This window comes from Podarcis vaucheri (assembly GCF_965113315.1).
Source record: "Podarcis vaucheri genome assembly, chromosome: 5".
Lineage (NCBI taxonomy): Eukaryota > Metazoa > Chordata > Lepidosauria > Squamata > Lacertidae > Podarcis > Podarcis vaucheri.
Window position 1 is genome coordinate 5,136,472 of NC_138763.1, and position 70,183 is coordinate 5,206,654.

Consider the following 70,183-nt stretch of genomic DNA (forward strand, 5'->3'; position numbering starts at 1 on the left):
GGACCCATGTACCTATGGGACCGCCTCTCCTGGTATGCCCTGCAGAGGACCTTAAGGTCCACAAATGACAACATTTTGGAGGTCCCAGGTCACAAGGTGGTTAGATTGGTCTCAACTAGGGCCAGGGCCTTTTCAGTACTGGCCCCAACTTGGTGGAACGCTCTGTCACAAGAGACTAGGGCCCTGCGGGACTTGACATCTTTCCGCAGGGCCTGCAAGACAGAGCTGTTCCGCCTGGCCTTTGGTTTGGACTCAGTCTGACTCTTATGTTGCCCTCCCCTTACGGTTTTGATTTATGGGCTACTTTTAAAATGAGGCTGCATTTTAAATTGCATTTTAACCTGTATTTTAAATTGGTTCCCCCCTCCCAATTATGTTTTTTACTGTGATTTTATCGGTGTTAGCCACCCTGAGCCCAGCTCTGGCCAGGGAGGGCAGGGTATAAATAAATAATTATTATTTATTATTATTATTAGATTAGCACGGAAAGGAAGTTTTCCTTCTGGGGCAATTTTGTATGTGCGCTGAGCAGGATTGGGGCTACAGTGCGTATAGGGTTAACTCCTGCACCCTGCCATGCTGCCAAATCGCCCCCACCCTGCAGCTAATTAGGAAACAAGCTAAGCACCAGACGAGTTTCCCTGCAACCCAAGCCATTAATGCTCCACCAGCTCATTACCTGCCTGGGCTTTTCACCTCACCCAGAGAGAACTGAATCATTAGGCTTCCAGTTATATAAAAGCAAAGCTGAGTGCTGGTTCTCTAGCCGCTTGTAATCCAGTCCCCTACGCATCCTATATGGCATGTTTGTAGGGTTTGCACGGGAGCGGATTTCTCACGATGGTTTTGTGACAGTTCCTGCCACAGCTACGCTTCTCATCCAGGATGTTTGCAGGCAAAAACTTTCTGCGGCCCTGGAGAGGCTTGCGTGCCTCCCTCTCGCAAATGATTTCGGAGGCAGCGACAACAGTTCCGGAGGCTTTTCTTTCGCCTTCCGAGTTCAGCAGGTGCCACCACAGTCGAGGCCGCGTTCACCCTCTGACCCATCAACAGAAAGCATCCTGTTTTATTCAAAAGGGCCTGTAGCAGAAATTGTAGTGCACGCATTGATGGATAGCCTACGTGGGGAGAGATGTAAAAACTGTCAAAGGAGTGTGAAAGGATATTAGTAGGAGAATCTGCTCACGCAGGCTGAGTCAATAATGTTTTTGCAGGTAAAACTCAGCCTTAGGCTAGCCAGAAATAATGGAGGGACCCTATTCTTCTCTGCAAATCAGGCATATGGCTCAGATAACGCAGGCATGCTTTTCCTGTGAGAACACGACAATTTCAATGCAGGTGTAAAAGCTAAGGTGAAGGGCTGCCTCTATTATCAGCCTGTGCAACTTTTAGTCCTGGAAACCCCACTTTTGTGAATTTCCCCACTGCTATAACCAAGTAAAGTTGCCTTAAACACCACAATAGTGTGGTTATTGAAGATACCCACTACAGCTCCAAACCCCACCACCACCACCACCACTTGATTGATCTGACCCAAAACATATGGTGCAACTTGTTGAGGCAACTTGGAATTCTGTCTCAAGTCCTCCTAAACTGCCTGACCCAAGGCAGAACAGCATTTCTGTGACATCACAGCAGCTAAGCCAATGGCAGCCAGCTGGGTTGGGAGAATTCTGCCAGCAGTGGCTTGAGCTGAGGGGGCAGCGAGAGGCAAGGATGTTCAGGAAGGCGAGTGCCGGACAGCCAGAGGCGGTTTAACAGCCTTCATGACTCTTGTGGGCTCTGCTCCTAGCAAGTCAAGATGCATGTGTGAATGGGCAGAAGTCATTCCAGATTAACTAAGATTGCTATAAAATTCTGAAGTTCGGAGCATAGACCATGTGGGGCTTGGTGTGGCAAGCTGGTGGGGTGCAAATTCCATTTCTCGATGGAAGAACGTAAAGTCGGTTGCAGATGTCCCGATCGCTTTTCTGTCCATCTTCCTTGCTTTTGCTGGATCAGACCACGTGGTCCAGCTCTGCCTTTCCAACGGTGGCCACTTAGATGCCCCAGGGAAGGTCACTCAGAGAGGGCTGAATGGAGGCAACTGCCCTATCTGCCCCCTCTGTACATGCACACGGATGTTATTTCTGGAACTCACCCAGTGACCCAGGCCCACGGAAAGCTGCTCCCCCCTGAATCTCCGACGGGACTGTTGCAAAGGCAGCACCATGGCAACAGCGTGGAACTAAGGCAGCCCTCTAAGGAGGCAAGTCGCCCGGGGGAAGCAGTTTCTATAGGAACCGACAAGAGCAGGGGAGAGTTACGTAGCCACTTCTAGAAAGCCACAGAGGAGCCCGCAGCCCGCCTCGCTGTGGCGGGATAATCGGGCTTCAGAAGGCTGAGGGCGCACAATGCACCACAGAGACACAACCGCTGCTATGCAAGACCCCCTGCCTTCATTTCTGCAACGGGGGCCCTTGGAGATACGCTCTGTGCAATGGGGGGGTATGGTCTCAGCGCTCTGCCCCAAGTGGCTCGATACTATCTGGGGACAGGGCTGTTGCACTTTTTGGGTTTCCCATTGGGGTACCCCTCTCGGCCACTGTGACAGGAGGCTATTCTGTTCTTGCAGGTCTCAAAAGAATAACCTTTTCCTGTATGTTTCCCCCTAGGCGCTCTGACCGCAGCTGCGCCTGCCCCCTTCTCCACCCACTTGAGCACTTAAGCTTTTTGGAGCACCTCTAGAGTAGGACGCCTTTCCCCAGCACAGCACAGCTGAGCCCGTTTTTTGTTCCACCACCTGAGATGTAGGGGGGAGAGAAAGAAAGCTGGAGGAGCTACGAGTTGGCAAGATGTTTGTCTTACTACTTCAATTCTATTGTTTCAACTGGGTGTGTTTTTTTTAAGTGTCTAATGCTAAAGGGTTTGACCAAACTGCGGGAGGCAGTGGAAGACAGGAGTGCCTGGCGGGCTCTGGTCCATGGGGTCACGAAGAGTCGGAAACGACTAAACGACTAAACGACAACAACGCTAAAGGGGGGGAGAAAAAAGCAGGGTAGCAACTGGTTAAAGCGTGTGCCAGTAGCTGAACTGCTGGGGTGCCACAAAAATCTTAATTAATGGCCCAAGGGAGTTTACATGCACACAACCAGCCCCTCGTTCCACAGCCTGTCCAAGTGTGTCTGCAAAAGGCAAAGCTCTGATCCGCCCCCTTTCTAGCCAGCCTTCCCCAGCGCCAAAGAATTCTACATTCTCTCTGCAGCAGGTGAGACCAGCTTGTTCAGATTCAGAGAAAGAGGACTGCTTGCCCTCACAGGAGGTGAGTCGGATATCCGCACAAGGCAATGTGCCAAGTTTACGTACAGAGATGCAAGAGACAAATGGCACTACCAATGGGTCGTTGAAAGTTTTCAGATAAAGAAATGTGCTTGTGCTTAGTTACCAGCGCAACTGATGCCAGCGCACCATCTTTCTCGCCCTTCTTAGAAAGCTGCCTGGGGCCTACAGAACATGGAGGGAGGTGAAGTCTGTGGGCAAGGCAGTGGCATTTCCCAAAGGAAAAGGAAGAACAAGCTGTGGCCATTAGGGCTCCCGACTTCCTGCCCTGAGCATGGCTTGTCCTTCAGAAAGGAGCAATGGTCCACCTTACATCTTACCTGGATGCCTTCCCGCTGGGACAGAAAAGCAGAAGCAGGTAACTTCAAGCTGAGAAGCCTGAGTTCCAGGGCTGGGCCAGATTGTCGCTCCACAGCACTCGGCAGGCCTCAGCTTTGCTGGGAGTTGTGGCCCATAAGTCTCTGGAAGGCCCAGGCTGCCCAAGACAGACCTAATATGTTTGCTATACCTGCCCTGTTTCTTTCTATGCTCTAGGCGACGTGTCCCAATATGCAGCCACCTTCGCAGGTGGAAAGTTCTCCAAGGCACAGAGGTCAAGCGATGTTCAGCCTTCCACGGACCCAGGAAGCTACCCTGGTCTATCTGGGGGAAAAGCAATGCTGCCCAGGGTTGTAAAGACTGCGGAGAGAATAATTGGGTGCACTCTTCCCACCTTGGATCAAATCTATGCTTCCAGGTGCAGAGATAGCGCAGGATAGTGCGCACCCCGGAAATGATCTCTTTCAGCTTCTACCTTCTGGAAGAAGGTACAGGGTTATAAAGACCAGGACTAGCCGCCAGAGAAACAGTTTCTATCCAAATGCGATTTGGGTTTTAAATGCAGCGTAAGGAAGTCTCTCTGGGAGTATATTGTATTCAATTATGGGGTATCAGAGTTATGGGGTAACCAGGCAGGGATAGCAGGCTTGTTGGTTTTTGAATGTCTGATGTAGATTTTTTCAGTTTTGTTGTTCTCTATGGGACAATGATAATAAAGATTATCGTATCGTACTAGTTCTATATCCTCTGCACTGACTAGGAACAGCAACCCAGGGAGTCTTTTCCCATCCTTACTTGGAGACGCAGCCAGGGATTGAGTCTGGGGGCTTCTGGATGCAAGGCATGTGCTCTGCCACCCATCTCCAACCTCTCTGGTATATGAAGGAGCAGTTAGCCTTCCTTCGCAAGCCTCCCCGCTCGTCTAAGCAGAGAAAACCCTCCCTCCATTCACACCCTGCACCATGCCAGGCTCCAGCCTGCAAATAGTTTTTTATGTCCTTGTGTGTGGACTCAGCTGGTCAAGGAGGGGATGAGCCAGAGAGGATTGAAATCTCGCCTGGACCTCCGAGTGGTAGGAATGTTTGCTTTTTAATTCAGAAATGTTTTATTTTAATTACATTATGTAATAATATCAGTCTATTTTACAAGTTCAAGGAGCGAAGGGGTGCGGGAGGGACGTGATGATATTTGGGCCCCCTATGTAGAAATAAAGAGATGGAATGAATTGAGAGAGAGCAAAAGACAAAGAGAGAGAGATAGGAAGGGAGAAGGAGCGAGAGAGTTAACTTAAAACCGAACTGACAAACAGAACAATGGAGAACTGAAGGGTTTTTCCAGCCTGCCATGGAGGGGAAGTTTGGGTACGAAGATACAGAGACATACAAAGGATTTTTAAAAAACCTAAACATAATTTACAGTCTTGATCCTTCATGCCCATTTGGGTCTCTAATAAAACAGAGTCCTCAATCCCTCTTCTACCCCCCACCCCATTCTGAGCAGATGGTGACACGCCGTGTTGCGCCTCGGCCTCATCCAGCCAGAAGAGCAGAGAGAATGGGCCAAGGCTGCAACTTGCGCCGAGCTGGTCCCCGGGCTCAGCGCCTACGGGAAGAGAGAGACAGAGAGAGAGAGATTCTTCCACGGGACACTTTTTTGGATGTGGGCTGGGGATTCGGCACCAGGAACCAGGTGAGGGGGGGAGAACTAAACCAGGCCTGTGCCCCGCCCTGCCGGGGCCTTCTTTCAAACGTAGAACAGTCTTACTCTTGACGTGCTGACGAGGAGGTCGTCGTCGTAAAACTTGGTTTCTATGATAACGTTCCCACTGCAGAGAGAGAAAGGGGGGGGGGGATCAGAGGAGAAGAAGATGCATAGAATCAAAGGGCCGCTCTTAAAACTGCAAGCTAGAGGAATGGCTTATGAAACTGATGGACTATGCTGAAATGGTGAAATGAACTGCCAAATTAAGAGGACACAAGGACAAAGTGTTTAAGGAAGAATGGAGACCACTGATGGATTACACTGGGCAACAATTTTTTACTTTTTGAATGTTGTCTAGATTTCTACAACTGATTTAGGGTATTTTTGCACTGCTGAATCAGGAAATGGCATCCGTTTCTCTCCATCGGGTCAGGTTTGCTGTAAACTGAATGGTGGGCACTGATAAAGGTAAGTACACGTAAATTGCATGTTGCTTCACCATTTTTCAAACACCAGGGCTTGAACTTCTGTTTCTTGAAACTCCTGGAATGCTCAGTGGCAGGGAGGTCTCTCTTCAGAGTCCAACGGTAGTCAGCCATCATGACTGCGTCCCAGCGACCCTGATACCTGGTCTCCATCTCTTTCATGTCCTGATGGAATCTCTCCCCCTGCTCGTCACTCATTGAACCCAGGTTCTCAGGAAACGGGTCCAGATGTGAAAATAGGTAGTGCATCTTGACGCTCATGTTGCAGCCCAGGTTTCTGAAAGCAGTCAGCATGTTGTTGACAAGTTCTGCGTAGTTTCTGGCCTTATTGTTGCCAAGAAAGTTCTTCACTACCAGAACAAATGCCTTCCACGCTTCCAGTTCCACTTCGTTCATTGAGTTTCTGAACTCTGGATCTCTGATGAGCTGACGGACCTGAGGACTGTCAAAGATATCAGCTTTCAACTTCTCCATGGTCAATCCTGGAAAAGCCTGGCACAAGTAAGTGAAGCAGTCACCATCCTTGTCCAGAGCCTTGGTGAACTGCTTGATTAAGCCGAGCTTGATGTGCAGCGGTGGGAAGAGTACTCTGTCTCTGTCCACCAGAGGGTCGTTGATGACGTTCCTTTCTTTGCAAGGCACCAATTCCTCCTGCACAGGCCAGTCCTTCTTCGTGTAATGCTGAGCACAGTCTCTACTATCCCACATGCACAGAAATCATGGGTACTTGGTGAAGCCAGACTGTTGTCCCAACAAAAAGTTCACCATCTTCAGGTCAATACAAATAAACCACTTATGCTGATCATAACCAATTTTCTCCAGCACATACTTCACCGCTTCATAGTTCTTCTTCAGTGTACTCGAGTGAGCCAGGGGTATAGAGGCAAACTGGTTGTCGTTGTGTAGCAGAACACATTTCAGTGATCACTTGCTGCTGTCAATGAACAGTCTCCAATCTTTGGGTTCGTACTGTGGCACTCCAAGCTTGAGCAGAAGCTGCGCAATATCTGCACAGTACACCAAGTCCTTCTCTTCCGAGAAAAAAACGGAGGTACTCTTGATGCCTGTTGCGGAAGAAGCTGATGCGAGCACTGTCAGAGAGGAGGTTTTTTTCCTTCAATTTGGATGCCAACAGTTCGGCAGAGTCCTTTGACAAGCTGAGGTCGCAAACTAGATCATTCAACTCCTTTGGGGAAAATGGATGTGGAGCATCATCTTCAAGAACCACTTCTTCTTCTTCATGTCCTTCAACACTGGAAGCATCTTCCTCACTAATGTCAGGAAGTTCTCCGAAGATAGGCACTGGAATTGCGTCACAATGAGCTACAGGACGACGTGCTGATTGAAGATCAGGATACTTCGTGGGGTGGCTGCCCCATTAACTTAGTTTTGATCCCCCAACTTTATGCTTTCCCTCACCAATTTATGGAAGATTTTGAGGTTTTATGACTTCAAACTGATCCCTTTTCAACATAATCACCCAGAACTATCGGACCTGAATACTTCTTGTCATTAAAATAATCATTTCCAATCAAAAAAATTATTCGACATGGCATTTTACCCCCACCAACTTCTTCTAAAATGCTCCACACAAGCGTACATGTGAACAAAAACGTAAAAAAACGACATGTGGCCATAGCTCAAAAACATGACCTGATTGAGCAAAACTAATGTGATTTTTGGATTCAGCGCATCAGATTCGTCCTAAATCAACTGAAAAAACGCAGACAACAAATTTGTTGTTGACCAGTGTTATCTATCAAATTGTCACCCCTATATGAAGTCGCAGGCAGGATTTGAAATATAAGCAGTGGATTATTGAAAGATCTAACGGTGGCGGGGTTTAGACAATAAAAATATACATGCTATAGGTAAAGGTAAAGGACCCCTGGATGGTTAAGTCCAGTCAAAGACGACGATGGGTTGCGGCGCTCATCTCACTTTTCCGGCTTTCCGGGTCATGTGGCCAGCAGGACTAAACCACTTCTGACACTGTGATGGAAGCCAGAGCGCACAGAAACGCCGTTTACCTTCCCATTGCAGCGGTACCTATTTATCTACTTTCACTAGCGTGCTTTCAAACTGCTAGGTTGGCAGAAGCTGGGCTAGAACCACAGGAGCTCACCCCACTGCGGGGATTTGAACCGCCAAACTCCTGATCAGCAAGCCCAAGAGGCTCAGTGGCTTAGACCACAGCGCCACCCGCATCCCATCTATGTGCTATAAAACAGCTAGGAGCAGAAAACAAACATCAGGAAAGGAGGGCTGGGAAGTCAAGAAGAGATTTTGTATGTTGAAAAGAAAAAAATGGTACGTGATGATAAATGCTTTGAAATATTTTTGGAGACTTGGTGTAAAAGAAACCTACATGCTGGGAGGCAGAGATGCACCGGGGCTAAGCAACGGCTGCTTCTGAAGTGCCTTCAGGTGAGGGAGCTCCCAGGAGAGCTAATGGGGGTAGGTGGAAGCTTTCTGAAGGCACATCCCACTGCAGAACATAGGAAGTGTCAAAGACATCTTAGACCAGGCCAGGCTCACTGGGTAAGAAGCAGGTTTGCAGGCCTCAAGGCTGGGGGAAACTCTATAATTGGAAGTGCGAGAGCAACGCCTGAACTCTCAGACGCTGCGTGAGTGAGATTTCTGTGTGGTACGCTGGTTTGACATCATCTGATAGGAAGTGCCTACAGAGGATGGTGAATACAGCACAAAATATTATGGGCTGTCCCGTGAATCCGCTGGATGAAATAGCGGAAGAACAGTGCCTCAGGAGAGTGAGGAAAATTCTCAGGGATGATTCACACCCTGGCCGGCACTTTCTTGATCTCCTGCCCTCAGGCAGAAGATATAGAAGCATGATTAGTTGCACCAACAGGGTAAAGAACAGCTTCTATCCGTGGGCTGTTAGGCTGCTGAATGAAAAGATAACAACAGGGCAACTGACTTTCGGGTTTGGTAGGTGTGCGTCAGTAAACGAGGGGAATTAAGACTAAGAGAGCTGAGTGGCGGGTGCTCGTGTAATCTCACTGTATACAAGTTGTACAAGGGACAATGAAGTATTTCAATTCAATTTCAATTTCTAGTGGGTGGCTCAGGGTGCACAGATCCCTCCCTAGGCTCTGCAGAAGCCAATTCTTCTGCTGCACAGGGCACTGAGCTCAATGGTCTGGAGCACAATTCTGACTCCTTCGGCCGCAGAATAGCTTTACACTGGCACCACTGAATTTGACATGCTTTGTCAGTCCAGCCCGCTCCACACTCCAGGCAGCCCTTGGATCTCTCCTTCTGCAGTGTGTGTTATATGCAAGGCTTTTTTCCAGCCAGAACTCAAGTCCGCACCTCTCAGGTGAGCACCACTGCCATTCTAAGAGAGGGAGGGAGGGAGGTGTTCACGCTGAGTTCCGGCACCTCTTTTTCAAGAAAAATGGCACTAGAGATATGTGACAACTCACGTTAGAACATTAGCAGTCATCATCTGTGACTCAGGAGCGGCCTCTATCAAGGACTGCCAAGTGTTTGTTGAGTTGGGAATCACAAAGCCAAACTCAAAGAACCATTCTGTAAAGGGAAGAAAGGGACAGTTATTGCAAATGCTCTAATTCCATCTCTCTCTCTCTCCCCCCCCCTCACCCTGATTATCACCCACCTAAGCAACAGACTGGGAAGCAAATCTGGACTTCTGCCCTACAGGTCATAAGCTTTATTTGTTGCAGAGAACCATTTCGCCCAATCTAAGATCTGCTTTTCCCTCCATATTGTTAGACATCACCTACAGCTACTCACAGAACAGAACATTACCTTCTAGACACTGTCCTTTGAAATACACTTTCTGTTCCAGTCGGAATTTCTCCATCTGCTCAGTCGAGGAAAAGTTTAGCTCCCGAGATACAGCCTTGCATTTCAGAATTTTCTTAGGAACTCGAGCTAGCAGAGAGAAAGGGGGAAATTAGATTAGCATTCTGAGTACCCTGCTGTTGCCAAAGGCACTGAGGTCCAAAAAGAGGAGAAAAAGACACGTCCGACTTTTGTGAAGCAAACATATGCAACAGGTTGTAACTAGGGTGGTCTGATGCAAAAAAGGGTCTGGGCTCTTACACCTTTAATAGTTGTGTAGGAAAGGAGAGTTTTGGGTGTGTGTTTTTTTAAAGCAATTAAAGGTACAGGAGCCCTGGGCCTCTTTCGCACCTACCCACCCCAGCCGTAACCTCAAGCACTTTCAGAAAGACCACTCATCTGATCTTCTGCATCAGGAAAGTGACCAAGAAAGGAACCATAAATGACTAAATGCCATAAATGACTGGCGTATCATAAATGACTAAATGCAGTATGTTGGTCAAGCAGGCTGGGCTTACACTACACACACGAGACAATCAGGGCTACGGCTGGGGGTTATCTGGTTTTCAAAAGTGTGATATATCAGCAGCTAAATACCACAATATGCTGATATGTTACAATGTCCGGAATGTACCTTGGCTGCTTAGGGAAGGAAGAAACAGCCAAGATACGTCCCCCAGCCCTACTGAGCAAGCCCCAATACCTCTCCAGCTTACACAAGGCTTCCTTAAACTGCTCAGCTGGGGGGGGGGGCCAGGAAGGGTCCCAGCCACCATGAAGGTATTGCCAGCTCAAAATGTCTGATACTGGTATTGCGATCTGAACTGGTTTAAGACAATTTGCCAACATACAGGCCAGCTCTAAACAGGGCAGGTGCTGCATCGCATAATTTCCTCCTAAGACCATGGTTTTCAAAGGGCGTTTGCTGCAACCTCAAGGCCCCTTGGAAACTTATGATTGAGATCAGCCACCGTTGACAGACTTCTCTGACCGGCAGCTGACCCGTCATGGCTCTCCCGAAGCATGCGGCCACAGGGGAGATACTGAGCGTGTTCCAGGAAAGGGAGAGGGCAGGAGGCAAATCGGACTTCTGAAATAGGTGCTGTTCATTTCTGACTTCTAGTTGCTTAAGGGGTACCATAGTTCCAGTCTTGTCTCTATCTGGTCCTTTTCCTTTCTCCACAGCTGATTTGCACATGGGCTCCAGTCAGTGGATTTCAGGGGTCTAAAGGGTAAAGGGACCCCTGACCATTAGGTCCAGTTGTGGCCGACTCTGGGGTTGCGGCGCTCATCTCGCTTTATTGGCCGAGGGAGCCAGCGTACAGCTTCTGGGTCATGTGGCCAGCATGACTAAGCCGCTTCTGGCGAACCAGAGCAGCGCACGGAAACGCCGTTTACCATTCCGCCGGAGCGGTACCTATTTATCTACTTGCACTTTGACGTGCTTTCGAACTGCTAGGTTGGCAGGAGCAGGGACAGAGCAACGAGAGCACACCCCATTGCGGGGATTCGAACCGCCGACCTTCGCCCTAGGCTCTGTGGATTAACCCACAGCGCCACCCGTATCTAGTAAAACCCAAATTGGACCCTGCAAGCCTGAAGGCTGCTCGTGCCTGTTCCAGGGGCCCTTTCTTGCTTCATGTGGGGAAACAGGAGCTCCCAAAGGTCGGCTCAGTGACCCTCTCGAAACTGCACAGTCTCTAGACCCCTCCTGCGAATGATCTGCAACGGCAGCAGCATCATATCAGAGAAATGGATGCAGAAGGCATTCCCTGAGGACGGAGATGATTGGAACCACTGTTCCAAGGGTCACTTCGGGGCACGAGGGCTTCCCTCCACAAAAAGCGCTTCCATGAAGTAAGCTGCTTATAGGTCTCTGTGTCTAACCACTGAACCTGCATCTTTTTCAGGGTCTGGGCTCCCAAACCAGGCATTCCACACTCAGCACATGCTGAAAGAACAGACCCAAGCCTTGCGAACCAGCACACAAAACGCTTAAAGCTCCGTGACTCTGAGACGCCACCAATCAGACTCAGGCCACTGAGGGTCAGGAGGGTTTCAATGATGTGTTCTTGATGAGCGCTGCATCAACTGGGATTTTGACAATGTAAAGAGGGAGAGGAATGTGACTACCAAGTTCCAAAAGGGAGAGCAGTCCCGTGGTTCCAAAGACAAGAAGCCAGCATGGGAAAAAGGTATTACAAAGAGTTATCTTTGTGGCTGAATCCATTCCCTGGGGCTGGGGGGGGGGAGGCATTAATGACTTCTTTTAGCCTTTCAACTGAGGCACGGTTCAGGAGGTATCAGATCCGCTTTTAAGTTATTAAGGTTAGGAGCAGTGATTTCCCGCAAAAAGCACTGCATAAAAAGGCCAAGGGATCTGCTAAAGTGGATCTTGGGGAGGGGGGGAAGCAAAGCAAAAAGCCAGATTAATGGCTTGCCAGGGCACTGCCCCCCCCAATCTGGCCTCACATTTCTAGACATGTCCACAAATATCCTTAGCAAAGCACAAAATGCTAGTGCAGTAGGAAGGGACAAAAAGGCCCCGGAGAACAGAGGGAGCCAAATTTTCCCCCTTCCGAAGTAGTGGCAGGGGAGGGCTTTCTCAAGCAGTGGAGGGTCTACCCTTTTCCTCCCTTTTTAACCGGCTAGAATTTCCTTAGCCAGCACTGGCTAAGCTCACAAAGCAAGAGTGAACACTTAGGACGGCTTCACACTTAAAGCCAAAGTTGGTGTGTGTGTTCCTGGATATACAGCCTTGCTCAAGAACTGCATCATCCTGGAAATATCTTACTGAATGACAGCGTCCCTCACCTTTTGGGAGTCAAAAATTTAGATGGCAGGCCAATCTAAATTGTATCCGTGTATAAGACGACCCACAATTTTGATCATAATTTTAAAATAAAAAACCCTAGCCTTATACACAGAAAAGAATGGTATATGGAAGTTTATTTAATATTTTTATTAAATCTACTACTTCCTTACATTTTAAGGCCCTCCGCTGCATATATATATATCATGATATATTGAGATTTTGTGATATTTAGCTGGTGATATATCGTTATATTGAAAACCAGGTATCGCCCAGTGCTAGACAGCACCCCATCAAACAGCGCTGAACCTGCTCAGTATTTCAGGATCCTTCACGCGCAAACCACCGGGAAGTCCAGTCACACACCAAGGCTCAACACTACCTTCGTGCTCTACTCCAGGGACGGAGAGGTCTTCTGTTCCTTGCCAGAGAATTTTCCCTGTTTCTGCATCACGGAGATTCATCCAATTTCTGTTTGCAAGGCAATTAAGGAAAAAAGCAGCAGCATTGCGGAACGATACCGAGCACGGCCTTATTCTAGAGACAAAGGCCTCCTGTGGCAGCAAGAATAAAATGGACCAAAACTGAAAATGAGCAGCAACATTCAGCTCCCATGAACAAAGGAAACTTCCTTATGTCAGGCTCCCATATCCATCTAATCCAGTATTTTCTTTTTTAGCATGGGGATCAGGGAAGAACACGGCCCCACGCTGGCTGCCCGGTCCTTATTTTCAAACTGGGGATGCCAGAAGTGAACATGGGACCTTCTGCATACAAACCATGTGCTCTAACTCTGAGAACAGTCCTTCTCCACACAAAAAATCACGGCTGCTTTGACTTTTGGAGAGTGCTCTCCCACAGCAGCTGAGGGAAACAGAGCAGCATTCCTGTTACTCCAATTACAAGCTGCTTTTTGAATTGTTAATTTTTAAAGTATTTCTATGAAGCAACCTTATACTAAGTTCATCTAGACCAGCGGTTCTCAACCTGCGGGTCCCCAGATGTTGTTGGACTACAACTCTCATCATGCCTAGCTAGCAAGGCCAGAGCTCAGGGATGATGGGAGTTGTAGTCCAACAACATCTGGGGCCCAGAGGTTGAGAACTGCTGATCTGGACCAATACAATTCAACTCTGACTGCAGCCACTCTCCAAAACCTGCAAACCTTTTAGCTGGAGATGTCAGGAGAGCGGACCTGGGATCTTCCGTGTACAAGGCACAGGCTCCAGCACTGAGCTTGCAACCTCCCAGTTCCTACTCCCAAAGGTTCAGCAGAAGGCTGCTGTTGAGGGAAGCACCAGTGTTTGGTGAAGAGGATTTACACCACAGAGCTTGTGATACAGGCTGCTCTGTCTTTGGCAGCAGAAACATCTTTCAATAGCTGCAATTCTTTTTTAGAAAAAGGAAGAAAAGAAAACCGCAGTCGAGAAGAGCATGAGCAAAATGGGCCTTGTGTACATACAACAGACCAGGAACAATACGCAGAGGGGGAAATCATTCAGAAGCAGGTGAGGAGGAATGACAAGCAGAGCAGGTGACGCCTAGCAGATCTAGTGAGCTGCCAAAGTAACAAGGAAGAAGGTCGGCAACTGAAACATGTCCTGCGGTGCAGAAATCAGACATCTTGAACCAGAGCCACATGTACGGTTATCTCCTAATGTGTTTAATTGGTTTAGCCAGTCTTCTACCTGAGCGAGAGAAAGGCTGTCTTTAAAAATAGATTCTTATCTCAAGAAGAGCAGCCGGGACCTGTAGGCAGAATCTGGAGAGCATTAAGTATCATTAAGTCACTGAGGCCACGTTAGTATGGATATTTGAAGGAAGACTGTCAGAGGAGTTTGGAGAAGGAGAAAATTTGCACCTGGGAGTGGAGAAAAAAGACAAACCTGGGAAGTGGAGCCACCAGGGGAGGAAGAAACCACAAAGCGAATGCAACATTCAACCCAGAAAAGGTGTCTGGCTACAGACAAGGGTCAAGTAACCTCCAATTCCTCAAGCACAGACTGCGATGAGCAGCATAAGGCAGGGGAATTCTCCTGCCTCCCAAATCAGCCATGTCTCACTGCAGTGCCCTTCCAGGGCTGACATTTAACTTGGTTTGTGCACACACTTATTATTGTAAAATCTCCCCCCACCTTTCAATCACAGGGACTCCCAAGGTAGCCAACAGCAGAAAGGCATAAAATCAATACGCAACACAGCTAAGTTCAAACAAAGAAAACAGTCAAAACCATTCTAAGTTCAAACAAAGAAAACAGTCAAAACCATTCGGCGGCAGCACTGGATTCCCATTGAAAGCTAAAGAAATAAACAGATTCTTTGATTGTTTCCTAAAAGTCACCAGGCAGGGGACCCAGTGAACTGGTCGTGGGAGAGGTCAGGTGCCAAGACCAATGTAAGTCTCACCCCTCAAGGATACTCATCGTGTTTCAGAAGATGGAAGAACTCTGACCAGGATGCGGAATGTATTAATAGGTGACCTGACCGGCTGAAACACAGAACTGGGCCTGTGAAATGCAATGAACGAGAATGGCAAGCGGAGAACACCAACGCAGCCACCACACAAGATCACTGATGGCCTAAGTTTTTCTCAACATCCTCACCATCAAAAAGAAAAGAAAATGCCCAAGGAACCATGGTGCAGTGGTTGAGGCTTACCAAGCTGGCGATGTTTGCAGCCATGGGTTCAAAGCCCATGTTCTCTCTGGTCGAAGGGGATATGGAAGCTACACCAGAAAACTTGCCAAGGGGGACACAGCATGTGACGTGGTCCCTGCAGGACGTCCCACATTCGATCCCAGGCATCTCTAGAGATCCCTGGAACCAGCAGCAGGAAACTCCCCTGCCTGAGTAGCTGGGAAGATGCTGCTAACCAGAAGCAGGCAGCAGGGAGGCTAGGGCAAGGTACCTTTCAAATGTTCAGCTATTTTATTCTGTACATGTAGTAAATTGACTCAGAAGTACAAACTTTCTCTTGCTTTGTGACACACTCAGTTTGAATTTCTCTAAAGAACCTTTTTTCCTCTGGGATACGAAGCCTCCGTTCCCACACCTCCATTTAATGCAGGACAGCTGAGGTTTTTTTGTTGCAACCCACATTCAGCTCTGAATCCAGACAGGCCAAATTCTGGGGTAAGAAGGGCTTAATTCTGCAATCCAAACCGAGCAGGTTTGCTTATTTATTTACTGCAATTGGGCACTGCTTTGCATAACGTATTCTGACTCCCCCCCCCCCCATGGCTAGGAACAAGGCGCTAAGCCAATCACTCAAAGCCCATCCCCAACAACTTGAAACTCCTCCTGCTCTTCTAGGACTCAAACTCACATTCTGCAGCACTCTGCAATTTTTTCCACTGTGTTAATTTAAGCCTGGAAGGAGCATGGACAGGCCTTGTCTGACCACAAGTATGGCAAGTGGGGATAGACTGCTTAACCCTTTCCCAGCTCCAAACCGTCCTCCCCAAGGTGCTTTTTCAGATCAAGGGCCCTCCATCTCTCCTCCCTGCCTGGGAAGTAAAAAACACAGGTCAGGGAGGAGGCATGGAGATGGAAAACCAAGTGGAGGAGGGGTTAAGTAGTCTCTCTTCACTCAGCCTTCTGCTATTTGGACATAGCTTACTTACGATGCTTTGGGTATAAAAAAATGCAGAGGAGAGAATTGAAGAATCCTACATAATCTGTTAATTTAAGATCAAGATTTCAGGAGGCATGGCCCCCAAACATTTAACAATGGGATCATCCATGTGTTTACTTCAGCGTTTACCAAACTTGGGGCTTCAGCTGTTTTCAGACTACAATTCCCATCATCCCTGACCACTGGTTCTGCCAGCTAGGGATGATGGGAGTTGTAGTACAAAAACAGCTGGAGTCCCAAGTTTGGGAAACACTGGTCTACTCAGGCTCTAGAGAACACAACTGTATCTCCAGTGTGCTGGCAGATGAACAGACTAGCTGGAAAAAGCAGAGATCACATGAGTCCTCAAAAGATGAACAGCCACTCCCTTTTTGCATTTAAGCCTGAAGTGCCACATATTCCCCCCCCCCCCAGACAGCCCAGGGAGTTGGATGGAAGAGGAGGGGAAAATATGGGCTTCCAGCCTGCAATACATTTGTACCAAGTCCCCTACCCGGCACAGCAATTTCTGCAGCCATCCCTATTAAACCACTAACATTATTAGACTGTAACGGGAGGCCAAGCAGAGAGCAACAGCGAATGCTGCAACAGATGGATTTCAGGAGGGAATTGGAACTGCTCCGGATGCAACCATTGTCCTTTAATTGCTTATTTTCTTCCATTTCCCACTCCAGGGCGAAAGGAGGGCTCAGCTGAGAGGGCAGCTCCCACCAGACACTTCAGCCTGAGATATCTGCCCATCACCAGCTCTGCATAAAGATATCCCTAGAGCTTGAGGGATAAACCCAAGACAAGGAAAGTATTATTGACAGAATGGTTCTCACAAAGGGGAAACATGCCCGGGCAGAATGAGGCCTTAGCACTCAGGATGTCTCCAGAGTCTATGGAAGCCCAAGAGTCCCAAAAAGGTTCCATCAAGCTGCTGTTGCTGAAGCTCATTTAAAGGGATGGAGCTGCAGAATGAATCCAGAATTGCACCCCCCCAACTGCATTCCTGCTCCTTCAGGGATAGTGCAACCCTGTCCACGGCAGATAACTGACCCGATTTCTCAGATCTGCTAATAACTCACACGCAGGGCCTCCGTCTTGCCAGGATTCAAGCTCAGCTTACTTTCCCTCATCCTGCCTGGCAAGGCATCTCCTGATGCAGATGTTATGGAGAAGCAGAGCTGTTGTGTCATCAGCAAACTGATGGCAGCATGTCCCAAAATTCCACTCCCAGCAGCTTCCTGTAGATATTAAATAGCATTGTAGATAGAGTAGTTTCTTGTAGACCCCACAGTGTAACAAACAGGGAGACATAAAGCATTCTCTCAGCACTACTCTTTGGACTTGGTCATGATCATGATTGGGGGACGAAAGGGATTCTAAGCACAAAATAGCTGCTGGTGTTCATACTCTTTATGACCGCCATGATTTCATTTCAGTAGAGAACTCACAGAGCCAAATCAGGTACACAACACAAGCAATGTACAGCCAACCGAGTCAACGATTTTTAGATCCATCATCGCCCGTCTTTTAAAGCAATTCCCCATTGCACTTCTTCACCAACACCTGCCCTTCTTCCTAGGAGCTCAAGAGAACGCTCCACGCTCAGTGATTGGCCCAAAGCCACTGGTCAAATTTCATGCCCTCTGGGGTCCAAGTCCCACGTTGAAAGGACTTCCATGTCAGAAAGGAAGGCAGCTTAAAACCCTCTCAAAGGGTTCAGAAAGGGAGATTCACAGTTCTCTGTATCCTGGCCAGAGTCAAGTTGCATACCCTTAACGCTCAGCCAAAATAGAAGCCACAGTTTCCCAGTCAGCCCCTGTTAATCCTGGCACAACCCGTCTTAGATGAATATGGGGAAAACACAACATGCAAAGTAGCAGAGCTGGGAGGGAGGGAGAAAAACGTTTGCAAGAGGCCTAGATGACTGGGATTTTTCCAGCCTTGCATATGTGAAGTGGAAAGATGACGTAAGAGGAGTAGGAAAAAGTTGTTTCAAAGCCTTAAGACACCAGCCTCAGAATTCTGAGCGTAATATAGTCCATTTCCTTAGCAGCAGTCTCTAACGTCAAGAAGCCTGGTTTCCAACCTCAGCTATGCATTCAATTCACCATTGCTCTCTTCCTTGCAGTTTCCAGGAACCCCCCGCTGCTCATTCCTTGCATCATGCACTCAACAGCATGCCCAGCTTTGTACCCTCACCCTGGTCCTCTTCTTAAGGCAAAGGCAGGCAGCCCAACCCTGAGCTGCTTGGGCTTCTCAGTGTTTCCTCCCTGCATTGCCACAGAGATTTTCCAAGGCTGCTTCCAATCCGTTTCAAAACTTCGACATTCCTGGCACCGGAGAACAAAATCAGAGACTCTGGCAGAACAAGGACACTGAGGAGTTTCTCCAGGAAGCCAGCTGAAGACAAGAAAGCTACTCCAGAAAGTTGCAGCTATCCTAGCTGGCTCATTTGCCCGCTTCCCTCCAGAGGGGTTCAAAGAAAGACCAGAAAGAGGGGTGGGATGTTTAGAGACATTATGCTCCAACAGAACTATTAGAAAGTGATAGCAGTGACATATATGTGTACATGCAGGAACATTTTATAATGCAATCAAACACATGGTGTTGTGCAGTTTGCCACAGACAGAAATACTGTACCAGAACAGCAAGTATCTAGCTAAGCCTTGAAGGATAGGGGCAACTTCTCAACTCTCTATTCTCCAGTCAGGTGTAGCATAGATTTTCCCACTCAATACAACCACTTTTCAGATAGCAGACTGTATAGTGAAGCTGGCACCTTCTAGCCTCAAGGTACGTGTGTTCTTGGGTATGGTTATACAGTGGTACCTCGGTTTACAAACTTAATCTGTTCCGGAAGTCCGTTCTTAAACTGAGACCGTTCTTAAATCAAGGTGCGCTTTCCCTATTGAGGCCTCCAGCCGCTGGTGCCCTTCCACCGTTCAGATTCTGTTCTTAGACCGAGGTAAAGTTTGCAAACCGGGACACTACTTCCGTTTTTGCGGAGTTTGTAAACTGAATCATTCGTAAACAGGACTGTTCTTAAACCGAGGTATATCAAATCCACGGGGGACGGGAAGGAACCATTTCAAATGAGGAAATCTTTATTGCTTCTCATTCAAGAGCATTTCCCTTCCTTCCCTAGCAAGGGGATTTGTGGACAAAGTCTTTCTTTACCACAAAGCCTCCCAGAGTGGTTGGGGAAACCCAGCCAGATGGGCAGGGTATAACTAATTAAATTATCATCATTATTAAAGGTAAATGCAGCTTATATGACCTGCCAGGTTATGGCTGATCCTAGCCCAGAAGATGCTAGAAAACACGAGGCCGATTCCAGAAAGACAACTGTGCAGCGCTCTGTGTTAATCTTGCTGCAACAGAGTTGTGGCACTTTTCAATATTAACAGATTTGGTGTCACATAAGCTTCTGTGGGCTAGAAACCTCACCAGATGCATGAAACGCTGTCCTCAGCTGGTGTGTGCGCACACTTACACACACTTAAAAGTGTGTGTGTGAGACAAGCTGAGAGGCCAAAGGCCATGGCATATTAATAGCTGCTGTAGGTCTATGCAGAACCCAAATGTATGCAAGATAAGAAGAGAGTGACTCTTTCACAACAGCAGCAATTGACAATAATATACTCTGCACTAATGATTATCGGCAAATCAGATTTATTCAGTTCAGGCTTTATTGAAGGAGGCATTTCCTTCACGTTGCAGCTTTTAAATTATCAAAAGCATGATTAGAAAGATAGCATTATCACCAATTACTGCTGTTCTGAAGAGGTCAGTATTCTGATCTTGTACACTCTGCGACTGCAGCTTCCAATCTTTCCAGGAAAGGCCATCGAAAGGGAGGCCACTGCTGCCGGTTCTTTTCTCTTTCTACACGTTTGTGATGTATTAGCCAGCCAACTGCAGAGAATGCTTCATGCACCTGATGAAGTGAACTCCAGTCCACAATAAACCTGTCAGTCCGTGAAGCGCCACAAGACCCTTTGCTGTTTTTAGAAAACACCAAGAGATTTCCGTTTGGTAGCAGCGCTTATCTGGAGTGGGTCCTATGTCAACTCAGGGAAAGCACAAACTGGTTGTGGGCCCTTTGAGGAAATGTTGTGGCTCCATAGTGCAGCCCATGCTTTGGATGCAAAAGGATCGCAGTTCAATCCCCGGCATCTGCAGGAGGAGCTGGGAGATGTCCAGCCCAAAGCCCAGAAGAGCTGCTGCCAGTCAGTGTGGACAGAACAAAGCTGGATGGGCCAATGGTCTGACTCAACCTGAGGAAGCCTCCTAGGTTCCACATCCAGGATCAAAAGACAATCTTCCCCGCAAGAGTTTTGTTGGCCCAGAAATGGAAGCAAGAAGAAATCCCGACGAAAGAAGAATGGCAGACGAAATTAATGGACTACGCAGAATTGGATTAAATGACAGGAAGGATTCGATATCTGCGGGACCAGAGATTCACAGAAGATTGGAAGAAATATACAAACTATTTGAAGAGCAACTGTAATCAACAAATTACACTAGTAGAAGTTTTGTAAGGAGGAATATATGAAATATTGCAAAGAAGAGAGATATTACTATTTAAATGTAATAGTGAAAGTTAGAAATGTAAATTAAAGGAAAAGTATTGGAAAATTTTCAGATGTGATTGATGGAAGCCAAAAAAATTGTATAAGATATAAAAGTATGTTTAATAATTGTTGAAAATGATATGCTAAAAAACTAATATTTTTCTTTTTTAAAAGGACAATCTTCCCCGGAAGAGGCAGACCATGTCGTGCCGTTCCTCATCCTTTTGTTCTTATCGCATGGCACACATGAACAACTTTGGATCTGCTGGCAAACACTCAGCAGGATCTTCATCTCCAGAAGCAGCGACTGCCCTGCTCCTGAACAGCAAAGCAAGGATACTGGCACCCTCCCTGCCTGGCATCCTCAGCGCACCTGGGAGAGGAAGCATGGCAGAATGCCAGTGTCACCAGGGAGAGCTGCTTGTGTCACTTGCCAAGTGGCACACTGCTACCATGGCGATAGGTGCCAGAGGAGGGAGGCTCTGCCTCATAAAAAACAATATGGGTAAACATGAGCCAGAGAGCCACCGCATCACCAGGCAGAAATGGGCGTTATCTTACACAGCCAGATGCTGAAGCAAGCAGTTTCAAATGTGAGCTCCTGACAGCTGGAATTGCTTTTCCCCTCCACAAAAGCAGGGATACCCTTCTGGGAACATGTCAAAAGGAGTGGTGATACTGCGGCAGGGATGCTAATAAGCCTGTGAGGGTCGGCATTTGCACACTGAGCAGAATCCGAACTGTTGCACACTTCCTTCGCCCAGCTTTGATATTTCCTCTCTCTCTCTCTCCTCACACCCCATTCCCAGAAGCAGACTAGCCATTTACATGAACACATTTAGCAATGCAGAGTGGTTGAAGTTCGACACTTTATCCTGCTAAAGCCGTGTATTAAAAGGATAGTTCCAAGAGCATGAAATGTACACACACTTAACACGCACCTTCGATCAATTACCCACAATAAATCTGGATTCCAGGCAAGCCCAGAGAATGCAGATGGGCCTCCTGGTCCTTACAGATTTAAACTTATTGAAATTTCACAGCGGACTCACACTGAGCCCTGGGCTGCTGCAGCATCTAATGAGCAAAATAAAAATTCTGATCAGGACTGAGGCAAGCGCTCCCTGGGAAACCTATGCCAATGCTGCAACGGGCTTCTATTTGCTGACGAAGCACCAAGGCACGACAGGCTGCCTGCCCAACATTCCCAAGGAAGAACATCAACCTGGACCGTACAGCACGGCTGTGCGTGCTTTGCACTTAAAAGTATTAAAATACTATGGGAAAGTAACCAAGTTACTTTATTTATTTCTATGGGCTGTAGTTCAGTGGCAGATGCATTCTGTAAGCCCCGATGCCATGGCCTGATCTGTTGTGGTGTTACAGTGAGCATGAGTTCTTCTCGCAAGGGCATCAACTCCTGGGCTCTACATCTGATGTTGCAGGCCCACCTGCTGCCACTGACTCAACTGCTCTGGTACTAGAGGGTCTAGTCCAGGGGTCAGCAACCTTTTTCAGCTGTGGGCCGATTCACTGTCCCTCAGACCATGTGTGGGCCGGACTATTTTTTTTTGGGGGGGGGGAATGAACAAATTCCTACACACCACAAATAACCCAGAGATGCTTTTTAAATAAAAGCACACATTCTACTCATGTAAAAACATGCTGATTCCCGGACCGTCTGTGGGCCAGATTGAGAAGGCGATTGGGCCGCATCCAGCCCCCAGGTCTTAGGTTGCCTCCCCCTGGTCTAGTCAGTCCTGAGGATTTGGGGGGGGGGGCGGGGAACTAGAAAGTGAATTCTATGTGAAATTTAACCCCTCACTCCCTTAGGCTGAAACCCCTGGTCTTTGTAAGCACAGATCATCTGAGTGGTATCTGAGTCTTTTGTGAGAAAGGAACAGAAAACTCTTCCTGCAAGGCAGGATATTTGGTGGATGAAGGCACACTATTAGGGCTGCTCTATGCTTGTCTTAGGGCAGGGGTCTGCAACCTTTAAGACAAAAAGAGCCACTTGGACCCGTTTCCGAAGGGGGGAAAAAACCTGGGAGCCGCAAAACCATTGTGACATTTAAAGCATGCGCGCCGCTGCCCTCTGATCTGACAGCGGGCGGGAAGGTGACGTTGGGACGGTGCGTGACTAATGCACGCACCGCCCCCATGCGACATCACAGCCAGTACAGCGCCCACCACAGTGGGGAGTGTCGGGGTGTACAATGCGCCTCCTCCCCTCGCTAGTATCCGCCCCGGAGCCACGGCAAAGGTGTAAAAGAGCCACATGCGGCTCCGGAGCCGCAGGTTGCAGACCCCTGTCTTAGGGCATACTACTCTTAATTTTACATACAACTTCAAAAGCATACTTGTGGCACTAAAGGAAACCTGCATAGCCCCTCAGAACTGCACTAAAAAAAAACCCTTCCCTGTCTCAGGCCTCGTTTACCTAGGCTATTTCGGTTTAACTCATCAATACTCTGTGTCTATAGATACCTAGGTATGAGTTAGGAGTGATTAGGAGTCCAGACTTGTTCATGCTAAAGTACACAGCTGGCAAACAGGAAGTCCAAATGGTGGCCAGCACAACACCCAGTAGAGCAGTATGCGAATCAAACTTCAGAAACGGAATCATAAGCAGCAGTCCAGGGAGAGGAAAGTACCTGCACAAGCTGCCCTGTTCCAGTGAGCAGAAGAAACCCAGAACTGACTAGCTGGACTGTGGGTGCCAGAGACACTGAACCTTATGCTCACACTAAACAGCTGTCTGCATCAGTCCTCATACCCAGCTAACCTGAAGCTCATTTTCTGAAGCCTTGACAGTGTTTTGCCCCAGTTTAAACTTCCACTGCCAGACATCACCATATGGCACCTTCTCTCCCACCAAAACAATGGCACCTTCTCTCCCACTGGACTAGAGTCTTGCTTGCAGCTACTGGAGGTATGCATGTGGAGGAGGAGCTGAATCTATGTGCTTCATTTCCACCTGAAAACTAAAAGACTTTTCATCAACACAGCCACCTCAGTCTCTGTTAAGCAAGGCCTAACCAATCCTTTCCTCGGCTGTTGGCAGCTGTGCTCTAGTGAAACATTTAAGCGGACTTCCTTTTTCTTTAACGCTGCACCTGGTTATTGGCCAAAGCAGCAGCCCTTGGGAGACTCAGGTGTCAATATTCTCTTAGACGGAATAATAAATTCCATGGATTGGAATGACACCTTGAGGTCTAAGCCTGAACCCATAGGCAACACACTGGAAAGGGGCTTCTGAAAGTTAAGTAGCTGATTGTTTCTGCTGCTGCCCTACTCACAGAGCGATAATAGCCATCTGCAAGGGAGGAAGAGAGAGGAAGTCAGCAGGGGCGCCGACTTATAAAAAATATTGGGGGAGCCCGCGAAAGCTCATGAATAATAAATAAGCTCATGAATATGCAAATAAAGTGGTGCCGCCTCCTCGTGAGCGAATAGGGGAGAGCGTGCTGCGCCTATTAATCAGCTCCGAAGGAAATTGGGTGGAGCTTTTGCTCGAGAGGGAGGGCAGGAGGCATGCAGCCCGACCCTGTGCATTTTGGGCTGGGGGAGGGGCGGCGGCGGCGCTCTGCTGGAGGGGCGCCCAAGATTATTGGGGGGGCAGAGCCCCCCAAACGAATTTTTGAGGGGGCTCGGGCCCCCTCAGGCCCCATGGAGTCGGCGCCTATGGAAGTCAGGGACTGAGAGAATGGTCCCTGAGCAGAGCAGGCACAGAGCAAATGGGAGAAAGATGTGCTGGGAAGTGACCGGTGTCAGAATGCTGTTGGTCACCGAAGGCTCAAAAGCAAGATGCATTCCTCCAGCCTTTGTTTGTGGGACAAGCCATTCAGAAGTTTGAACTGACACTTCAGAAACAGACAGTGAAGATTTTCTCTGCTCTGCCTTCAAAACGGCACACGGCACTTGCGCTGTAGTCAGCCTTAGCTAAGCTCACACTGTTTCTACAATGTCCAGGGGGAATGGGGCATCTCCCGGGCATTGCTGTAGTAAGCCATTCACAATCAAGGCAGACTCATCCTGTCCTTAGAACGAATGACACACACAGAGACATTTAGTCCTTGCAAGGTTAATGCTGGAGGTGTTAAGCATTTCTGCGAGAGGCAAAACAGTACATCAAGAGCGAGACTGCTCCCAAGAAAGCGACTGCGCACTGTGGTACTTATTTATGAACCAGCCCATATCAGACGTTTCTGGTGCCATGCCAACCCTGCTGCCTTACACATTCCTGAACAGCGTGGCCGTTTGTTCCACGTTCTACAGACTGAGAGTTGTGAAGGAAACAAGAGCGCGGAGAGTCCCCCTCTGCCAACAACCCCCTTGAGAAGCCAGGAGCTAGAGAAAGAAAAGCCTCATTCTGCAGGAGAAGGAGCACAGAGGGGAGTGACTAAGACGCTGGCAGGATCTCACGCCCCAGCTCTCGCTGGCTTGCTCCAAGTCTCATCCACAGAGGGAAAAGGCTTGCCGTGTGCAAATGCTAGCCACAAATGGAAATACGAGGGTGGGGGCCCTGTGGCCCTTCAGATATTGTTAGATTACAACTCGCATAAGCCCCAGCCAGCATGGTGAATGGTCAGGTTTGGTAGATGTTGCTGGACCACAGGTGCTCTATCCCTGTATTACATTTTAGCCCCCCACCTGAGTGCTCTGTCACTCTACCCTCACCCACCCCCAGAAGATCAATTTAAAGAGCTTGAAAATTGCAGGTGGGAGTAATTGGAGAGCTCACTTATGCTTCTCACACAAGCCATCTGTCCACCTTCATTCCACAGAGAATTGCAAAGTACTCTAACCGAGCAAATGCTATTCAGCTTTACCTTCAGAGTTATTCATGTCCCCTTTCCCCTCACAACACAGATTCTATTTAGTAGTCATTCAAACAGCAAACATGCTCAGTTTGAAGTGCACTTTGGAAAATATTATTTACACCTTCTAGTATAACTGCGATCAATATCAACACATTACGGTGCACATGTTTGGAGCACCTCGAAGCTATTAGCCTGCATATGTCTCTCCCGCACCCAAGCAGACACAGGGATGGCTTTAGGATGAAGCAGCCTGTCTGCTCAGGGCACCAGAGTTTTTGCTCTACATCAAGAAGCAAACGCAGCCTTGCAAAGCATCCGTGCAAGAGGGTTGTCCACTCCCCTCTCTCCAAGCAGCACACCAGCCACAGCAGGAAATGAGTCTCATTCCCCAACCACTGTGGGTGCAGCTAAATTTTCAGGAATGGGGGGGGGGCAAAAGAAGTGATTGTAGGACCCAATACAACAGTATGTGGGGTAGAAGAGGCAGGTCAAAAGATCCTGGAAACATTAGGAAGGGGATTTCTCCTGTGGCCAGGTGAGAAGCATGAAAGGGCTAAGAGACACAAAGTGGGGACCTCTGTCTCGGTGGCCACAGAACCACACTGCATGGGCCACATGTAGAAATATCCAACTCTGGCTGCCAAAGTAAGAAGTTCAAAGCTCCCTAGTCCAGGCTGGCAACTACTGGTCATCCAGCCATTTCTTTGCCTGCCTTTGGCATTCCCTGCATGGCCTTAAAGCTCCTCAAGTGAGCAACTCTGTGTCCTTGGGAGCGAGGAGTCGGCAGAATCTGCTTAATCCAGTTTTTGCTAATATTTTGGGAAAGGGCATTATCTGCTTTATTTACCAGGCGTATGCTCATAGCAATCATCAGAAGCATTTCCGTCGGGCACTTTAGTGGAAGACTTATGTCAGATTAAAAGCTCAGCTTTCCTATGAGCTGCTCTTTGGCAGGGGCTTGCCTTGAAATTCAACCATAGCCGAATCCTCTGCTTTTCAAAGGAGGGGGCATTGTTCACTTAAAAAGTCCAATCCTGCACAGATTCAACCCCCCCACCCCACCCCGGGGTGGTGGTGGTGAACCATGCAACTCCCATTCTTTTCCACTGCACTCCCCAGAAGGATGTGCCAAGGTTCTGCCTGCTCTACCTAAAAGCTCCCCAAAATTTCAAATAGTTTTTGCCGTCTCACAGGCATGTTGCATACAGCAGTCACAAGCCAGAGCGCCCTATTCAAACAAATATTCACTTATCACACAACCTTCAGAACCTTCACACAACATTCAGAAACAGCTCAAATAGCATGAGCTGAATGGAAGCTCCTGCAGCCAATCGAAAGCTGCGCCTTGGTTTGTGAACGGTTTTAGGAGTCAAATGGACTCCTGGGACAGATTAAGTTTGAGAACCAAGGTACGACTGTATAAGACTGAAGCTTTTCGTTCAGTGTACAGACACAGAAGATGAAACAAGGAAGCACCACAGCTCAGTAAAGGGTGCACATGCTTCAAAGGCAGATGATTCAAGGTTCAATCCCCCGGTCTCAGTACTAGTTTGAAAGACCTCTGCCCAGAACCTTGGCTCCAGAACCCGACCAGGAATCATATCAGGCAGCTCCTTACATCCATAAGGATGTTATAGTCTTGGTGAATACTGAATCCCAAATTTTGCATCTGAAAATTCAAGACCCAGACTGCTGAAAGTTGACAGACAAGCTAAGCATGAAAATCAGCGCTCACTAACACATGCCTGAAATATATATCTATTTTTGGGTTATCACAGAATTCAATGTGAGCTGGTGAACATATGATCCAAATTAGATTGTGCCAAAATTCCAGGTGTGCGTGCACAAAGATCCATAGTGGTGGTGAGGGGGGGGGGAGTTAAAGGAGATAAAAGCGGATCAAAAACAGCTGTGGAAAAGAGCCAAATGTTTAAAAAGATGACAGATGTACAAGTGGTTATGTTCCCAAATGCATTTTGAGAATCTCAGTCTCTTCGTCGAGGAATCCTTGGAAGACTGCTTGGATTGAGGCGCCTTATCTTGCAGCTCATCAGCAGTCTAAGAAGCACATACGTCAGTCCTTTGATAAATGTCTCTCCCTTGCCCTCACACCCAGAAAGCATTGGGATCATACCCACTGGTGCCTCCGTCTCCCTTCTACTGTGTTTGAGGAACTTAAAAACACAATCATGTTATTTCCCTCCCAGCATGACTTCTTCCACTTTGGTTTTCTTCCAGCGGGGGCTACTTCCAGCGTTGGGAGAAAGAGGCTAGGGAGAGGCAGTTTCGGGGGAAGGCACAGAACTCCTCTTCCCAGCTTCTCACACTGTACTTTCAAATCCACCTTTGTAGGGATTCTCAGCAGCAACCAAATTCTGCTATATGAGTCTGTTGCCAACACTTCCCATTTTGGCCTTAAGAGACTGACCTGTGGATCCAGAAACTGTACTTTGAATCTTGACTACGCCATGAACAAATCAGGAAGTCACATTTGGTCAGGCTCACCATCTAATTGCAATATGGGGATGATATCAGCCCACCTTATTGGTCTGTTGTAAAGCTCACCATAATATAGTCTGCATGAAGCGCTTGAAACACTCAAAAGCACTATATTAGAGCTAAATATTAGTACATAGTAGTAGTAGTAGTAATAGACGTATTGATATTGGAGGATGCCCAACCATTTCCCCATGCAAGTCAGAAGCTAAACACACAGTTACACAGATAAACACATGTGTAAGTGGTTGCCTGCCTGAGGCTGTTGGCTAAGGAATTTCATTTTTAGGAACCGATTCAGTTGTCAGTCTTGTTTAACATCTGTAGCACACAGAGCTCGCAGCTATACTTCAAAAATAATTCAGGATTTACACACAGTAGAAGACAGAAGTATGGGGATCACACATTGGCCAGATGGCTATAGGAGCAACCTGCGTATCTTACAGAAGGCATCCCAAGCACCACCATCCACAGAACACCAGCTGTATGTAGGAGTGACAACTTGACCCACATTTTGCAGGGAAGATTGGTCAGCAGGAAGAAATTTAAGATGGCTACAGAGTCATTTTACCAGAAATCTCAGCCAGGTGCACAATCAGATTCTTCAGGTCACTTGGCAGGACCATACGGAGAATTGAGTTTCCACAAGGTGAGAGAACTCAACCCAGGGCAGCCTGCTCACCTCGCTTGCACAGACATAGCCGGAATACGGCAGTCAGAAGCAACGTCCAGGCTAAAATCACTGAAATGTCTGGGAAAATCCAGACGTATGGCAACCCATGTAGGAAGTCTACATTTTGCTTTGCTTTTCTTTCTTTTTTGAGATTATTTTCACTTTTTGAAATATGGCAACCCTAAGTAAGATAGCAATCAAGTATGAGCTGGCTGTAGGAACCCTCACTTCAACAGCTACCAACCCACAATCTGCTTCCTTATAAAAAGGAGCAAATTCTGATTCGCACACAGCTGTTTATTCAGACCTAACACACACCAGGACATCATCCCATGCACGGATCTGCTCTCAGGAGGCACACTTTTGTGGGTTAAATTGTGCATGTGGCAGTGGGACATGAGTGGTTTCCCACAGGCTGGTGAACAAGCAAATGACCACACAACTATATTATTTTACATAATTTTTATCTCCACCCTTTAGCCCCCATCTCCTACCCCACTGAAAGATCCTATACTCAGGCTCAGAATACTGAACAAAAGCACACGACCAAACTGTCCTCAACTCTTCTGAACCCACATCTTCTCTCTTAGAGCAAAGCCCAACCAAGAGGACCCAAAAACACCACATACACAAATCCCATTAATTAAATATTTAAATCCATGGAGTCTGGACCAAACTATTCAGGCCCAAGGTTTATTCCCACAGAACATCGCTGCATTACTACAGTTACAGGAAGGAAATCACTGTCCAACATGACTGAGTCAGAGGGTGGATTCCCTCAGCTATGTCTATATTCATCATGTCTTGAAAGAAAACTTCCTGAGCGACGCAGAAGTAAATAGAAGCAACTGTGAGAAAGTTTAGAGGACTGTGGCATCAACTACACAAAGAAGAGTTCTGGAAATCCCAGAGCTGGGAGGGTAGTACAATAATAGGCTCTCTCTGGAGTTTCCCACCCAACATTACCGAAACCTCGTGCTTTGTAAAAGCCTCCACTGGGGGCAGAGGGAAAAGAGAAGAATCAAGCTTATCCAATCCTTGCTAATGTCACTTGCTTCCAAAGAAATTGGGTGAAAGAGGGGGAAAAACAAGGGTGGCTGACACCACTTAATTTCTAGAGGGAGAGAAAACTGTCAAGGCTCATAACTGCTTGGAACTTGCCTCATGTGACCTGGAAGCTCTTATGTCAGATGTGTGGTATGCTGCTGTTTCGTGGTACAGTACTCTGCCTGCTTGCAATTTCACATTTCAGAGCAATGAGCTCTGGCAGCAAAAAGGGGAAAGGATGGAAAAGGACGGATGGACAAGCACAAAGTTTTAAGGTAGAAGTGAGCAACTCGCGACCTTCCAAAAGTTGCCAGGCACCAACTCCTGCCCCAGCTAGCATGGCCAAAGGTGAAGGAGGATGGGAGTTGATGTCCAGCAACTGCAGTGGGGACACAAGTGCCCACCCCTGATCTAAGGCAAGGGAGAATGTGAAAGCTCGGTGAACAGCCCATGCTTCAGCGAAGCTGAACTGCAGAGAATATACTGGTGGCTTTATCTCTTCGTTCAGGGCATGGCTTGCTTTCCAAGAGTCCAGCATCAGACTCAAGAGGCTTCCTATCAGAAACAGCTTTGTTGGACAGCTCCACCGAAGCCAAAAGGTGAGCGCACTGCAAGGACACCGATCCTGACATGGAAAAGCCACAGCACAAATACAAAAATCACAGAGGAGGAATCACATCAGGAAACTTACAAAGTAAGGCTTTGGCGTTAGCAAGCTCTCACTGTTAGGAGGGGGGGATGATGGATGTGAGAAACTTCTCTCAGGGCCCAGATAAAGAAGGTTCCCTGGCGCTATTTTCAATGGACACCTTGCTGTCAAGGAACTCAAAATGTGGTCTTTAAACTTTCATCAAGCCTTCCGTTTGTGCTGACTATGAATCTTCTCAATCTATCTTGTCCACACCTCCCTAGCTCTGAAAAACATCAGGAAACAAGGGCTCATAAACAAGGGCTCAAGAAATTGGTAACCATGATGCAGACTGTCATGTAGTATCCTGGGGTCTACATGGCAAGTTACAGCTTTTTCCTCTACAAGCTAGTTCTTAGTTCTCCTAACCAGAATTAAAATAATGAGCCACTTTTGCTAAAAACTGAGGTCTGGCCTTGCAGGTCTGGCCTTGCAGAGTTACTAGATTGCCCTAACATTATACTAGTCCACCAACTGACCAGTATACTGGTCCATCAGCTGAAGATCTTTTGCAAAGTTTTACTTCTTGGTCACCTGGAAGAAATTTTAACTCATCACAGGTGACCAGGTAGGCAGCTATTTAGAGGCCTAGCTGACCAAGTTCCAAAAAAATAAAAAACTAATAACCCCATATATACTGCAAAGTGGAATAACTATTGAAAATTGAACTATTGAAAATCTTCATGTATCTGAAGAAGTGTGCATGCACACGAAAGCTCATACCAAGAACTAACTTAGTTGGTCTTTAAGGTGCTACTGGAAGGAATTTTTTAATTTTAACTATTGAAAAGTCAGGGTAATTTCAAGAGCAGGTAAAGGTAAAGGTACCCTTGCCCGTACGGGCCAGTCTTGACAGACTCTAGGGTTGTGCGCCCATCTCACTCTATAGGCCGGGAGCCAGCGCTGTCCGCAGACACTTCCGGGTCACGTGGCCAGCGTGACGAAGCTACTCTGGCGAGCCAGAGCCGCACACGGAAACGCCGTTTACCTTCCCGCTGGTAAGCGGTCCCTATTTATCTACTTGCACCCGGTAATGCTTTCGAACTGCTAGGTTGGCAGGCGCTGGGACTGAGCAACGGGAGCGCACTCCGCTGCGGGGATTCGAACCGCCGACCATGCGATGGGCAAGTCCTAGGTGCTGAGGTTTAACCCACAGCGCCACCCGCGTCCCTAAAATTTCAAGAGCAGTTGCAATGAAATGTGCCTCTGCCAGCTGGGAGTGCATAAAAGCTCTTAGAGACATTAGAAAAAGGCTGCAAGAGTTTCTCAGGAAAGTTATTTACCCAGTGTTACTGAGCCACTCCCTATGGATACTGACCTCTGCCCTAGAGAAGAACCATTCCACTCCTCCAATTGTCCTTTTTCCAGTTGTGAACACCAAACAAAAACGGACCGCCACAAACACAATTGGGCTAGAACAAAGGTTGTGCAAAGCATACCAATCAAGCACAGGGGTCCTCAGATGAGGCTCTGCTTCAGCCAGGAAGCCTATGTTTGAAACTTCCCGCAGTTTAGTAAGCTCATTTGAGCCCACTTTGCGCGTGATAACAGTCCCCAGGCTGCCCAAATGTGCAGTGCTCATAATCTAAAGCAAACGATAGAGGCATGCCGTCCACCTTCTGGCCAGAGTTTCCATTGGAGACAAAGTACTGATCCCCACAAATGCCTCCTTCTACAAACTACAGACACTCAGTTCTAATGCATGGCACCTCCCGGAGCTGGAAGTTTGATGGCTTTATACCACCACCATTCAAAACATGTGGCACCAAAGACAGCAGGGAGGGAGAAGCTTTTGCCTGCAGGCCTAACCAGGCCCACCAGTTGTCTCCTTTCAGCTGCACCCACCTACTTGATACCTAATGTCACACTTGGCGCTAGGCGTAACCAGTGCTCCTGTTTTTCGGGGAAAAGGTGCTGGCTCTTATCATGAAGGTGTTACAGTAAGTGCCACACTTTTAACATTTGGGGGGAAAGGTGCTGGTACTGCATACCCTTGAGTGCTGCCAGCAAAAAAGGACTGGGTGTAACCTCCTGGGCCCTCCGGATTTTCACAACGCCAGCAAAAATAAAGTATCTGTTTACGTGATGCTGACACAAAAGCTTTGTTCATATACCATGTAAAAGAATGAATTTTGCTTCTTTCTTCCCCTCAGACCCATGCCGCCTGTAGCATTAGAATTTCACTCTGAAAATGACTGATCTGCTTGAATGATTCTCTGACTTGAAAAGAGAGACTGTGTGTGGTCTATTGTTGCCCAAGAAAAATCTTTTCATTAAAAACATATTATATATCTATATGGTGCTAGATGGGAGGCAGATAAAGATGTGCCTGTGACAAAGTGCATAGCACTTTGCAAACACTGGCAGTCAGCTGACTGTCGTGCAGGATGTTGTAGGCATGCTTTCTGCATTTCTCTCTCTCGTAGGTATATGATGGTAAAGAAACAGGGGGGGAGAGAGAAGTGGCCATAGCTACTAATAGGTCAAGCCTAGGCACACTTACTCAGAAGTCCATTCCTGTGAGTTTGATGGGGCTTACTCCTAAGTAATCATACCTAGAACCGCAGCCCAAGACAGCTGTCATTTGAAAGTACAAATTGCTGGGTAAACGAATTACCACCTCTCAGATCAGGTCAAGTTGGGCCCATTTGCTCAAGTGCTCTGGAAACCCTTTCCTGCAATGCACCCATTCCTGCTCTTGGCACACTATGATCTGGATTATGTGGGTTAATCCCGCAGAGGCTCCCATCTATAGAATCTTGCAATGGAGGGGGAGAGGGCCGGAGCCGCAGCTTCTGGCTCTTTCCAGGTCTCCAGTTCTCCTCCTATATGGAAGCCTTGCAAACTTGCCAAGCTCCACGGCCCGCTGGCGCCAAGCCACAAACAGACACGCCAATGTGCTTCTGAAGCTTACCGCAGACCCCTTTCCAGCAGACTAAAACTGAGGAGCATCTGAAACAGAGGGAAAGTCCCCATCTCCCATTGCCCATAGAGAGTGCATAAGGAGGAAGGCTTGCTGCAGACATAAGACCATTCCCAAACACCCCCGAAGACACAAAACCGGCTACTGGCGCTCTCCCCATGCCAAGAACACCTTAAATCACACCCAAGTATATTCTACTGACTCGCTGAACACCCCCAACAGGCACGCCCCATTCATCCCAATACTTGCACACACCTACAAGGGAACATTTACACACCCAGCTCCCCACGCCCCGGCCAAATAAATCCTGCAGGCGCATATCCCTGCAAGCACATCTATGGGTATTCTTCCCCACCAGCTAGGCGTACCAGACACAGGGCTGCAGAATTGGCTGGGACCCCGGCGGTCATCTAGTCCAACCCCCTCCAATGCCGGAATCTGCACACCCCGTAGTTACAACTCTTGACGCTCCCTCCGAATATCACGCCCCCATGCATCCCTTGCTTTCCCCCTCCCCGCGCTAAAACCGCCTATAAGAATATTTAGCCATTACCGTATTTCCCCGTCTGGCGCGCCCCCCGCAATCTCTCTACCGTAATTACCCCCCTTCCCCTTACCCGCCCCCCCCCCCGCCCCCACAAGCCAGGCCGGATACAGCTTGAACCCCCTCAGGATTTCCTTGGCGCGCTCCTCCTCCTGGCCCGACATGGTCCCGCTCTTCGCGGCTGGGCTGGGCGCCCCCCGGCCCGGCCTTGAGCTCCCGCTCTCGCTCCCTCACGGACCTGGGCGGGGGCGTCGGAAGGAGGCGAGAGCGCGCCGGCCCGGACCCCGCTGCGCCCGCCGCTGAGCCCAGACAGACCCACCAACCAACCAACCCGCTTTGGTCCCGGCTGGCCCCGCCCAGCCAGCCAATCGCCCCCCCTCGCGCGCGCGACTGGCAACGCCGGTGACCAATCCGCGGGCTTAGCGGCGGTGGTGCCCCCGCCTCCCTCGCCGCTGGTCGCTAAGGCAGGGACGCCTGACTGACTGACTGCCCCCCTGGCGGCGGGGGAAGACGGGTGTCGCCGCAGGACAATCTTAGGCGGAAGGCGGGCGCGCCGTCCCTCCCGCGAGGAAAGCGGCCGCCTCGGGTGAAGGGGGCCCCCTGGCGGCCGGACCTGCGGGTCGCGCTAGACCCGCGGGCACCCTTCACACGTTACGCGATCATCGCCTGACGCACACGTGTGTGGCTTTACGGTAGTTAAAATAAAAAAATTCCTTCCTGTAGCTCCTTAAAGACCAACTAAGTTAGTTCTTGGTATAAGCTTTCGTGTGCATGCACACTTCTTCAGATACGTATCTGAAGAAGTGTGCATGCACACAAAAGCTTATACCAAGAACTAACTTAGTTGGTCTTTAAGGTGCTACAGGAAGGAATTTTTTTATTTTGACTATGGCAGACCAACACGGCTACCTTTACTGTAGTTGTGAGAGATTGTGGATCCAGTCCTGTGAGGGTCTCTTTTCTTTCAAACCAGGGCCCACACTTTTCAGAATAAAAATTTACTCCTGCCACAATATATATATATTTTTGATAAGCAATAGATTGGAAAACAAAAAGGAACAGCTCCCAGCTGTGTTGGATTTATAACACAGAACACAACTGTTTTATAATACGATCGTGGGAAATACAGAAAGTACAAAACAATGCAGCTACATAATAACATGAATCATTACCAAAATATAATTATGAAGAAGTTTTCTCCAGCACTTTGCTCGAACAGCGAATCTGGGTCACAACTAGGATTGTCTTCAATATCACGGCTTCATGCTCTCTTGCTCTCATTTTGAAAAAAATATCTACACATATTTTGCAAAAAACATTTCATTTAACTATTGTTGTTGTTTGTTGTTGTTTAGTCGTTTAGTGGTGTCCGACTCTTCGTGACCCCCTGGACCAGAGCACGCCAGGCACTCCTGTCTTCCACTGCCTCCCGCAGTTTGGTCAAACTCATGCTTGTAGCTTCGAGAACACTGTCCAACCATCTCGTCCTCTGTCGTCCCCTTCTCCTTGCGCCCTCCATCTTTCCCAACATCAGGGTCGTTTCCAGGGAGTCTTCTCTTCTTATGAGGTGGCCAAAGTATTGGAGCTATTTGACTATACTACTCTTAAATGCTTTTAGACCTTTTTGTGGGTTGCGGGGTCAGTATACCTGAAGGAGCGTCTCCACCTCCATCGTTCTACCCGGACACTGAGGTCCAGCACCGAGGGCCTTCTGGCGGTTCCCTCACTACGAGAAGCCGAGTTACAGGGAACCAGGCAGAGGGCCTTCTCGGTGGTGGCACCCACCCTGTGGAACGTCCTCCCACCAGATGTCAAAGAGAACAACAACTACCAGACTTTTAGAAGACATCTGAAGGCAGCCCTGTTTAGGGAAGCTTTTAATGTTTGATGTATCATTGTATTTTAATATTCTTTTGGAAGCCGCCCAGAGTGGCTGGGGAAACCCAGCCAGATGGGCGGGGTATAAATAATAAATTATTATTATTATATTATTATTATTATTACTATATTGGCCAATGACAGCAAAAAGAGCAGAGTCCTATGGCGTTGGAACAGGCTAGGAAATTTATGTTTTATATATAGCAGAGGTTTCAGCGGACTAAAGCTCCCTTCCTTAGAAGTGAGTTCAGAGTGAGACTCTCGGACAAAGCAGCTGAATGTCAACCCACAAATTGAGAAGTTCAATAAGATTCCTTTGGGGCAGAATGAAGAACTGCTTTCTTACCTTATTTGTGTTAACACAAGTCGTCTTAGTAACCCTGAGTGAAATGATCATCACAAATTGTTGCCATGCAGCCGGGTTCCGATGAAGCTTTTTGCTTCTCATAAGCGTTCAGGTCTAATCTTAGTTTTCTCCTCTACACCCAATTTAGGAATGAGAAAATCCATCCACTTGGGTTTCTCTCAGTTTCTCATTTTTCATCTTTTCATCTCATTTTCTCATCTTAAGTTTCAGCTCTTCACATTTCCACAACACAGCCAATCTTTTATTTTTTCCCTGCGTTGCAGGAAGTTGGACTAGAAGCCTTCCAACTCTACGATTCTCTGATTCTCTGAAAATTCATTGGTGAATTTCTCCTAATATGCATGGAATCATAGAAATTTAGAGTTGCAAGGGACCCCAAAGTTCATCTAGTCCAACTCCTTGCAGTGCAGAAATCTTAGCTAAGGCATCCATTAAAGAAGACCATCTGACTTCTACTTAAAAACCTCCAGGAAGGAGGCAAGAGGTGATACCAAAGCCCCCTTCAAATATATGAAGGGATCATAGAATCATAGAATTCTAGGGTTGGAAGGGACCCTAAGGATCATCTAGTCCAGCCCCCTGCAGTGCAGGAATATGCAGACTGTCCCATGCGGGGATCGAACCTGCAACCTTGCCATTATCAGCACCACGCTCTAACCAACTGAGAGTCCCTTGGAAGACAGAGAAAGCTTGTTTTCTGCTTCTCCGGAGGGGAGGACCAGAAGCAATGGATTCAAATTGCAGGAAAGCATATACCAGTTAAACATTAGGAAGAACTTTCTGAAGGTAACAGCTGTTTGACAGTGGAACAGATTCCCTTGGTAGGGGATGGACTCGCCTTCACTTGAGGTTTTCAGAGATTCATAGAATCCTAGAGTTGGAAGAGACCACAAGGGCCATCGAGTCCAACCCCCTGCCAAGCAGGAAACACCATCAGAGCACTCCTGACATATGGTTGTCAAGCCTCTGCTTAAAGACCTCCAAAGTAGGAGACTCCACCACACTCCTTGGCAGCAAATTCCACTGTCAAACAGCTCTTACTGTCAGGAAGTTCTTCCTAATGTTTAGGTGGAATCTTCTTTCTTGTAGTTTGGATCCATTGCTCCGTGTCCGCTTCTCTGGAGCAGCAGAAAACAACCTTTCTCCCTCCTCTATGTGACATCCTTTTATATATTTGAACATGGCTATCATATCACCCCTTAACCTCCTCTTCTCCAGGCTAAACATGCCCAGCTCCCTTAGCCGTTCCTCATAAGGCATCGTTTCCAGGCCTTTGACCATTTTGGTTGCCCTCCTCTGGACACGTTCCAGTTTGTCAGTGTCCTTCTTGAACTGTGGTGCCCAGAACTGGACGCAGTACTCCAGGTGAGGTGAGATTGAGTAGCCACCTGTCATGGATTTGTTAGCTGTGACTCCTGCATGGCAGAATAGTGGACTTCAATTCTATGATGTTTGGTCATCTTTCCTATCTTAAAAACAAATATCCCTTTTTATTTTTGAGTGTGGTGCATGCAGCATTTTTATACGGTCAAGCTATACGTCCCACCCCGTTGGATTTGCTCTTTCACAGAATTATAGGATTGTACATTCAACGCTTGTACTTGATTTTTTTTACAAAAAATGATAATATACATTTGGGGGTCGTGTTTCTGTATATCTGTATTTGTAGGAAAATTTATAAACTGCCACTTAAGATAAGAATATCAGCAGGGTGTACAATAAAATAATAAAAACATCACAAGATTATAAAACCTTAGAGCACAAGTGAGCCCCAACACACACATTTTAGTGCCAGAGGGAAAAGCTTTTTTCTTGCTCTTGAGATGTATACAGATAAATGGCAGCAACTTTCCCCCCATATTTACAGTGGTACCTCAGGTTACATACGCTTCAGGTTACATACGCTTCAGGTTACAGACTCCGCTAACCCAGAAATAGTACCTCGGGTTAAGGACTTTGCTTCAGGATGAGAACAGAAATCGTGCTCCGGTGGTGTGGCAGCAGCAGGAGGCCCCATTAGCTAAAGTGGTGCTTCAGGTTAAGAACAGTTTCAGGTTAAGAACGGGCCTCTGGAACGAATTAAGTACTTACCCCGAGGTACCACTGTACTTGGACTGAGAGTTATGATAATATACATATTTTTTAACCAAAAAAAGCAGAATTCAAATGGAAGGCTATAGAGCTTTTGCCCTTCAAGCAAGCCAGAATTCCATTTCTCACCTAGAAAACAGGCTTGTTGGCCCCCTGATGTTTTTACCCATTTACCCTGTTAGCAGGTCATTAAAAGCAGACAGTCTTCAAGAGCTGAGGGAGCTGCAGCAAAGCAGAGATACTTCAATTTCATCTCTGAGAGACCAATCAATGCTTGTTTTTGTCTTGCAACTGCTGGTCGATGAGCATCCATCTTTTTACTGAGCGAGGTTACCTTAGGAGCCCCGGAAGTCCTCAGAGGGCGCTTAGCCGTAGGATAGGACCAAAGCTGTTCTCTGAAATTAAAGGGATCAAGGCAGGGCAGGACCCAGGAAAGACACTTTGCTGCCCGAGTTAAAAGGACACAGTGGTCCCCTCTCTCCTGCCTAATCCCATGTGCAGGATGAACTAACTGACAGCTTAATCTTCCTTCCTGCTGGGATACTGTCCTGTACCACCAGACCCCCTGTTGGCTCTGCAACCAATCTTCCCTGAACATAGGATACGAACTGCCCTTAAGAGTCTGATACTGCTCTTTTTCGTTGCTGCACAACAACAACATTTGACTGGGTTGCCCCAGCCACTCTGGGCAGCTCCCAACAAAAAATAGTAAAAACTTCTCTAAACAGGGCTCCCTTCAGATGTCTTTTAAAAACCACACAGCTGTTTATCTCCTAGACATCTGCTCGGAGGGTGTGTCACAGGGCAGGTGCCACTACCAAGAAGGCCCTCTGCCTGGTTCCCTGTAACATCACCTCTCGCTCCAACATTTCTCTGATGAAAATAGGAATGTCCTATTCCATAATAAATAATTTTACTATTTATACCCCACCTATCTAACTGGGTTGCCCCAGCCAATCTGGGTGGCTTCCAACATATATATATATATATATATATATGTTACAGGGTCGCCTTTAGATGGCTCGGGGATCGGATAATTCCATAATCTCCAACATTTCTGTGATGAAAATAGGGACATCCTACCATATCCTCCAAGATTTCTCTGACCAAAATAGGGATTTCCTAAGCAAAGCAGGACATTCTGGGATCAAATCAGAAACTGGGACGGCTTCTGTAAATCTGGGACTGTCCCTGGAAAATAGGGACACTTGGAGGGCCTGTGAGGGAACTGCCAGAAGGCCCTTGGAGCTGGACCTCAGTGTCCGGGCTGAATGATGGTGCTGGAGACGCACCTTCAGGTATACTGGGCCAAGGCCGTTTAGGGCTTGAAAGGTCAGCACCAACACTTTGAATTGTGCTTGGAAACATACTGGGACTTAATGTAGATAGATCTTTAAGGACCAGTGTTATATTGCCCCAGGGGCCACTCCCAGTCACCACCAAATATCCACACAAAAATCAGCCAAATTCCTCCACAATCGCTTCCTCCCACCCTCCTTTCTCACTCTCTACATGCCTGAAAGTTCTGTGCAAAGGTTCCTGAGATTGCTAGCTGCTTTCCCGCTCTTTTTGCACGATTTTTTGCAGTTCTCCTACCTTTTGGGGCTGTTTTGCAGCTTAAATCAATTTATTTCCCGTGCTTCACATGGTTGTACATGAGTCAAAGTGGGGGAAATGCCTGCACATCATGGTTATAATCCAAATTTCTAAGGAACCATTGCAACAAGTGGAAGCGGTCTCCCCCCCCCCCCCCAATACATTGAAACCAACATTTTAGCTTCTTTTGGGACCTTCGCACTCACTGCTAGCTGTGCCCTGCCCTCTGCCTTTTAAGGCTGGCAACATTGTGGACATCACCAGACCGTGATTTGAGCCACGGGGGTTAGGGGGAGAAATGGGATGCTGCCCGTCTTTGAATGTCAAGAAATTTGGTGCTGCTGTTAACCTGGTAACTCAAGGTTTTCTTCTAACGACAACCATACCCTAAACCGCGCTCCTAAATCCACTGGTGTGAATGGGCTTAGGCATCACGGGCCTCCCAAGAGCATTTGCACAGCAAAATTCTCCTTGCATGCCTTTACTTGGAAGTTAACTATCGGCTTCAATGTGCCCTCCTCCCACAGGACTGTGCCTTACCCCACTTAATTTGGAAATAAACCCCATGAAATTCAACAGGATTCATGGTTAGGAATGGGGCTGCTAGGCCGCAACCCTATACCTATTTACCTGGTGAATAAGCCCCGTCGAATGTAGAGCACCCCTTATTTTTGCTTCTGTTGGGTTTATCTCTGCTATGTTACAGGTGCTTTATTGTGTGCAAAAGCCTTTTAAAAGTAATATGGGGAGGGGTCCTTTTTTAAAAAAAAGCCAAACATTTATATCGTTACATGTTGTTTCAGATTTCTGTGAACTGCTCTGGCACCTGTTTTTTTGATGAGGGTTGGTGGCGGCATGATAAATATAACTATTATTATTATTATTATTAAAACCACATTATTATTACTTATTGAAATACAGCCTATCACAGCCTTCAGAAGTGCAAACTCCGTCAGAGTGTTAAGGGAGGAGGACCGGGCGGGGATGGCTGTGCCAGCAATATGTATAATCATAATGAATATTATGGAAGCAGCCCAGAGGGGCTGGGTATAATTATAATTATACTTATTTGGATGCCTTCACCTGTTGATCTCAGCGTGGTTCACAGCATAAATATACAATATATCTATACCTATACAGTATCAATATCTATGTATAGTGGTGTGGCGGGGCGGGGGGAGAGGTTTATTGTTTCGTGCGCTTGTTTTGTATTTTTTGGTTCTGTATTATTATTATTATTATTATTATTATTATTATTAATAAATATTATTAAATATTATTATTAACTATTATTATTAACTATTATTATTTATTGTATGCTCCAAAAAGGGGATTTTCACCTCTTCCTCTGAGGGCGGACGGATATTTCTTTGTTTGCTTTAATGAAATTCATACATTCTTGATTGTAATTTTAATAATAATAATAATAATAATAATAATAATAATAATAATAATAATAATAATAATAATAATGTGAGGCGGCGCTGAGTCTCCCCAGGCGGAACCTTCGTTCGCGGGGGAGGCAGTTCCCGGCCGGAGCGGAGGCGGCGGCGCACGCGCGCGGCGCTCTTGCCGGTCCCTCTCCGCCGCCGCTCTCATGGCGGCCTGAGGTGCGGCACGGGCGGAGGAAGCGAGCGAGGGGGAGGGAAGGGAGCGCGCCGGGCTGCCAGGTAGGGGCTGCGACAAGGGAGGCGGCCCCGTGGCCAGGGCGGCGGCGGCGGCGCTGGTGGTGGGGCGGAGGGTGGCCCTTGGGGGGTCTGGGGGGCGGGTTTCCCCCTCGTGATGGCGGCCTCCCTCACCGGGCGGGGGCTGGGGGAAGAGGGAGCCCCCCCCCCAAGCACACCGGCCCTCCGCCCGTCATTCTTTGCCGGAAAACGCCCCGCGGCGCCCGGTCCCGTTAAGCGCCTCGCAATAACGCCCTTCTCCCATTTCCCCTCCTGTGTGTGTGACCTATAATATATATGCAGTGGGAGGGGGCGTGGGCAGCATTATTGTTATTTATTGTGTATTCCGCCTTTCATAATATATATATATATGCAGTGGGAGGGGGCGTATGCGTTGTTGTTATTTATTAAGTGTATATTTCGCCTTTCATCCAAAGATCTCAGGGTACTTCACAGCATAAAAATACAGAATAAAACCACAAAGTACATAATAAAAACAACATGTGTGTGTGTTACATATATGTAATGCACACACGTATTTATAATCCATACAACGGTACCTCGGTTTTCAAACGCCTCTGCAGTCGAACGCTTTGGAACTCGAACGCCAAAAATCCAGAAGTAAATGCCTCGGTTTTTGAACAGACCTCGGAAGTCAAGCAGGAAACGAGGCTTCCGTTTTGAGGTTTCCGCTTTCAGTTTTCAAACGTTTTGGAACTCGAACTGACTTCCGGAACGGATTATGTTCGAAAACTGAGTACCATTGTATGTTCCAAAAAGGGAATTTTCACCTCTTCGCCTGAGGGCGGACAGATATTTGTTGGTTTGTTTTAATGAAATTCATACACTTCTTGATTGTCAAAAAAACAAAGCATATGAAAGAAAGATTGGACAGTAGAATCAAGGGGAAAGTTCACAGCCGTATTTTAAAAGCTGAAATGCAGGAACAGGATTAGGAAGCAATTCTGAAATCATTTATGTTGATGACAATTCTGGCATTGTTTCCACGGCTCTCTGGACTTAGAGATATATTTTCCAAGGGTTCACCCACTCCCCTACTGGAGTAATGTAGGCTGTGTCCATCAATAAGCAATACTCTTCAGTTACTGTTTCCCAACCTTCCGCAAGTGTGTATGCAGTTGTGTTTGGAGTTGAGGTGCTGCTGCTTTGTGCATTAGTAAACTTATCACTTCCATTGGATTACCTTTTTTAGAGGAAGAAGCAGAGCTGAGACACATTTGCCACCTTGGCCACACTCCTATTGTTTCTTAGCGGTGCTTGGGTAGTGATTTATCCCCTTTTTCTCTTTGAAAGGTAAAAGCGTCTAGAATGGCAGGGGAACAGAAACCGTCCTGTAATCTCCTTGAGCAGTTTATTTTATTAGCCAAAGGCACCAGTGGATCAGCTCTGACTGCCCTCATCAGCCAAGTGCTCGAGGCCCCTGGGGTTTATGTCTTTGGTGAGCTGCTGGAATTAACAAATGTGCAAGAGGTGAGTGTGACCGATTTCCTGGAGACTGGTGAGTGTCAAACCATAAATGATGCTGCTGGATTGCTTAACTAATTTGTTTTAAATTGCCATCTCAAGTTTTGTGGAAAGTGAAAGCAAACTGCTCAGGTAATTTCCCAGGTTGTACTGGGTAGGTGGGTGAGTGGAGTGTGGGAGCTCAAGTTTTCTCTTGTGCTCATTATAACTCATGCTCGTTGTTCTAAATCATGGTTGAGCATTACATGTAAGCCTGCCATATGATTTATGGCTTCAGAACAAGCCAGGGCATTAACCCAACTTCAAACCTTGAAGATGGCTTAACATCTTAACTTGTTCTTAACATCTTAACTTGTTCTGAAGCCATCAACCCTAGTCTCTTGGTCCTGACAAAATGGCAAGAAGTGGCATATTGGAAGGTGCTGTGGGTGCCTGGCCAAAGTACTTGGTTCATATATTGGCTTATACAGACCTTGATCCTGCAACAGCCTGCAAAGTCGACACAGTCTGTGTGCCAGAAGATTCTGTGAAACAATGAATATGGAATCTCTTTTATTTAGGGCGAACTTCAGCAGCACAGTACCCATCAGACACTTTGGACTACATCATTCATTAGTTCCAGTCAGCATGGCCAATGGTCAGGAATGATGAGAGTTGTGGTCCAAACCTCTAGAGGGCACCCACTTTGGTGTACGCTGCTTTAGCAGTACCATTTTCAACATTTAAGGTTGAACCTGGAAAACAGGAAGCTCCGTTGCTGAAACATCTGGCCTTGTCCAGTGCTGTCTCCTTGATTTAAGCACGCTCGCAATAGTGTAATTTGATAACCCTTGGAATAGTCTTAATACTTGATTAGCCATTGGATCAATATCACTCTAATGGGTCTCTTCCTTTCTTTTTTCTTCCTATGCAGCTTGCCAAAGGTCCCAACGCTGCTTATTTTCAGCTGCTGAATCTCTTTGCCTATGGAACATACCCGGACTATGTAGGTAAGAGGCAGCTGCAATTCTAGAACGCATTTTAACACTACTGTGTCTTCATTGGCTTTTGACATCTCCAGTTTCTTCCTTGGCCAAGTTCATGGAAGATCTCAAAATCTGCCAGATCTGTCTGCCTTAGTTCCTTCAGACAAAATTTCTGTCCTTTTCAGATGGAGCTCATCTCTAAAACTGTTGATTGATTTTATTTCTATCCCTATTTGTAAGCCGCTTTGGGATTCATTTGAATGAAAAGCAGTGTAGAAATATAGCATGGGTTAACATACCATTTCTCCCCATTTTTTTCTCCTGTTATCGTGCAGTTCTGTTCCCATTGCCTCCCATCTCATTTCCCTGACTGCTGGTGATTAGGTCATCAGTTGCCTGGCTTTGCACTCCTTACTCTGCACTGCAGATCTTTTAATTGTCCAAGAGCAGAGCAGGAGCTGCGCTTCAGGTAGCTGGTTGTCCTGTTCAGTTTCTATCACAATTCCTTCCTCTTGCTTCACTTCCATTTCTGCTCCCCTTTCTATCTGCTTTCTGCTCTTCCCCTGTGATCTCTTCTGAGCCCTGCACCTTCCTTTCCTACTAATTTTACCCTTCCTTCCAGTTTCACTGTTGACTCTGAAGTATTTCATTGTACAGCATGTAACATTTCAGGCACTTTATAAATAGTATTAATTTATTCTGCTCTGCACTAAAGATGTAGCAACATGTGAAACTGCATTAATGCATCATACTATGGGTTCAGCAAGTCCTCAGAGGTCTTTCTAAGCCTTGTTGCCTGAGATCTTTCTAACTGGATGTTGTTGGCTTTTAACTTCAGCAGATATATGCATACAAATACAAAGTATTTCTGTCGCTCCAGCAATTCAAGACATAACACAGATTCACTTCTCAAGGCTCACTGACTGTCTAATGAGCCACTGCCATAACAACTGGCTTGGTTGACCTTGTACCTCTTAACTTATCTCATACCTGGGGTGATTTCTGCCCTTGAAAGAAATTAACCCATTCCTTCGTGTCCAGTTCCTCCAGCAGAGCATGTGAACTTGGGCGGCTCCAAATGTTTCATAGGAAGTTACTTTATCAGTCCAGCTGAACTGATTTGCTGTGACTTGCACTGGTTCCCAGTGCCAGGCTGCTTCTCTGTCCAAAAGTTTTCCAGCTCCCCCGTTTTGCAGATTTCAAGGACATTCTAAGAATAATGAGACTTGAAACTTTCTTGTTACCAAATCTGCCTTGTCAATAAGTTGTGCCTAAACTTGATTCTCATCCAAAATTTACCACCTGAGTCTTCTAAAGTTGCCATACATTCTGCATCAAATCTTTTAAAGGGATAATCTTTGCAAAACGCACAACACTTGCGTAGTTCTCACATGCTCAAACCAGCTTATGGCAATTGGTTCTGTGAGGGTGGGTATCCTACTCATGGTATTTTGTAATTAAAACACTGGGATACTGTGAATGGTGATCCAAAATGGATTTATTGGTGAGGCACAATGGAGGGAAGAGAAACTGTTCAGTGCAAAATCCATGGATTCTGGATAGCAATTCATACCCAATGGCATACTGCCTGTTCCACCCCTTTGTTTTGTTTTTTTTAAAAAATGAAGAGAAATGTGTGGATGCTGGAAACAAAGTTCTGCCTTGTCCAGGTTTTCACTTGCTTGCAACTTAAGGAGAGTTAAAGCCACATTGCTCTGGTTTTCTCTTTTTTATGAACTCAGTGAAGTGACAGTCCATGTCAGCCTTTCTCAACCTGATACCCTTTAGATGTTCTGGACTCCATTGGCCATGCTGGTTTGAGTTGATGGGAGTTATAATTCAAAACATTTAGGAAGGTTATTGGGTTGGGAAATGCGGGCTCTGCTTTTCAGAGGTGCGTATTCTGAAAACTGCCCCATACTTCTCCATTTGCCAGTGCCTGTAGGGAAGTGGGAGCATTCTTCTGTGCAGCAGAGAACATGGCTCAAAGTTGTATGAATGAAGTCAGCAGCGTTGAGTAATTCAGTTGAAGCACATAACCTGAAGTTTTTCTTTAATTCAATTTCTTGGACAGCAAACAAGACTAACCTGCCAGAGCTAACAGGCGCCCAGAAGAACAAGTTAAAGCATTTAACTATTGTCAGCTTAGCTTCCAGAATGAAGGTAAAGTATTGGCACTAAGACCAGCCAATGTGAAGGCAAACCTCCATATATGTGTGTTTGTGCACACACAGAGTGTGTAAATGTGTGTCAACACATGCATGCATATATGAATTTTTGGGAACTTATGACATCTCCTGTTGATCTTGAGAGCCAAAGGGTGTAGAATGGACTAATGGGACATGAATCCCTGGTGCTTTCAGGCAGTTTTTTAGCAATGGGGGAAGCAGAGAGCAGCTGCTGAAATGAAACATTTATGCTTGAATCACTTTGGCTTCCTTTGATCAGTTATCAGATGGCTTGATCATTTATCCTTTGCCATCTCTCCCAATCGCAACTCCATGGCGTAACTCAAGGACGGCTAGGTATCTGTGTCAACTTTAGTTCTCCCTAAAAAATAGGAATAATAGTAGCCCTGTATCCCATTAGGTGGGACGCAGGTGGCGCTGTGGGTTAAACCACAGAGCCTAGGAGTTGCCAATCGAAAGGTCGCAGTTCGAATCCCTGCGACGGGGTGAGCTCCCGTTGCTCGGTTCCAGCTCCTGCCAACCTAGCAGTTTGAAAGCACATCAAAGTGCAAGTAGATAAATAGGTACTGCTCCGGCGGGAAGGTAAACGGCGTTTCCGTGCGCTGCTCTGGTTCGCCAGAAGCGGCTTAGTCATCCTGGCCAAATGACCCGGAAGCTGTACGCCTGCTCCCTCAGCCAATAAAGCGAGGTGAGCGCCGCAACCCCAGAGTTGGTCACGACTGGACCTAATGGTCAGGGGTCCCTTTACCTTTACCTATCCCATTAGGTATTTCTGGAAAAAAGCAAGAACTGGAGCAGTTTTTTCATTGACTTCAGCAGATAGGTTACAACAAGTAATAACAAGCTACACCTGGCTGTAGTGCCACAACTACTGCTATTACAGCACACCCTTCATGCATTTCATTGATGGGGCTTGGGTAATGTTTTATCTTCTGGTTGGCATCGCATGAGTAATAACAGAAACTGCATCTGAATCCCTGGTTCTCCCCAGTAAAGCATGATGTGCCCTTGCTGTGTTATATCTAACATCTGCCATGTTCTTTTAGTTCCGTTTCTCTCAAACCTTTTCAACTTAGGCCTTCCTCTTAAATGTCCTCTGCCTTTGGTGAACCCCCCACTGCATGCTAGCCACTGATGGTTCAGTCCCAGCATTTTTTACCTTTGTCCCTGTCCTACAGATACTCTGGGTGAATTCAACATACCTCTGCATGGGGGGTTTGTACTTAAGGAATGATGCTTGTGCACGGAACAAGATTTCTCCCCTTCACCCCCTAAACCTGTTTTGGGGTTTTCCCTAACCCTCCAGAACAGATTTTTTTGGGGGAGGGTGTAGTCCCATTACACAAGCAGACCTCGCTCCATGCACACAACAACTTAGTTGAATCCCACTCCTTGACGTGCTAAAGGTATTTGAGAAACTTAAGTTCTGATCATCTCAGCTACTAGAAGTTAGATGGCCATCTGTCATGGATGCTTTAGTTGAGATTCCTGAATTGCAGGGGCTCTGAGTAGATGGCCCCCGGCGTCCCTTCCAACTCTACATTTCTATGATTCCAAGTGTGAAGTTGGCAGGTATCCTATAAAACGGTGAGCAGCGCCCCAGACTGCACCTAGAAACAAAAGCATGTTTTAGTCTAGGCTCCAGGGTCTTCCTGCTGGTCTCTGCTCCCTTCTCTCCCCCAGTGTATTCCTTACTCGGTGTTACTGAATGACCTGGAGATGCGGAACCTGCGGGAGCTGGAAGACCTGATCATCGAAGCCGTTTACACCGACATCATCCAGGGGAAGCTGGACCAGCGCAACCAGATGCTGGAAGTGGACTTCTGCATTGGCAGGGACATCCAGAGGAAGGACATCAGCAACATCATCAAAACACTCCACGAATGGTAAGCTGCCCCAAGACAGGGTTTCCCAACTTTCCCACCCTTCGGTTTAGGCAGAGCCCCACCTCCTGCCACCTCTCTGACATTAACTGCGCAAGTATTGTGTTTTCAGGTGTGATGGGTGCGAAGCAGTTCTGTTAGGAATTGAGCAGCAGGTGCTTAGAGCCAACCAATACAAAGAGAACCACAACCGAACCCAGCAGCAGGTAGAGACAGAGGTAGGTAATGGGCCCCCCGTTAATGTCTCCATTCTCTAGGGCGAGCGGCAAGCAGCAGCCCTCGTTTCCAAACGGACTGGAGTAAATTCAAGAACGCTGAGACTTTTCCTCTGCAACCTTCACCCATTCCTGTGGAATTTTCTCCTGTTGGTCTAACCAGCCTAGAGGATGTCCGTACTTTAGCTTTGTGGGAACTAACGCTCAAAATCAATCCTGAAGTTTATCCATTCTTCTCAGGATGGCTCCTGTGAGTCTTCTGGCCTCTAGAGGGCAGCATGCTACTGCCTAAAAAGGAACAATTCGTAATCACTCCTCTTAGGTTCTTCCTCTCAAACCTTTCTCAGCACTTTATATTTCACATTATTTGGTCATTCAGTCCATCTATCGCCTGATAAACTTAGCTAAGTGCAGATCCTGGGAGCTCACGGCCAGAGTTCGCAAACGGGGGCATTTGCAAGGGCGTTTAGTGGGGGCGTTTAAAGGGGAGTTCTGTCTCTTGGTGTGCATAGGACCAGAGACTTGGAGAGTGAGGGAGCTGCTGCAGTGACCTGTAACACCTGTGCCATGTTTGTCATTCTGCCAGAGAACAAGCAACATCACACTAGTAGCAAGTGCAAGCTGGTTGTCTTGCTGGAAGAGAAGGTGTAGCAACTGGAGGCCTGCCTAGCCACACCTCAAGCAACAGGACAACATGCAGAGTTGCTTGATAGAGCTGAGTTGGCTGAGATTGAGCTCCAAAATGGATGGGTAAAGAAAGATTGCCCATTGCAATAGTCTAACCCAGGCATCCCCAAATTTGGCTTTCCAGGTGTTTTGGGGCTACAACTCTCATCATCTAGCTAACAGGACCAGTGGTCAGGGATGATAGGAATTGTAGTCCCAAAACATCTGGAGGCCCGAGTTTGGAGATGCCTGGTCTGACCCCTGGAGAAATGCGACACACAGAAGTAGGACAGTCACAAACCACACTTTGTCATTAGAGTTGCAAAATTGCATCCGTACTCTCACTGTGGACGCTGATTCTGGACCAGAGGAGCTAAGACAGCAGTTGCCAACCTCAGAAGACACTCAGAAGGTGTCTGTGAAAGGTACAGTGCACAGAACGATTCTTGCCAAACCCCCCCCCCCCGAGGAGATGGATTTGGATGAGCCTTTTTCCATTCTTGATCTAACCCCATCAGATCCAAGGCTACTGACTGTGGATGAGTATGCTGATAACATACTTGCTACCTTCTGTGGAGACGACACCAGAGAAAGGGAATTGCAGCCCAGAGATGACAAGCTGGGAGGAAGGAGTAGGAAGTACTCAAACCATAAGTTTCCAGCCTTTGTAACTTGTAATAATAATAATAATAATAATAATAATAATAATAATAATAATATCTTTATTGTCATTGCCCCCTTCGGGGACAACGAAATTACTTGACTGCTCCATAAAAACACTAATTAAACAATACAGTATAATACAGCAAGGGAGATTAGATGACTTTCAAAGTCCGGGCTTCCCATTCAGGGCCGAGATCGCTCTGGAGAAGAAGCTGTTCTTAAGACGGCTCGTTCTTGTCTTCATCGTTCTGCATCTCCGTCCCGACGGCAAGAGCTCGAAGAGACAGTGACCAGGATGCGATGGATCTTTAACTATGTCCAGTGCCTTCCTATGGCACCTTGTGGCATAAATCTGCTCTAAGGTGGAGAGTGGGCAGCCAACAATGCTCTCTGCTGCCTTAACAACCCTGCACAACCCCATCCTGTCCCGGGTAGTACAGCTTCCGTACCACACACATAAGCCCTAAGTGAGCACACTCTCAATGGCACAGTGATAGAAGGCAAGCAGCAGTTTCTGCGGAAGATGGTTTTTCCTTAGTATTCTCAAAAAGTACAGTCCCAACAATATCAAAATAAGCTCCAATAAACAAGAGGGGAAGACTTCGAGCACAGCAGAAGCAGACCTCAGAACACTCCAAGCAGCCTTTGGAAGGCACAGCCCATGGAATGATTCTTGCTACTCCCCAGAGGAGGAGGAGACAAGTCAGGGTGATACTACTGAGAGGAACAGAGGCAGTAGTGTGTGGAGGAAACAGGATGTCACAGGAGGTGTGCTGTCTTCCAGGTGCAAAGATTCACGATGTGACAGAGAAGTTGCCAAGTCTTATAAAGCCCACTGACTACTAGCCCGTCTTTCTGATTCATGTGGGTACAAATAATACTGCCACACACAGGAAGGGACTATGAGACGCTGGGCAGGGAGCTGAAGAGACATCACTCCTTCCTGTTGAAGGTTGTGGCCCAAGAAGAGAGAGGAAAATACTTGGAGTAAACCACTGGCTGCGCAGGTGGTGTCGTCAGGAAGAATTTGGCTTCTTGGATCATGGTCTCTGCTTCCTTGAGGTCAGACTTCTGGCAAGAGATGGGCTGCACCTCACAGCAGTTTGCCAAGAGTGTGTTTGCCAAGAGTCTGGAGAATCTAATCAGGAGAGCTTTAAACTAGATCTTGAGGGGGAGGGGAAAACATTAGGAACAGCAAAAGAGCACCTGGAAATGGGGATAATAGCTTCATTGATGCACAGGAAACTGAGCTGGTGCTCCTGAAAACTGCTAAAAGGCAAGAAACTGCAGGAAGGAAGCAGCTGCAGGGAACAACTCATGGTTTCAGTTGTCTACACAAATGCACAGAGTATGGGAAACAAACAAGATGAACTGGAGCTTTTAATACAGGACAGCAAATAGGCATTACTGAAACCTGGTGGGATGAGACTCGTGACTGGAATGTAGGAATTGAGGGGTATAACCTGTTCAAAAGGAACAGACCACACTGGAAGGGAGAAGGAGCAGCATTATAGATAAAGGATGTGTATACTTGTGAAGAAATCCATGACCTGGAGCATGAAAAGCAGATTGACAGTATAGGAGAAAAAAATTGTAGAAGAGAGAAACAGCAGTGACCTTACTGTGGGTGTCTGCTATAGACTGGTAAGCCAGACTGAAGACTCGGATGATGCCTTACTAGAGTAGATTACCAAACATTCAAAAAGGAAAGAAATAGTAATCATGGGGGACTTCAACTTGCCCAATATCTGTTGGGACTCAGACTCTGCCAAGAGTGTAAAGTCTGACAGATTCCTCCATTGCATCGCTGACAATTTCATTTCTTCTTCCTCTAACCTCTGCTCAGTGTCCCGCCGCCAATGCCCTGGCTCTGAGACTTCCTCCGCTGGGGTTCCCTGGCTGCTGCCCCCCCCCACTCCTCTTCGTCCAGCCAGTCCCTGACACCAGGGTAGATGGCTGATGGGTTCAGCCCGGTCTGAGGCTGCTTCCAATGTTCCTTTGAGCTCCCTGCTCCTCCCCATTGGTCTCTGGCTTAGTGCGCCCCCTCCTGCACCTCGACTTGGGACAGAAAACCTCCGTCCTCCGCTAGCGCTTCAGAGGAATAGGGGTGCCCCGCTGTTTCATGTTTGCAAAGAAACCTCCTCTCTGCCTCTCTCCTCCCCTGCAGGTCACAAACATAAAGAAGACGCTGAAAGCCACAGCCTCCTCCTCGGCCCAGGAGATGGATCAGCAGCTGGCGGAACGGGAGTGCCCCCCGCACACAGAGCAGAGGCCGTCCACCAAGAAGATGTCCAAGGTCAAAGGGCTGGTCTCCAGCCGCCACTGATGCCTGCACGGCGGCAGCAGGGCGTTCCAGGGCCCCTGAGCGACTCTGGCTCCTCTTTCCAGCAGCAGCTTGTAAGCCGATCTGGGTTCTTTCAGGCTGGGGGGGCGGGCGGCCCAGGTGGGTCCATGTTTGAACCAGCAAGGGACACTGCCAAGCTCGCAGTCACTCAGGGCAGCCCTTCAGCACCGTAGCTGCTTCTTTTTCTCCTTTTTATTTTTGAGGAACACAAGGGCACCATTTGCTCTCTGATTTGGGGACAGGAGGCAGAAGCAGGGCACAGTTCCCCTGGGGCTCCTGCAGTTAGCCTCAGCCTCCTCCCCAGCTTGCCTTGCTCCACATTCCTTGGCAGCAGAGGTCCTCGGGCAGTGAGATTTGCCTTCAGGCTGGGAGAGGTGGCAGGAGGGAGGGAGGGATTTCTTCACTTAACCCCCAGCTCTGCCACATACCAAAGGTGACGCTGTGCCCCTGGCCCAGGCACTGGTTCTCGTTGCTACCTTCTTACTTCCCCTGCTCCTTTACAACGGCGTTTTGTCTTAGGGTGCAACTCTCTACCTCACGCTGCAGGGGGGTCGGGCTGTGTTTACTTGCCACCTGCTCTGCTGACCTCCTCAGCCCAGGTAAAAGCCCCTTCCCTCTCCTGCCAGCTTTTTAAAGTCCTTCAGCTCTGAAGGGGAGGAAGTTGGGGCAGGAAGAGTGGAGCCCGAGGGGGGAAAGCTGCTTTTTCCAGCCGCCGGCTGCTGCTGCTGCTGCTGCCTCCTCCTCCTCCTCCTCCCCTTCCTGACCACCCTCACAAGGGACGGGGTTGTTGCTGAAGTTGTGCGCTCTCAGTGTGTGTTCCACGGTCATAGTTCCCCTCCTCCCGAAGCCTTCTGAAGTGTGTTGCGTTAGAGTCTCCCTGGGCAAAAGCGAGCGCTGGGAAAAGAGGTTCCCCTCTTGGTCTCCCAGCCCTGGGGACACTCCAGCGGAGGCAGCAGCAAGCAGGAGGGGTCACCTCTGCTGGCCTCTGCCAGACTTAACAGAACTTGAGCTGCTTTCTGGTTGTATTTGAACCCCGTGGACCCAACCTCCTCCCCACGCCCCCGTTTTTGTACATTTGTTGGGAGGCTTGAGAATTTACAGCCTTTTGTATTTTATTTGATATTTGTTACAAACTTAATTGAAAGTGACTTTGTCAGAAGGATTGTTTTCTTTTCTATTAAAAAAAAAAGTCAGCGTTGAAATTCATACCCCTGGCTGGAGGCTCAGTGTTTTTTCATTAAGTTGGTTTTAGACTTCAGAGAGCTCTGGCAGGTAGAGCAAGGAACTCAGGGGGAGGCAAACAATACAAATCTATGGCACAACCACATGTGTATACTTCTGGTCGCCTCCCCTCAAAAAAGGACATCTTAGAGTTGGAAAAGGTTCAGAAAAGAGCAGGTGATCAAGGGGTTGGAGCGACTCTGAGAATTCCCAACGAGCAGAGTCGGATACAGAGCTCCAAGCTCGTGTGAGGCAGCCACACCATCCTTCTGGGATCCAAACGAGGTCAAACTGCAGTTGCAGTATATTTAGGGCCAGGGCAGGCTGGGGCGGTTGTGGTCATGCAGACCACCACCAGAGAGCAGCAGGGCCCCGTGGGGGGCAGTAGCAGCAAGCAGGGGGGCGGGAGCACCTCCCATGAAACACACGGGGTTCACGGCGGTGCAGTTTGCATACAATCGCACGTTTTCAAAAATTAATTTATTGCTAAAAATGACATCCCACCTGCTGCACATCCTATGGGGAGGCAGAACACTGGCTGGCTGTGCTCATGAAAGAACCACCTTCAAGCTCTCTAAGGCAATACAGAGAAATGGGTCCAGGTGGGCTTTGAGATCTGTGAGCCTCAGGCTTCCGGAGCTGGAGCAGGGGATTTCGACAGTGGAGACGGCAGGGATGATGTGCTAAGTGCCTTGGGTAGAAATCTGGGCTCCACAGACGATAATGAGCTCCACCACCGACGCGTTGCGTGTGGTGTTGGCCTCTCTCGATGCCAACAGCATACCCTGCTGTGAAACCACCTGATCCCAGTGCCTCATGGGGAGTTGGCTAGCTAAATTGCCAGCGGGGTAGGAAAGGAGAGGTCGCGTTTTCCACGTGACGTCGAAAGGCACGTGCAAGCGGCCTCTTTCCTTCGGTACCTGAGCCCATCAGCAGCGAAGAAAACCCGAGAGCTTGGTTGGTTAGAGCGTGGCGCTGGTAACTCCAAGCTTGTAGATTCGATCCCCGTCAGGGACAGCTGCGTATTCCTGCATTGCAGGGGAATGGACTGGATCATCCCTGGGGTCCCTTCCAGCACACTGCTTCTATACAGTCTTTCCTGCCTGCCTTAGCCACTAAGGAAAGAATGGTGCCATAATCCAATAAATACTCCCTCCTAAATATGAAATGTGGGGCGCAGGTGGCACTGTGGTCTAAACCACAGAGCCTAGGATTTGCCAATCAGAAGGTCGGCGGTTCGAATCCCCGCCACGGGGTGAGCTCCCGTTGTTCGGTCCCTGCTCCTGCCCACCTAGCAGTTCGAAAGCACGTCAAAGTGCAAGTAGATAAATAGGTACCACTCCGGCGGGAAGGCAAATGGTGTTTCCGTGCGCTGCTCTGGTTTCGCCAGAAGTGCCTTTGTCATGACCCGGAAGCTGTACGCCGGCTCCTTCGGCCAGCAAAGCGAGATGAGCGCCGCAACCCCAGAGTCGTCCGCAACTGGACCTAACAGTCAGGGGTCCATTTACCTTTTTAAATATGAAATACCTGGTTCAGCTTTGATCCCATCCCACCCATACTATGGCGGGGGTGGGGAGCTTGTGGCCCCCAGAAGATGCTGGAGTCAATTAGAGTTGGGAGTGCAACAAGATTTGAAGGGACACCAGTTCCCCATCCTTGTGCCTCATGACCAGGAAGCAAAAAAGGCCCTCCAAATCTCCACCTGGTCCTCTGAGCTGTCTAGGCCACACCTCTCCCTGACCTGCAGTCACCCCACCCGGTATTTTTGCCTGGTTAGAAGGTGCCTTGAGCCATGCCAATGTCTCTTGCTTGTCCAGACGGAGGAAACAGAGGAACCAGCCTCCTGTCCAAAGGCAAAGTTGACATTTGTTGTTCCACAGGTGGAGCCTCCCTTGCCACTGAGCCTTCTGGTGTGCGAGAGGGAAACCCATACCTGTTGAACACCTGCCTTTTGCACACCCCTTAAAACCGGGTCACGAAAGCTATGGTCCTCCAGGGGTGGGCTGCACTACAGCTCCCATCATCCCTGGCAGCCGGTCATGCTGGCTGGGGCTGATGGGAATTGGAGTCCCACATTCATCTGGAGAGCCACAGGCTCCCAATCTCTGTAAGCCACACTGCACCCTCTAGTAGACCAGGGTGTCTGGATCTGTGTGAGATGAGCGGGCTGCAATTTGGTCCCTGGTAGGTGCCTGCTGCGCATCATCCTGTGCAGGCAGCCAGGCACGGCGTCAGAAATCCGGGTGAAGGCAGGATCGAGGTCTCTGAGCTGCAGCCGGCCGACTGCCGTTAACTGGCTGCCTGCTCTGCTGCACTGCTGCCAGTGGTCTCATTGGCGCCTTGCGACAGAGCCCAGCTGTGCTAAGGCGCCAGGCACCCTCTGGTTGCCCCTTCTCGGCTTTCACAGAGGGACATGCCAGCACCGCCTCGCAACTTGTCTTCTGCCCTCCTCCTCAGCCCAGCCGGATCACATGGGCAGAGCTGGATCACCTGTTGCAGAGGCCAGTGCTGAAAACCAGGTGAGATTATTCCAGCAGATGGAAAGTGTCTGGCAGCTCAGGCAAAGCAAGAGAGAGCTTATGCACCTTTTAATTTTCCTGCAAGCAAGGCTTGCAGAAATTCCCTCTTTTATGCAACTATTAAAGGTGCAGGAGCCCTTGTCCTCTCTGTTCATCTAGCCACCCAAGTTTTATTTAGATAATTTATATGCCACCTTTGCTCAAGTCACAGGGCAGTTTGCAACAGGCAAAAAGATTTTAAAGGCTCCATTGAAAACACTTAACAAATTGCTAACAGCAGCAACTGGGTCTCTCCCAATGCCTGCTGAAAAAAAGATGTGTCTTAACATCCGCTTAAAGTTATGAAGAGGTAGTGCCAGAAGTGCCTCAGTGGAGGGAGGGAGTTCCACATACAGGGAGCCACCACCGAAAAGGCCCTCTCCTGTCTTCACAACACCACAGATCTCATACAGAGGAGAAGGAAGAACCCTCTTGACCACCTCATCTGCCCAGGCAGAGCTGAACGGAAGAAGTTGGACAATGGGAGACTGTAGTTCTGCCATGTGCTAGGGGTAGGCAGAAGGCAAGTCAGGACCTCCTGCAGGTTTTACAGCCAGAAGACAAATGATCAGCTCTCCCAACCCCTTGGCTCACTTTGACAGGTTATTCTCCCATCAGATCTCTGAGTGATTTGCAAGAGACTGGCGAGAGTTTCGGACTGAATTGTATTAAGAACATCAAAACCCACAAATTGGCTCTCCCCCCCAACTGGTGAAATGGGGGGGGGGGAGCAAAGCAGGGTGGAAATTTTGTTCATGGCAGGACTGTGAGTGCAATTAAAACCAATTCTGACTGGCTTAGCACCCTGGTCAGGAGATCCAGGAGTTCTGGTAAAGAAACCCAAAACAGATTGGACAAGCCTGAAAACTGCCCAACTCCTTTCTTTTTGTCCCACCACAAAACATGTGGCGCAGGATTTTGAAGTGCTGCAATAACCTCCTAGCAGAGGGGTTGTCAACCTAGCCCCTACTGCCCACTAGTGGATGTTCCAGGATTCTGGGTAGGCGGCAGGGGGTTCCACAGCATCTGGTGGGCAGTAAGGAAATGTTACCATCAAGAAAGATGCATTAGTGGGCAGTAGGTATAAAAAGGTTGACTACCCCTGTCCTAGCAGATAGCATTATGGGCAGCGGCACTCCTTGGGCAATTTTCAGCTCAAATATTGTTTATTGATGGACACAGGAGGTCCCAGATCGTACCCCTGGCATCTCCCACTGCAGCTGGCAATTCGGACATGTGACTCTCTCACTGCTGTTGGACTGCAACTCACGTCAGTCCCAGCCAGCATGATGGGAACCGGAGTACAACCACAACCACAATCTGGAGGGCCATTTATGTTCTGCATTGTAGATGGGGACGAGACCCAAAGCAAAATGAGTACCCCAAATCATCCAAGACCGAAAGCCCTTCCCATCAACACCACTTCTGAGAAAACTGGAGATCTTACTTAGTTACCAGCTACCAATTCTAATATATTTACAGCAGCGGAGGTCTTTTTCCGAAACCAACAACTCTTCGAGGAGTAAAAAGAAAGACAGGTTACAAATGGTACATGGAATGGTGTTTTTTTTTTCTCTTCAACATTTTCCAACTATTTAGGACGGGGAAAAGAAGTTACAATGCTAGACTCCTTTTCATTTAGTTACATAAATAAAATTTTTTATAAATATCTCTTTATAAACAATATATAAATAGCTTTACAACATAAATACATTTATGCGTGACATGAATGTACAAACAGCTTCCTCAGTCTCTGGGCGTGGAGCGGTCCTTTGTCGTGGGTGGGTTGTCGGTGTGTAGGATACATATATGTGTGTGTGTATATATTGGGTATGATAGGAAAAGAGCTTTTGGATTTCAAAAACAAACCCACCCCGGACACCCCACCCTCACCACTAACCCCCCCCCCAAAAAAAATTGCTGGTTCTGCTACGAGTCCTCGTACCAATAGGATAAGCCCAGCCAAGCCTTTTTCGGGTGCCATCAACATTGACCCTTCATGACGGTGAGGAGATGGCCAAGATATGTCCTTGGGATGGGGTGATGGAATGTAGAATAACCCTCGTCAGTTCAAAGACCTGGAATGAGAAAAGAGGTGATGGGTTAGGAACTTCCCAGGTCATCTCTAGGTAGATAGGTTAAGAAGTTATATAGTTATACATATATATAGACAGTGCTATTTTCCTAGAAAAAGAGGTGCTGGAGCTCACCACGAACTTCTACCTTGTTCTCTTAGAATGGGAATGGAACCCACCTGCCTCCTCTTTGGCTTCCTTCCCCCACCCTGACTGAAAGCAAATCCAGCTTTCTGATGCAGCACTACACAGTGGGCGCTGCGTGACGACAGCCTTACATTTCTCTGTATACAGGAAGATATGGTATCTAGTTTTGTATCTGTATGTAACTGTAAACGGGACACAGCGTATTAATCAAGAAAAGGTTGCAGGATAATACAAGAGCTTGTATAAAAGGTAGCGCTAAGTTAACTCTGTCTAGCGGTGTGCTTTCTCTACCGGGGAAATGTTTATCACCAGCAGAACATCGCAGTGCAAGAGAGTGCATTCAGCAGGCTGCTGGCGACGTTGCTGCACAATAGATTGTGTTAACCTGTTGCGCAAGGAGTTTCCGCTAGTGCAACTGTTGTGTTGGGACTCCTTTGAAGCGCAGTATTATAATTCTAGCGGGCAGAGAACATTGGAACCAGCCCAATAGATCATTCATCAAAGCAGTACAAGACCACGACATAACAATATTAGGAGGATAAGAATGAAAGAAAGTCCCCTCAAGCTAAAGATTTTAAACCTGCCATTACCAAGGCGGTGTCTCACATGCTTAGGGGCTAGAAATTGAACAAACGGTCCTGTGCATGCCCATGCCCACAGCTGCATATAAAAGCAGAATAATTAGCAATAATTACACCAACTCATATCTGTCGCAGTAGTTGAGACAATTAGCAAAGAAAAGACATAGCAAAGACGTTTGACCATCTAAACGGAGGGTTCTTTGTTGGGTTGCCAAGTTGTGGGGCTAAGTGGGCAGGTTTAGGATCCAGTTTAAGTTCCCCCCCCCTCACTAGTCCCATCCCACTTTTGGGGGACTTAACACCAGCCTCAGCCTGAGCCCCTGCTGAGCAGCAATGAGCAAATTATGCAGGTTTATCTTTGGCTCAGTCAGATATCCAGTGCATCTTAAACTGCTTAACCCAGCAGATCTTGCCATAGGATTGCCCCGCAAGAGATGTTCCTTTAAGTTGATTAATCATCTGCCTTGGAGCCAAGGAAGCAGCCCAGCTACTTGCTGCTCTTTTTGGAAGCTTCCTCTCTGGGGAAGGGCTGGCCAGTCCAAGCCCAGGTTAAATTCAAAGAAGCCTGCGAAGGGAGAGCAGGGGCAAGTCGCTAGCTGGAGAAGCTACAGGGTGAGCTGGAAGATCTGTCAGTCTTCCCAAGTATGCTGAGAAGTACATCTATCTGTCTGTCTGTTACATGTATATCACAGCCTTTTGCCCAAGTGCTCAAAGTGGTGTGCATGGCTCTCCCCACCTTCTCCCATATTTTCTCCCCACAACAACCCTGTGGCATAGGACAGGCTGAGAGAATGAGACTGGCACCCAAGGTCACCGGGTGAGCTTTGTGGCCAAGTGGGGGTTTGAACCCCAGTCTCTCCCAGGTCTCGGCCCGACATTCTAACCACTATGTGGCACTGCCTCTTTTGCTCTAACCCAGGGGTCCCCAAACTAAGGGCTGCGGGCCGGATAAGGCCCGAGGGACTTGTTTATCCAGCCAGCAGTGACCCCCGCCGCCCGCTGCCGCCGCCCGCTCTTACCAGCACTGCGCTACGCGACTGCCCACTGAACACCAGAAATAGCTTGTGCGCATGCACAAGTGTTATTTGCGCATGCGCAAGCGTTATTTGCACATGCACAAGCGTTATTTCCGGTGCACACCCAGGTCAGAGGAGGCACATGCGCATAAGCTATTTCTGGTGCTCCTCTGACCCGGAAGTGCACCAGAAATAGCGTGTGTGCACGTATGGGCACACACTCCCCCACCCACCACATGATCGGCGCTCAAGGTGCGGTAAGTTTGCTGACCCCTGCTCTAACCACTAGACGACACTGGCTCTTGTAGCAACTAGGCCAACTGTTTCTAAGCATATAAATCAGCATAGGCACACATCCTGAAGCTCTGTGTCCTCTGGCAATGCACTGGCGCCCCCCTCAATGTGTCTGTCTCTACATAAGAAAAACACAGCAAGGGGAGAGACGTGGAGCAGCCGAAACAGCATGGGGCGATCTGCAACCTCAGCTGCGCTTGTCTTCTCGAAATGAGCAAGAGAGAGCCACTAGCCCATCCATCTGAACCCTCATAATGAGCCCCTGGCCTGGGCGCTTTTCACGGTTTCCTAGTAAACCTGCTGCCGACGCCTGGGAATGCATATCTGCGCAAGAGGGCTGGAGGAGGGAGGCTGAGCTCCTGGCGGAGAGAGGGGCAGCTCTGGGGAAACCATCAATGTGGTGTTGTTTGCAGCCGGTGCTCTGCAGGAGCAGGGGAATTTGCCCCCGGCCCTGGGTTCAAAGGGGTCGTGCGAACAGCCCTAGCTGAACAGCCCTTCTCCCGGACCAGCAGCACAGACAGAGGGGTTCTTGGCTGCACAGCAGTTGTGGCTTGATCACTCTGTACACAACGGATCCCATTGCATGGATGCCTCACCATTTATGCTCAGAATCCTCTGCAGCTCTGAAGAGGAGGTGGAGCCACTCCCCATGATCCATCCCCGGTGGGTTCCCCCAGGAACCTGGGCTTTCCCCGAGGAGACGCCTTTGGCACTGGGCACTGATGGTTGGGTCCACAGGCCCCCTGGGGTAACAAGAGGAGAAAACCCCACTGCTGGAAAACCAGTTATCCCAAAGGTGTCAATGGCCTTTGAATGAGCCAGGAGGCAGCGCTGATGGGCAGGGGAGCTCCTCCTGTCCATTACTACATAACCCAGTTATCAAACCAGTTGCTCCAGGAGCTGGCTGGGATGCCCGTAGTCCCAGCTGTGCAGTCCCTGTGCCAGAGGAAACGTCTGGCTTGGGCTATGACCCCTCCGTTTGTGGTGGGCATCCCTGTGGCCTTTAACCCTTGTGTTGAAGTTGCTGAGGTCCTGCCAAGCATTCTAGCAGGCTGCTGAAACCAGAATCTGTGCAGGATAAGCACTACTTTCCTCACACTGTCCCTCCACTGCCCCACCAAGGCTGCCAACTAGAGGAGGAAAGACAGGGAGCTTTGACCAGGCAGCGGGTCTGGCTGGTCAAGCAGCTCCTCCAGAGCAAGGCCTGTGGCACCCTTTCAGCCAAGTGGGGCTGTTTGGCTGCCTCTCTGGGCCACTTGCCTGTTGGGATAGATGATCCTCTGCATCCCTTAAAGGTAAAAGGACCCCTGACCATTAGGTCTAGTCATGGCCGACTCTGGGGTTGCGGCACTCATCTCGCTTTATTGGCTGAGGGAGCTGGTGTACAGCTTCTGGGTCATGTGGCCAGCATGACTAAGCCTGGAGAACCAGAGCAGCGCACGGAAACACCGTTTACCTCCCTACCAGAGTGGTACCTATTTATCTACTTGTACTTTGACGTGCTTTCGAACTGCTAGATTGGCAGGAGCAGGGACAGAGCAACGGGAGCTCATTCCGTTGTGGGGATTCGAACCGCCAGCCTTCTGATGGGCAAGTCCTAGGCTCAGTGGTTTAACCCACAGCGCCACCCGCGTCCCTTAAATCCCTTTCAACGCTGTAATTCTGTGATTCCCCACTAGCCAGCTCCCTGGCCTCGCCAGCCCCACTCTCAGACGTGGTGACTGTGGCCATGGATTCCCCTCATTTTCTGCACCATAGATACCACTGCTGCTACTGCCCTCACCTTCTGCAACCCTACCATTCACAGGGATTGGATGCTGCAAGCGTTTCAGGCAGAGCGTCTGCCCAAACCTGGCACGTTCCTTTGGCCAGCTGGCAACCTCAAGAGACACTTGGACATGTGCCCCACAACCTGCTAGTCTCTCCTGCAGATCAGCACCAGCTCATTTCAAAGGGGATCTGCACTAAACTTTGCAGTGAATTGTAGTGGGCCCCTCCGCTACAGTTGGTTCCCCCCCCCCTTCAGAGACCACCACCTCACATGGCTTCAAGGCTTCAGAGCTCCGTCCGCTAACAGTGAACACCCCGGTTTAAAACAGCTCTGCTAAAACTTCGCTTCCTGTGCCCCGTGAACAGCATTCCCAAGGCCACACAAATAGCCAGTGCAGGAAGTTCAGAGGGAATTCTAGCATCCTCGGTGCAAACAAATGTTCTGAGTGTGTAGTTAAACAATGGAACTCCCTGCCACTGGAAGCCACCGACCCTGGTAACTTTAAAAGAGGGTGAGAGGGCAAGCAGTTTCTACACGGAGTTTAGCTCAGTTGGTTGGGCATGAGTTGCTTAATCTCAGGGTTGTGGGTTTGAGCCCCATGCTGGGCAAAAGATTCATAGAATCATAGAGTTGGAATAGACCACAAGGGCCATCAAGTCCAACCCCCTGCCAAGCAGGAAACACCATCAGAGCACTCCTGACATATGGTTGTCAAGCCTCTGCTTAAAGACCTCCAAAGTAGGAGACTCCACCACACTCCTTGGCAGCAAATTCCACTGTCAAACAGCTCTTACTGTCAGGAAGTTCTTCCTAATGTTTAGGTGGAATCTTCTTTCTTGTAGTTTGGATCCATTGCTCCGTGTCCGCTTCTCTGGAGCAGCAGAAAACAACCTTTCTCCCTCCTCTATGTGACATCCTTTTATATATTTGAACATGGCTATCATATCACCCCTTAACCTCCTCTTCTCCAGGCTAAACATGCCCAGCTCCCTTAGCCGTTCCTCATAAGGCATCGTTTCCAGGCCTTTGACCATTTTGGTTGCCCTCCTCTGGACACGTTCCAGTTTGTCAGTGTCCTTCTTGAACTGTGGTGCCCAGAACTGGACACAGTACTCCAGGTGAGGTCTGACCAGAGCAGAATACAGTGGCACTATTACTTCCCTTGATCTAGATGCTATACTCCTATTGATGCAACCCAGAATTGCATTGGCTTTTTTAGCTGCCGCGTCACACGGTTGGCTCATGTCAAGTTTGTGGTCAACCAAGACTCCTAGATCCTTTTCACATGTACTGCTCTCAAGCCAGGTGTCACCCATCTTGTATTTGTGCCTCTCATTTTTTTTTTGCCCAAGTGCAATGCTTTACATTTCTCCCTGTTAAAGTTCATCTTGTTTGTTTTGGGCCAGTTCTCTAATCCTTTCAGGGGGTTGGACCAGACGACCCCCGTGGTTCCTTCCAACTCTATGATTAATTTAAATGGGCAGCTGGATCGGAGGGAAGCTGTGGGCACACATCAGACACCTTTCCAAACCTCTGCCCAGCTGGATCTTCACTGGGGAAGGGGCTGTATGGCATGGGGAGGCTGGTACATTGGGGAAAGTGGGGCCCCGCCCTCAGACAGCCCTTACCTGCCCCTCTTCCTTCTTACAACCAGACTGAGTTGGCTCTGCCGCCACCTACTGGCAGCCTCCCTTCCTTCTGCCCTACCAGTCGCAATGGACACCAGCCACCACTGTGTATGACAACCCTGACACTGACCCATACGCTGTCTGGAACCGGGACTCCCCAGCCTCCTATTTTAGTTTTCGGCTCTCAGCAGGTGCCTTAGCCATCTTTGCTATGCCGGCGGCAGGCAGGAGGCTCTCTGCAAGGCAGCACGGGGGGTGTATAAATACATAAGGAGCCCTCCCCAAAAAATACCCTTTGGATTGTTTGAAGGCCTAACTATAGGAATAACTATAATTATTCGCAGTGCCTAATTTGAGAGGAAGCAGGTGTGAGCCAAATCTGAGGGCTGTCTTCAGGAAAAACAGCGCCCTGCTCCACACATGTAGGGGGCTGGCCAGTTTTGGATCTGAGGCATTTCTGACTGCTCCACACCCCAAAACCTCACTGTTTTGACCTCCGAGCAAAATATTTAGTTATTTTGTGGTCTGCCTCTCGGACCCCTGCAGATAATTTATGCACTTGCCTTTAAGGAATAATTTGCACAAATGTTCTCCTTCAGTGCCCCAAATTATTATACACACTCACGTCAGAGGAGTGGATTTGGGGACAGTGCACCAGTCTTGTGGAAATAGTGTTGGGGGCTACATTGTGTAAGCCTTTTTAAAAAGAAAAATAGTCCCCTGTTCAAATCTCACATTTACCAAGAACCCGCTATATGGCCTTAGCTAAGTGTCTATATTTTGGCATCATTCCTGCCTCCAAGGTGGGAACAAGAACCCTAGCCTAACTTAAAGGCTGGTTTTCAATATTATCCGGACATGAAAAGCGCTTTGAGAACTCAAAAGCGCCACATCAGTGTTAGATTTATGGCAAATTCATGCGAGAGACGGGTGGGGTAGGAGAGCTGGGGGTGGGGGTGGGGATCACATCTGGCAACCAAGGAGACTTAGTTTGGTCAGAATCAAGTAAACACTTCCACAATTAGTAATAGGTAGGTAGCCATGTTGGTCTGCCATAGTCGAAACAAACAAACTAAAAATCCTTCCAGTAGCACCTTAGAGACCAACTAAGTTTGTTATTGGTATGAGCTTTCGTGTGCATGCACACTTCTTCAGATACACATATTCTTCAGGTATGAACTTTCGTGTGCATGCACAGTTCTGTGTATCTGTGCATGCACATGAAAGCTCATACCAATAACAAACTTAGTTGGTCTCTAAGATGCTACTGGAAGGAATTTTTTTCCAGAATTAACTTTCAATATATTACTCTCGGTCAACGAACCACCATAGCTGCTAGATGGCCATGAAAATTTGTGTCCCAGGCTTTTTGGACTCGTCTACCCATGTGCTGTCTGAAACCAAAGCAGTGCATTGGTTGCCAGATGTGAAATAGATGGGCATTATTTCCTGCTCTCCTACCTCACTAGAGGGCTGTTGAGGGCGACTAGCCAGGGTGACTAGGCTCTCCCTCCACAGCTGCAGGCAGCAGTGCTTTCAAAGAATAGTTTGTCTGGATTCAAGGACAAGGGAAACGCTCCCTTCCTGTGGTTTCCAGAAACTGGTATTCGGAAGCATATCTGCCTCTGAACATGGAGGCAGTGCATAACCATTGTGGCTAGTAGCCCTCAATAGCCCTCTCCTCATGAAATTGTCCAACCCTCTCTCACATTTAGGTTGGTGCCAGCACCAGATTGAGGGCTGTGTGGGCAGTTCTGCTGTGCAGGGCATGGAGTGAAGGGGGCGACCAATTGGGAAGATCAATTTTGGGGTGCCAAATGTTGGCATCGCACAGGGTGCTGTATTAGGAAAGATGACCAAAGAGTCTGCCCCAGTTGGTGGCCATTGCCAATGGCGGACCTCTCAAATTTCAGCGGCGCCCTGCGCATTGCCATGCCTGAGGTTCCATGCCAGGGGTGCCAACTTGAATAAAATATTGGGGTGGGGGGAGGACAGGGAAGCCCCGCTGCGCAGAACTGATTACACGACGCAGTGCGTGCGCACCCTTTGAATGACGATGCCCCTTCAACTTTGGGGCAGCCTGGCCCACTCAGATATTTTAGGGGAGGGGCGAAGACCCCCATGTCACCAGGGAGTTGGCTCCCAGGCTCCGTGCCCAGCAGTGGCGTAGCGTGGGGGGTGCAGGGGGGGCCGGCCGCACCGGGCGCAATATCGGGGGGTTAGGCAAATCCACGGGTTAGGGGGCGCAAATCCACGGGTTAGGAGGCGCAAATGCACGGGTTAGGGGGCGCAAATTACTTGCCTTGCCCCAGGTGCTGACAACCCACGCTACGCCACTGGTGCCCAATGCGGCAGAGCTGGGAGCACTCCTCTAAATTCTTCTCTGATATCACTGCCTCCTGTGGGAAGGAGTTCTGTAGATTAACTACGGGCTGCTACGTGAAGAAGGAAGGGGAGAACCACGTGCGCCCCCTCGAGCTACTGGGAGGGAAAGGTGGGGTACAAGTGAAACACACAGACAGACAGACAAGGAGGGGGTTTGAGGCGCTGAAAGTTAGAGCGCTCTCACTTTTGCGCTAGCTTAAAACGAGCGCCGTCTCGGTTTGGGATGGACGGCAGCGCGCGCTGTCTACTCACCGCCGCTAGGTGTCGCCCGCAGGCCGCCCTCGACGGCTCAGCAGCCCAGGCCGCTAATGGTGCCGATGCGGTCCAGCTTGAGGCCGAAGCAGCTCTTGGTGGAGCCCTTCTTGGAGGGGTTTTTGAAGCGCCGCGACCCTCCGCCGCCGCCTCCTCCGCCGGCGTGGTGCTCCGGGTGCGCCCCCCGCCCCCAGGTAGCCCGCGACTGCTTGGTGTCGGTGCGCAGATCCCGCATGAGCCTCGACGACGACGACGAGCCTTTGCCCTTCTGCTGCGACGAGGAGCCCTGCTTTCCGCCGCCGCTCCGCGCACCGCCCGCCGCGGGCCCCGACGACGCCTCCAGCAGCTCCGCCAGTTCGCGCCCCAGCGCCGCCAAGCTGCCCGACGGACCCTGCGCGGAGGAAGCGAGATAGAGGGGTGAGCGGGGTGCAAGTGGAGGGAAGGAGGGGCAGAGCAGCCCCACTGCAGCAGCAGGAAATAACAGCCCAGATGGTTTCTCCACTCGGCTCAGCCTGGCCGCCCCCTCGAGGAACCTCGGATTGCCCCGGGCTGCGGGGAGAGCGATGGCAGGAGGAGGAGGCTGGGTCGGTGCGGGTGAGAACGGCGCTCCCATCAGGACGCACTTGCGCACCCCAGCAGGAGGAGATTCCTGCCATCCCAGGGAGACCCCTCGAGGAATATCCCCCGTCCTGGGGACTGGGAGGACTGGCGGGGGTGGCGAATTGGGCAGGTGGCATCCGGCCGTCCTGCCCATTTGTCAAGCCCACCTCGCCACCTCAGCCTCAGGCCAAGAGGACTGTCCGGGTCACAAGTTTATTCGGGGAGAAGGAAGAGAAACGACAACGCGGAGTGGGTGGGGGGGGGCTGGAGGGGCGAGGAGGAAATGCCGGTCGGAAGAGGTTTTTCTTTGGGATCAGATCTCCCCAGATCGGACCTCCCCGACCCGATACAAAGTAGCCTAGATCTCGAGTTTCACTTGGGAGAATGGTTCATGGAATCGCAGAGTTGGAAGGGACCCCGAGGGTCATCCAGTCTAACCCTCAACGATGCAGGAATCACAGCGCCTGCTTGGCAGGTGAAGAGAACTGGGGGTCTCCTCCAGGAAAGCTCCCCCCTTCCTTTTCTCTCTCCTCCGCCAGGGACAAGGACCCCCTCACCATTTCTACTATCACCCCTCAGATCTCCACAAGAACACCCACCTTCGGTCCTCCTTTAGCGCTTTCCCCTCCGAAGGCGCGCCCGGGCGCCCGGTGGGTCTCCCAGCTCCCCGCCCCGTCTGCTTCTCCTTCTAGGGGGGGGTCGAATCTTCCGCTCTATTTCCCTAGCGCCTCACCCCAAGGAGAGGCTCCTCTCCGCGGGCACGGAGCTCGGAAGCCGCCCCGCCGCCGCTTGCCTGGGCGCCCTCCCTCTCCCTCTCAGCACCACGGGCGATGGAGAGCAGCCGGCGGCAGCTGGAGTCGCCGAGCCACCTACCCGGCCGGAAAGGAGGACGGCGGAGAGAGTGAGGGCAGTGGCGTAGCGTGGGTTGTCAGCACCCGGGGCAAGGCAAGTAATTTGCGCCCCCTAACCCATGGATTTGCGCCCCCTAACCCCCAGATGTTGCGCCCGGTGCGCCGGCCCCCCTGCACCCCCCACGCTACGCCACTGAGTGAGGGGCGTCCCTCTCATTCAGCCCTTCCTGCCCCACTCCCAGCAGAAGCCACCCCGGGCTGGACCGTCCGCCCCGTCGGGGATGCAAGAGGCAGGGGTACACGGGCGAGAAGGATCCCGCTTCTACAGCCCAGGCAAGATCGCGCCCGCTGACTCCAGAAAGTTATCCGGACGTCAGCTCTGCCCGTCAACCGGCTTTAAGGCAGGAGACGACAGCCACTCTTTCAGCCAACCACCCCAGAAAGCGGGGCAACTGAATCCGGATTAAGGTTTCTGTGAGGACTCCGGCAGACCTCGCTTCTGTTCCTCTCCAGCCACCTCTCCTCACCTCATCCCGAATCTACCCGTCCGTCTATCCTTTCCCTCCCAGTCCCGAAGCTTCCAGGGATCGCCCCCGACGGAGAGGCAGCCCGGGACCTTTCCCGTCGAATCTCCCCGCGCCGCCTTACCTTCTGCAGGTTCTGGGGAGCCGGCTTCGCCTCCAGCGCCAGGGCGAGCAGGGCGAGGAAGAGTCCGCAAGCCACGACGTGAGAGATGTACATCCTGGACCGGGCGTCGGGAGAAGAGAAGGGGAGAAGGAGAAGGAGCAGAAGAGCGCGGGAAGGAGACTCGGGAGGCGGCGGCGGCGGGACGGGAGTCCCCTCGACGGCAAGGCGAGCGCAGCGGCGGAGGATCGACGGCCGGCGAGGCGCGCAGGCTGCAGGCTGTGTCCGTGGGCGTCGCGTCTGCAGATCAACCTCTCTCTCTCTCTCCTTCGACGGCCAGAACCGATTGTAGCGCCGGGATGGCCCTCGGCCCTTTATAACCAACCTGCGGGGTGATGTCATCCTCCGCCTCACTCGCACGCGCGCGCGGGGCGGGGGGGGGGGAGGTGAAAGAGAAGCCGCGATCCCGGAGGTGGATTTCGCGCTTCTCACTCGATGGGGCGCACGGCGATTCTCGCTGGACGGAGAGCCTTTGGGTTACTAACCTGCAGCGCGTGGTTGGTAGAATACAATGGACGGGTGTTTGTGTGCATGGAATACGAGTCGTGGAGGTGAAACGGCCGCGCGCGGGGGGGGGGACTTTAGGGGGCAGACGGGCACGTCCTGGTGGTGGTGGTGGGGCGCTCTGCAGAGATGCCCCCCCCAGCACCTGTAGGCTTGCAACGCGTGGGAGATCAGCCCCGAAGACCCCGCACAGACTAGTGCAAACTTGTAATCTCTCTCACAGACACGTGTCATCACCACACGCGTACACGTGTCTCTCCAGAAATAACGTTGCTGCTTCCTACCTCCGGAGAACACATTGGTGGAGGTTGATTTAAGTGAGTGGGGGGGGGTTGTTTGATTTTTAGACTTAGGAGGATGGGACACACCGCAACACACATCAGATTGAAGCGTGCACAAAGTTTCGTCTGAAAGCCCACGGGTGAACCATTTTGAAACGGAGTCTCGGGGCGGCGTAATTTGTCAGCTAGAAGTGTCGCTTTGGACGCTTGGGCTCCGAAGGCGGCAGCTTGGATTGGCCCCTCGGGGATCCGGGAGAGAAGGCGGCGAGATCCCCCTCCGCTGCTAGCTGGCGAGGCTGGGACTTCACCCGCGAAAAGCCTCCCGCGCGAGAGACGCGTGAGACGGGCAGGTTCTTGAAGACCTGGCAGCCGAAACTCAGCATGCAAAGTTAGGTATGCAAGCAAGCAAGAAGGCAAGAAGCAGCCGCGTGTATCTAACAAGCAAGCCCGCGTACCAATGCTCGGGGAGCTGGTGTTGGAGTTCCACCCCTGATTGTGTACATACACACAGGCACACGCATGTATGGCTTGGTCTATCTATCTATCTATCTATCTATCTATCTATCTATCTATCTATCTAATCTCTCTCTCTCTATCTCTCTATCTATCTATCATCTATCTATCTATCATCTATCTATCTGTCATCTATCATCTATCTATCTATCATCTATCATCTATATCTATCTATCTATCTATCATCTATCATCTATATCTATCTATCTATCTATCTATCTATCTATCTATCTATCTATCTCTCTCTCTCTCTCTCTCTATCTATCTATCTATCTATCTGTCTGTCATCTATCTATCATCTATCTATCTATCTATCTATCTATCTATCTATCTATCCATCTATCCATCTATCATCTATCTATCTGTCATCTATCATCTATCTATCTATCTATCATCTATCATCTATCATCTATCTCTCTCTATCTATCTATCTATCTATCTATCTATCTATCTCTATCTCTCTCTCTATCTATCTATCTATCTATCTATCTATCTATCTGTCTGTCTGTCATCTATCTATCATCTATCTATCTATCTATCTATCATCTATCTACCTATCTATCTATCCATCCATCTATCTATCTATCTATCCATCTATCTATATCTATCTATCTATCAATCTATCTATCTATCTATCCATCTATCATCTCCCCTATATTTAGGGGAATGAGGTATGAGGGTCTTGTGGCATTTCTGTGCCTGTGTGTCCACACCCAGTGGTGGGAGAGGGGTTCAAAGGATCTCTCCCTCCTCCACAGATACAAGAGCATAACTGGATTGACTCTCCCGTTGCCATTTTCTTCTTGCTACTCTCTCCCCAGATTTGGGTTAGGGCTGCAGGGGGTGGGGGATCTAACCCCTTCCTCTGGGTCTCTTCTGGCCGTGATCCGAATTGTCCCATTTCATGACTGCTATGGGGAGTATCAGTCGCTGCTGGCACAGAGCTGCTGCTTGATTT

General features: G+C 48.9%; 3 protein-coding genes and 1 long non-coding RNA gene across 5 annotated transcripts; 2 read left to right on the forward strand and 2 right to left on the reverse strand.

Moving 5' to 3' along the window:
- Positions 1-4,706: 4,706 nt before the first annotated feature.
- Positions 4,707-34,168, reverse strand: PDE6D (phosphodiesterase 6D). Its single transcript, XM_082224690.1, has 5 exons — positions 33,970-34,168; positions 12,848-12,936; positions 9,618-9,743; positions 9,272-9,377; positions 4,707-5,461 (listed from the first exon to the last, which is right to left on the reverse strand). Exons 1-5 carry the CDS (start codon positions 34,020-34,022, stop codon positions 5,380-5,382), a joined length of 456 nt encoding a protein of 151 aa, XP_082080816.1. The 5' UTR covers positions 34,023-34,168; the 3' UTR covers positions 4,707-5,379.
- Positions 34,169-40,000: 5,832 nt separating this feature from the next.
- COPS7B (COP9 signalosome subunit 7B) lies at positions 40,001-53,070 on the forward strand. Of its 2 annotated transcripts, none has more exons than XM_082225061.1 (7): positions 40,001-40,142; positions 42,769-42,945; positions 43,853-43,928; positions 45,979-46,067; positions 47,777-47,979; positions 48,089-48,194; positions 51,688-53,070. In XM_082225061.1, the coding sequence occupies exons 1-7, from the start codon at positions 40,089-40,091 to the stop codon at positions 51,844-51,846; spliced, it is 864 nt and encodes a 287-aa protein (XP_082081187.1). In that variant the 5' UTR covers positions 40,001-40,088; the 3' UTR covers positions 51,847-53,070. The 2 variants fall into 2 exon arrangements, with proteins under 2 accessions (XP_082081187.1, XP_082081188.1); XM_082225062.1 differs by lacking the exon at positions 40,001-40,142 and adding an exon at positions 41,373-41,460.
- LOC309533586 lies at positions 46,074-47,768 on the forward strand. Its single transcript, XR_014220308.1, has 3 exons — positions 46,074-46,493; positions 46,860-47,665; positions 47,697-47,768. It is a non-coding gene; the product is annotated as an uncharacterized lncRNA (long non-coding RNA).
- Positions 53,071-57,094: 4,024 nt separating the features above from the next.
- On the reverse strand, positions 57,095-68,207 carry NPPC (natriuretic peptide C). Its single transcript, XM_082224691.1, has 3 exons — positions 67,892-68,207; positions 65,793-66,183; positions 57,095-57,721 (listed from the first exon to the last, which is right to left on the reverse strand). The coding sequence occupies exons 1-2, from the start codon at positions 67,982-67,984 to the stop codon at positions 65,830-65,832; spliced, it is 447 nt and encodes a 148-aa protein (XP_082080817.1). The 5' UTR covers positions 67,985-68,207; the 3' UTR covers positions 57,095-57,721; positions 65,793-65,829.
- Between the last annotated feature and the right edge of the window lie 1,976 nt (positions 68,208-70,183).

Excerpts from the sequence above, each read along its gene's own strand:
- PDE6D (XM_082224690.1), bottom strand. The coding sequence starts at position 34,022 with ATGTCGGGCCAGGAGGAGGAGCGCGCCAAGGAAATCCTGAGGGGGTTC. Across the intron at positions 12,937-33,969 it reads ATCCTGAGGGGGTTCAAGCT|AAATTGGATGAATCTCCGTG; the intron begins GTATCCGGCCTG and ends CCTTGCAAACAG. Across the intron at positions 9,744-12,847 it reads CCCTGGAGTAGAGCACGAAG|CTCGAGTTCCTAAGAAAATT; the intron begins GTAGTGTTGAGC and ends TCTCTCTGCTAG.
- COPS7B (XM_082225061.1), top strand. The coding sequence starts at position 40,089 with ATGGGATGCTGCCCGTCTTTGAATGTCAAGAAATTTGGTGCTGCTGTT. Across the intron at positions 43,929-45,978 it reads AACATACCCGGACTATGTAG|CAAACAAGACTAACCTGCCA; the intron begins GTAAGAGGCAGC and ends TTTCTTGGACAG. Across the intron at positions 48,195-51,687 it reads AGCAGCAGGTAGAGACAGAG|GTCACAAACATAAAGAAGAC; the intron begins GTAGGTAATGGG and ends CCTCCCCTGCAG.
- NPPC (XM_082224691.1), bottom strand. The coding sequence starts at position 67,984 with ATGTACATCTCTCACGTCGTGGCTTGCGGACTCTTCCTCGCCCTGCTC. Across the intron at positions 66,184-67,891 it reads CTCCCCAGAACCTGCAGAAG|GGTCCGTCGGGCAGCTTGGC; the intron begins GTAAGGCGGCGC and ends TCCTCCGCGCAG.